The sequence below is a fragment of the Sturnus vulgaris genome, chromosome 22 (assembly GCF_052056855.1).
Source record: "Sturnus vulgaris isolate bStuVul1 chromosome 22, bStuVul1.hap1, whole genome shotgun sequence".
NCBI lineage: Eukaryota > Metazoa > Chordata > Aves > Passeriformes > Sturnidae > Sturnus > Sturnus vulgaris.
This window is the reverse complement of record NC_142264.1, coordinates 2,279,053-2,348,840: the sequence shown is the minus strand read 5'-3', so window position 1 is coordinate 2,348,840 and position 69,788 is coordinate 2,279,053. Positions and strand designations below refer to the sequence as shown.

At 48.4% G+C, this 69,788-nt stretch overlaps 1 protein-coding gene across 6 annotated transcripts; it reads left to right on the top strand.

The window, feature by feature from the left end:
- The first annotated feature begins 16,215 nt into the window (after positions 1-16,215).
- Positions 16,216-68,093, top strand: NACC2 (NACC family member 2). Of its 6 annotated transcripts, none has more exons than XM_088177730.1 (6): positions 16,216-16,328; positions 51,402-52,319; positions 60,481-60,648; positions 63,014-63,119; positions 63,390-63,487; positions 64,673-68,093. In XM_088177730.1, the coding sequence occupies exons 2-6, from the start codon at positions 51,464-51,466 to the stop codon at positions 65,173-65,175; spliced, it is 1,731 nt and encodes a 576-aa protein (XP_088033856.1). In that variant the 5' UTR covers positions 16,216-16,328; positions 51,402-51,463; the 3' UTR covers positions 65,176-68,093. The 6 variants fall into 6 exon arrangements, with proteins under 6 accessions (XP_088033856.1, XP_014735551.1, XP_088033852.1 ...); XM_014880065.2 differs by lacking the exon at positions 16,216-16,328 and adding an exon at positions 43,715-43,839; XM_088177726.1 differs by lacking the exon at positions 16,216-16,328 and adding an exon at positions 43,735-43,802.
- The last annotated feature ends 1,695 nt before the right edge of the window (positions 68,094-69,788 follow it).

Here is a 69,788-nt window from a genome sequence, read left to right as displayed (position 1 = left end):
ACTTCTTCCCTCCCTGCACAAAATCTTTGGAGTCAGTCACAGGGAAATAAGTAAGAGTGAAATTCTGTGTCTGGTTTTTTATTATCTCCTTGGTCAGAGCTGTGAGTCCCAAAGATCCTTCCCATTTCAGATTGTGAGTGGTGCAGTCTTTTGCTGACATACCTTGGCTTAGAGGCTTGTGGATAGAAAATAGAGAAGCTTCTGTGTGGAGCCCCGAAATTCTTTCATTATGGAGTGTCACAGATAATGCAGCTCAACAGCAGAGCTGAATAAATAATGGCCACGGTGGTGTGAACTTTAGATTAGCCCCGAGAGAGCCAAAGGCTATTTCTGCAGCAAAGATGTAGCATCAGCATCTGTCACAAACTGGTGTCTGGAACTTTCCTCCCAACAGAGAGATCCCCAGAGCCTTTTCTGGGATTGTTCTGTGGACCCCAGGTCCTGAGTGTCCTGTAGGTCTGAGCTCCTGCTTGCTGTGTGTGCAGAGAGAGCTCCCAGTAATCCCCAGCCTGGAGCTTTCCTGCCCAGTACAGCTGCCAGCCCGGAGCATTGCAGACTGGGGAGGCTCTCAGGGTGGCTGTGCTCCAGAATTCCTGCAGAATTCCTGCAGAAAAGCTGCCACAGCCCACAGCAAACAGCCTGGTGTGGGCTGGGAGAGCAGCCGGGATCCTCCTTGGGCAGTGGGACTTTGTTTCACCTGGGAGTGACAGAACTTCAGCGCTCCTTGGATTAAAAAAAGGGTGATTTGTGGTGATTTCTGCTCTGCCTGCTCCTCTGCGATGGACACACCTGCTTGGCCAAACCTGTGGTTGTTTGGTTCTGGCTCCGAAGGAAATAAAAGCTCTGCGCTGTCGACAGGTCGTGAACTTCTCTGGTTTCACGGTGTTCTTTGAAAACCCCCACAGGAACAGGGTGACACAGGCGGCTTTGATGTGTGCGAGCCTGTAAAGCAGAGCAGCGATCATGCGATTAACACATGAATAGCAGGTGGTTCTTCCAGCGCTAATTTGGTCAAGGAACAAAGGAGCTTGTGGGTACAAGGAGTCTCACACAACCTTTTTTCATCGCTCCTAATTTGACTGCGAGCCAACTGCTTTATTCCATAAATATGACAGCCTCAAGTGAGCCTTTTTTTTTTTGAGCTGTCCCTGCAGAGCAGCTGCTGGGATGGGGGGTATCTGCCCTGGGCTGGAGCCTCACAAGGTCCCTGCTGGAGGCTGAGCCCCCTTGCCAAGTGCAGATGTGGGGAAGTGACTGATGTTGAGCAGAACGTCGTTATCACAGAGCATTAAAATCTCATCTTGGGAGCCTTGGGTCATTACCACGTCCTTGGTGCAGGGAGAAGGAGATCGAGCCTCACTTTTACACCTTCAATAAACTCACGTTGTGTTCTGAGGGAGAAGGACGCGTCCTTGTTAAATCACAAAAAAATAACCTTTGCCAAATGCCCAGATGTTCCTCCGGAGAGATCCTGGGGCTGAGCTGCTTTAGCTCAGTGACTCTCCAGCATCTTCTGCAAAGGTGGCCAAATACCTGCACTGAGAATGCCCTGAAGATCAGGTCTCCTGTGGCAAATAGAGTTAGACAACTCCAAAATTAAGTCATTAAGGTGGCCTCAAAGGCACCATGATGTTCAAAAATCTCTGATCACCAGCACTTGGACACCTTGGTGGTGTGATCCTACCAGCACATTGGGGAAGTGAAGTCCCTGTGAAGTCATGCTGGCAAGGAAGAGGAGTTAATTTTCAAATTATTTGTTTTATGATGTAATAATTTAGACATTTTAGCTCTACCTGAGTGGAGCAATATTTGGCATTTTTCCTCTTCAAAGCATTTTTCAACTGGAGCTAATTAAACCTCACAACATCCCCAGGAGAGGTTGCACAGTAAGTAAGGTCTTGGGAATGGTTCAGAATGTAAAATTATTGGTTTTAATTTTTTAAAAAAAGCTTTTAGGATTATTTTGGCAAAGTATTTCTTTCTTGCAGAATTGAGATTCCTAAACTTTCTTAGAAGCTGAAAGGGAGCCAAGCCACAACTGAGGGAGGGAGAAAGAGGCAGACTAAATATTGTATTGTGTTTATGCAAAGAATAAGTTGAGCTTTCCCCCTCCCACCTTTAATTTAATTTTAAAAACTGGCATTTTTAATAAAGAAACAAGACAAACAAACCATTGTAGAACACAAGTAAGAAAACAGGAAAAGTTGAACTTTCTGCTTTTCAGGAGTGGTTTATAAGGATATTTGCCAGAAATATTTCATGTTGAGCAGGTTCTTGTAAACTGTGCCTCGCTGGGGAAGTTCATGTTCTTTTGAGTAGTTCACTCTTTCCAAATTCAGTGTTGTGAAGAATGGATTAGGCTCCAAAATAGATTTATTCCATTAAAGATAAAAATGGCTTTAACTCTAAAATTATTGCAATTTTCATTTCAGCATTCCTTCATGCAGATTCCATCTTCAAGAGCGAGAGCAGATGGTTTGTTTGGATTTTTCCTTTCCACATTTGGTCTTTAAACATTGCTATTCTACATCGTGGGTTAAAAACACCCTTAATTAATTAATTTTAAAAAAAAATTAGAAATACTGCTTTGGGAGAGTGTGTCCATTGCAGAGCTATTCCAAACACTTTGGAGAATGAATCCTGCTGGCTCCAGAGTTTTTCCAGGTGTTTGGGTGCCGGGGGGATCCCCGAGGTGGCAAAGCCTCCCTGGGCCTGTTGTTCAGCCTGGCAATGTTGGAAGGAGCCTGAAATGTTGGAGTTTCACCTCGTTAACTCCTCAGAACATGGCACCAGCTGGTGTTTTGGGTGCCTGTAAGATTCTGGATGAAACATGCCACCTACATTAAACTTGGCTTGTTAACATGTTGGTGGATGGGTTGGGAAGGAAAAGGAAGAATTTCCTCTTCTCTCTGTGATGTGGGGATGTCCTGGTGGCTGGGTGGCAGGGTGGGAGCACAGTTCAGGCTGAGGGCTGGACTTGATCTTGGAGATCTTTTCCAAAATTAATGACTTTGTGATTCACTAAAACAGGGTAGAGGGGATGGAAGGAGCTGTCACTTCCCACGGAGGGGCACAGCACTGAATTCCTGGCAGGTGCTGCCTTTGCTCCTTTCCCTGTGCAGAGCTGTAGTTTCAGGACACACTTGTGATGCTTCCCATGGCAATAGAGGAATATTCCTGCTATGGTGGACTCTGTCATTCCTATTATTCTTGTGTGGAAAGTGATGTCCAACAGCAGGAAACCCTAAAGCAGAAGCTGGACAGGACTTTTCTCCAGTGACTGGCAAAGTTGGAGTCCATGGAGCACAGGTTTTAGAGAACCAGTAAGGACCATTACAGACCAAACTGGAGACATTTGTGTGGATAGAGCAGCCCAGCATCCCCATGTGTTCTCCCAAGAGCTGAAGAGTCACAGGGGAGAACTTGAAGGGGAAGGAGGTTTCAGAGAGAGAGGATTTGGACAATGGTGGATGCATTTTCACTTTCAGTTATATGTGGATATCAGGTGTTTGGCAGCTCCTGGGTAAGAACTTGTTTGCCCAGTTCCTAGAGTGAACTTCGTGGCCAAGTTTTGTCCCAGTTTATAGCAGCAAGTCTCAAAAAGTCACTGGGAACAGACTGGAGAAGAAACCAGGCCTTCACCTCCTGAAGGCTCACTGCAATTCTTCAATTCCTCCCAAGGTTCTCCTACATCACTGACTCGATTCCCCTCCCTCCTGGGGAGGTAGGAGACAGTTTTTACTTCCAGCTGTGGAGAACAGCACGGCACATTTCTCTTCAGGAACAGCTTTGGCTGTTCTGGAGCCTCCAGCACACACAGATAGATCACTGTTCCAGCAAACACGTTGCTGGAAAATATGAAGCCTTGTTATCTTTCTGCGTTTTTATTTAGCCAAACAAGGTTTCCATAGCTCCTGGACAGCTCTGCTGCTGGGGGAAAGAAAAAAAAAAAAACACCCTGTCATTTCTTCACCTGCCAACTCTCTGCACTAATTTTGTCTCTCTGCTTCAAAGCACTCGTCGTGCCCAGAAAATGTCAGTTCAAAGCGAAGTTTTGTCCAGTAATGAGCCAGTGAAAATTGTTTGGTGTAAGATCTCGTTGTGCAGCTCTCAGAGCTGTGCTGAGGTGGGAGCAGGGCTGGGCAGTGGGGTCTGCTCTGAGCTCCCTGCTCGGGAGGCTGCAATCAGAGCTGATGCTGCACAGGAGCAGCTTTAAGGGAACAGATGAAAGGAGCATCCCTGCGCTTCCTGCACCTTCCCGAGTGATAAATTCATCTGCCGAGGGGGAAAACCACCCCATTCTTGCTGTAGGAACAGGACACTTCTCTGTGCCGGTGCCTGCTGGGCTCTGCAGAGCCTCTTCCCCCGCTGACCTCCACCCCACAGCGCCCCGGCTGCTCCCAAAATGTGGGATGTTCCCTGGGCTGGGGAAGTGTGTGAAAGGGAACTGCTCCTGCCAGGGCTCAGCCTTGTGACAGAGCCTGCAAGGGCCGCATCCTGACCTTGCATGCACAGAGCTGTAGTAAATCAGAGCCTCTAATGCAGCCAAAAGCCAAGTTTTCCCTGCAAGGAAAACACTCTATGTAACACCAAGAGACAAATACCAAAGTCCTTAGCTGGTTCTTGAAAAAAAAAAAAAAAAAAAATCTCCCATTGGCCCTGGTAGAGTTTTGCCTGAGTAAGGACATCCAGATTATGCATGCTAATTAAATGAACGACCCATCCCTTCAGAGTCTGCTCTCTGCTGGGAATTCCCCTCTGAGTAACTTGCTCCCAGTGAGGAAAGGAGTTGCATGAAAAATTTCCCAGATGGTGAATCTGTTAGAGAAAATCACAATCTGTTTGTGGCTTTTTCAAACAAAAAAGAGCACAGGAGACGCTGCGGAATAAATTTGTTGTTGCAAACCATTTGCTCGGTAATGGGGAGAATTTAGATGGGCAAAGAGATTTTTTTTTTTTTTTATTTTAAGGAGTCTTATCTCCCTGCCTCGAAAAAACGAGCAACGGTTTAAAAAAAATAAATCCCAGCGATGTATCTTTGAAAAGCACAACGCGGTTACTTTAATGCTGCCTGCTCGTTTATTCTGCCATCAAGGGTGTGTGAAGCCGCCGGGGGACAGCGGGCTCGTCCATGCAGAGCTCGCAGGGAACAATTGCTGCTGTGTGCAGCACAAAGGGGCTGTTTCACAGCGCCGTGTCCCGCTGGGTGCCCTGCCAGCATCCCTGGGCACAGGAACCCACGCAGCTCCAGCCCCAGACAGTGCCAGGGGTGATGGAGCTGGGCAGTGGGGCCAGGCAGGAGCAGCACAGGGGAGCTGTGGGGTGTCCCAAGGGCTGTGGGGTCACCGCTCCATCCCGGGGAGCAGGGGACAACACCAAGAGAAGGGATTGGCACCGGGGAGGGCTCGGATCTGTCAGCGCATCCCTGCCCGTGCTGCCCCGCTGGTGTCGCCTGGCCACGTTTCACTTCAAATCTGAATTTCATAAAAAGCTCCGAGCCAAGAAAAATCCTTCCAAGTTTGTCTTTTTTTTTTTTTTTTTTTCGTTTAAACTTCAAATGAGCACTGCTTAATAGTTTCTTGGAAAGGCGTTTGCTTGCAGTTCTGTGCAATGTAGGCACTGTTACTTCCTTCTTTTCCATGTGAGGCTGACTGCGAACTGTCTGGTGGCAAACATGAAACCAGCGTTGTGCAACGGGGATGGGGATGAGGGGAGGGAGGGGGGGAGCAGCGCAGGCAGCGAAAAGGGCCGGAATTTTCAACGTGGAGCTTTCCCAGCGAATCTGATGGGGAATTCTTGTGCATACATTGCTTTAATCAGCCCTTTTAATAACATCGGGAGTGCTGGGAATTACATAACCGCACGCTGTCTGGGTTTTGCTGGGTTGTTGAGGAGAGATTTATGTGCTTTCAGGACTTGCTGAGCCTCAAGGACTGAGGGTCCAGCACGAGGCACGGCAGGGACTTGCCCAGAGTTTCTGTGCTCCAGCTTTTCCTTGCAAACCGAGCTGGTAGTGCTGATTTGCCAACAAATTTCCTATTTACTGCTCACCAGAGCATCAGTTGTGACAAATAGACAGAAGAAGGCAGCATTTCACTGAAAGCATTTTATGTACTGATTAAGACACTGTACAAAGAGCTCCTCTGGGTACATGGGGAGTCTGGGTTGCAAAGTCGCTATTGCAGCATTTCGGGGGGCTCCTGTCGGGTCAAAAAATCAGCAAAATTGATGAAATTCTGCACTCTGGCTGCCCAGAGCCAGGGGAGTGCACTGACTGCTCCTTGCAAGAGCAGGGGGGTGCTTTTCACAGAGATTGATTGTTCGAGTTGTGCCCGTGCTCACACGTCGTGAACGCCCTCGGAAAGTGCTGGATGCAGAGAAAACACAGGAGAATTTTTCTCATCAGTAACGACATGAGAACGATGTGCCACAGTAAGGACAGGAAAATTCCGTGTTTCAAGGGCTGTAGCTGCTTCCAGAGAGGGCAGGAGGGGGAATGGTGGGCGTTCAGGGAAGGGCTGCAGAATTTTTGGTCTCTTCCTTTAAAGCATCAAGCACCAAAGAAGCAAGAGCAGAACCCCTGGTTATAACTCTGTGTAAATGTCTAATTCTGCTGCAATCAATGGCAAACTCTCAGCACTTTCAGCAAGGTCAGGGTTTCACCTTGTTTCCTCTCAAACAAACCTGCCTCTTCTTGGGGAAATAAATAATCCAGTTGAAAGCAAAGCCCAGAAGGTCAAGTTGCAACACTCAAACCTACAGAAGATGTACATTGTTTGTGTCCTGTGTCACACAAGAAATATGAGGCCAAACCCTGAATTCCCTCATTTCAGGCCTCTGCTGTGGGATTTTTTCCCAGGCTGACTCTGCTGTAATTCTTGAGCTGCTGCTCCTTTCTGACTGGTGCCCATGGATGGGAGGAAGGTGAATTTGTTTTTCCAGTGTGAAGGGCAGGCACAGGGGGTTGAATTCAGCCCAGGTGTACAAGCTTCACCTCCCTGGGCATCCAAAAGGCCCCAGCATGGTAAGAGAGTGGTTTGGAGAAACCACCCCTCTCCTGCAGATCCCGTTGGGCCAAGGTCCCCAACACCCATGGCTTGAGCTCCACATCGGTGACAGAGGGCAGTGAGGCCACTGAGGACAGAGATGGGCAATGAGCAGGTTTGTTCAGGAAGAATTTCTGCACAGAAAAGATGGTGAAACCTTGGAAGGGGCTGCCCAGGGGTGTCCCCACCCCTGGAGGTGTCCGAGGAAGGGCTGGGTGACACTCAGGGCTCTGGGCCGGGTGACAAGGTGAGGATCACTCACAGGCTGGACTCCATGGTCTGGGAGGGCTTTCCCAGCCTCGGTGCTTCTGGGATTCTGTCGTTCTGTTTCACAGCACGCCCATGACCTTGAACATCTTTTCCATCCTTCCAGCACATGATTCGGGGGAGAAAGCAGGGACGGGGGCGGCGGCACAAGTATCGAAACGTTTGTTCAGCAATTGCTGCAAAAAGAAAAAAAAAAAAAAAAAAAACAACTCGCTTCAATCCGCAGAGATGCCAACTGAATTTTTTTGTTTTGTTTTGGTGCTTTGGAGGCGAGCCAAAAGCGGGATGTTGTGAAGTCTTGGGCAGCTACTGCCTGCTTGTTCCATACCAAGCATAACTCCGGCTGTATTTTTATCGGCAAACTCGGTCCCACGCACGGGGATGTGCAAACGGGAGCTGTGGATGCAGGGCTGCGCTCCCGGGGCACCGCCCTCCTTTGGAGATGCCCTCCAAAGGTTAAACCTCTTCCCTGCCAGCTCCAGGAGGAGCAGCGAGATGGGAAAAGGGGAGAAAAAGCGGCTCTGTCCCTATTAAGGTTCCTCGGTGTCAGGGCAGGTGGCGGCTGTGGAATTTCGGGGATTGCTTTTTTTTTTTTTTTTTTTTTTTTTTTTGCATTTCACGCGGGGTTTGTGCTTTGTCAGCACAAGGGCCCCGCTCTCTCCCTCGCACAATAGATGGGTATAAATAGCCTTTCGTGCCTGTCACCTCGGTGCCTTTAATGGCGATGCCCTGATTTATCCCTGCTTCCAGAGGATGCTTCAGGTGTGTGCTCTCCCCCCGGCACCGAAGGCGCATTTAAATTAAACGCCTGTTTAAGAGGCTCTAAGCAGTGGCACTCCAAGCCGGGTTTTTCGGCGTTTTCCGAAGCTGGGATGGCACGAGGGGGAGAAGTGAGGCTGCTGTCGCTGTTTAAGCATTACAACTGTTGCCTTCACAAAGGATCAGTGCTCGGAACGGGGAGACATCTTAAGAATGTCTGACAAATATATGTACATTCGGGGACCACGAGCCTCGCAGCCGTAATCTGATGAAGGGAATTGAACATGACAGAGCTCCACGGGGGGATTGAGCCGATGCTTCACCTGCCTCCAGCCAGCCCCCGGCATCTCTGGGGTGGGACAGAGGGGCAGAGGAGGCTTTGGGGCTCTCTCCTGTCCCTTCTGTCTCGTTGTCCAGCTTCACATCTCGCTCTCATCTCTGTTTTCCACGCCACAAGCCCCAGCATCGCCTGGGATGGGCGAGTGTTATCAATATATGATTTATTTTAGAGCATTACAGAATCCCAATGCGAGTGACAGGAGATCCGTGGTGAGATCTGGCCAGTCCATCCCTCACCCCTTTGCCTTGCCTGCACCCTGGTTGCCCCTTTGTTCCCAAAAAAAGCCCTCGAGGTGACTATGGATGCCTTTTTAAATGCTCATTGTCACATTATCCATCAGATACATATTTACAATCATTCATTAAATTAGGATGTACGTTTCATTCTTCTTTCTTAGAATATTAATGCCTACTCCTGGCTGAAATGCCATATGAATATTCATTAAAAAATCAATCAATTCCTTTGCCAGGAATGATGTCATTTGAGCAATAACTGAAGCAGTAATCGAGCATGCTATGAAAAAACGATGAATGCCATCAGATCTAATGTTTATTGAACTCCGTGTGGGTAAATCACAGCAGGTTTTTTCCCAGGCTTTTGTGTGCAGCCACTGGTGCTCCAGTTCCTCCTCCTGCCTGGAGCCCAGCCCAGCCCCAGCAGGAGCAGGAGCACCTTGGAACAGGTGGAAACATCCCATAGGGATGGATGGGTCTGGACATCACATCCCTGCCCTGCTCCTCGTGAAGAGTGGCTTGGAAATTTGTCTTAGAACAATGGGAAACAAAAGCTCCCAAAATAGTTGTGGGAAACCTGGAAAATTAATCAGCTGAAGGCTTCTATCCAATAGATCTTTGGCTGGCAAAGCTCTCTGTCCTCTTTTGGGGTGTTGTCCTGGGTGGGCTGAAGCAGTGGCTTTTCTTGGGGTGCCCTCTCTGCTTTAAAGGTGCAGCTACCAGGGCAAACTCAGAATAAAGAATAACAATACCCTTCAGGAGGGATCGTTATTACTCTCCGTTTTCTCAGCCCATGACTTTCTCAACAATAGCAAAGGAGCTGTGCCAACGCACAGGCCCTGCTGCAGCTCCTGTGATAAGATCACACTCGAGTTCTGTGGGAAATATGAAGAGATTTGGCTTAACTTCAGCACCAAGAGTCACTCCATCCCTCACAACAAAATTCCAGAGCATCTTGTGTCCAGCAGCAATATTTCAGGAGACATCTGGGCTGCTCCATGCCCCTGCCTGGTCCATTGTCAGTGACCGAGACAGGAGCCCAGCTTTGCTGGTTTTGCTGTCCATGAGCAAGGAAACCTGTCCCTGTGGGTGTCAGCCCATTTCCAGAGGGGACAGAGCAGCTCCTGGCAGCACCTGCTGGTGCCACCGGATGCTGGCTCCCAGCAGAGGAGGAGGAGCAGGAGCAGGAGCCAAGGTTACCCGCTCCCACCCCCAGCACTGCAGCACCAACTCGTGAATCAGGCTCTGACAGCGCTGACTTGCTGCATCAGTCACATCACAGACACTTCAACCCAAAATATTCCTCTACAGAAAGGAAGGGGAAACACAGACCGATTATGCCAGTCTCATTTACATGCTTAGCTTAGAAAAATCAAATGCCTGACTCTGTCTCTGGCAGTTTCACACTCTCATCGAGGGCATCATCATCTCCTGCACAGCAGACACGTGGCCACCTCCTCCCCTTCCCACCTGGCCACAATTATTTGCCCTCCAAGGGTGACCTGAGCATCTTGGTTTAAAGGCATCTGGCTTGTGTTTCTGAGCACCCACATCAGAAAAAGTGAGGGGTAGGAGAGGATCTGTAGGGAGAGCCTGAGCACCATTTATTGGCTCAGCAGTCAACTGAGTGGTCAGCTTCAAATGAATTAAAATTATGAAGCAAGAAAGACTTTGAAAGAGTGTTGGTTTTTTCAAATAAATGAGCCACATTCTGTGAGAGGCCCGAGAGAGTCTGCAGAGAGTTTGGGTTGAGACACATCATGAAGTGTTGCTCGGTGTCCCAAAATCCCCCAGCCTGGCCACAGACACCCCTCCACAATACAAGAGCAGCTTCACCTCCTCTGCCAGACCCGAAAGAGAAGCTCCTTTGCCATTTCCCAAACTCTTTAAAGCCTCCCTGACTCCAGTGCAAAGCTGCAGCAGGAGCGAGTTCCTTGGAGAGCTGCCACAGCCTCCCAGGGCTCCTGGATCCGGCACTAACGGGACGTCTGCTCCCACAGCCAAGTGTCAGATGGTTCATCTGGGGAGCACAAATCACGGGCAGAGCTCAGAGAGAGAGCAGGCAGCCAGAGCAAGGCTGCTGGTGTCCTGTGAATTGTACCAGCTCGATTTAAATACCATTTCTGAGCTTTAGAGGCAATTAAATATCAACATCGTTTACCAGACGAGCTTCCATCCACCAGCACGTGGAATCTTTAAGATGAAAGCAGATACTTTTATGGGAATTTATTTTAACGCTGCTCCTGGGAAAGCAGTGTGCAGGCTGTGTCCAGGGAGGTCAGAGGCTCCCGGGCTGGCAGCCTCAGCTGAGCCAGGCTGGGAGTACCTGCCACGAATTAACACAGGCAGAAAATGCCTCCCTCCCAGGGCTGGGCTTTCTCTTCTCCCTCTTGCACAGGCACCACAGCGTTATATAATAAATAATTACTAAAACAGGCCAATGATACATGGTTTTCTGTTGTTGTCCTGCTCTCACCTCGGGGGACCCAGCTGGAAACAAGCGGTGCCTTGCTCTTCTGGAGCAATTCTCCCGGCAGGATCTGAAGGATTTCTCTATTTACTAACAAGTAAAGCCTTTTTACACACAGCCTTGTGCCAGTTTGGTCAGGACAAAGCAGCTGCCTTGGAGACATCTCATTTCTGTTTGTTTTAACTTATTCCTAATCATTTTAATGTAAATCAAATAAGCCTGGCTGGAGTCGAAGTAATCCACATCTGCACCGTGTCAGCTGCGAGGCACAGGACGATGCTCGAGCCTTGTGTGGAGGCTTCATGTAAAGAACTCAGAGATTTATTTATGTTATTCATAAAATATAACAACTTTAACTTCATCCCATCCCTAGAAGCATCCAAGGCCAGTTTGGGAAGGGCTTGGAGCAGCCTGGGATAGTGGAAGGTGTCCCTGCCTTGGCCTGAGATGGGCTTTAAGGTCCCATCCAAACCATTCTGGGATTCCATGAACATCTGATTCCATCCCATTGCCCCATGAGTGACTTCACCATGCCCATGTGGGAAAGCCCTGCCCAGAGCAGTGAGCTGGCAGAGCCTGCCAGGAGTGCTTCCCTCTCCTGGCTGACATCACTGGGGTGGATGGAGGGTTGGGAGAGCTGCAGCATCACTCCTTCCCTTCCACAGCTGGGAAGGAGAAAACCCCACGGAGAAAAAATGACAGAGCTGAACAGCCACCAAAGACAACAAACAAAAGGCTTTATTGGGTAAGGAATCATCTCCCTGGGTGCTTTGGCTGAGCAAAGATTTCAGGGGCTTGTCCCAAAATGTGGTGTTAACTCCCCATCCCTCCCCCCGTCAATGGCACTGGAGGCTGTGGGGGATGTTCCCTGTCCCCAGTGCAGTGGCAATGGCTCTTGTCACTGCCAGAGACCTCGCAGGGTCATGGCCAGGTTCAGAGAGCTCCAATGCCATCAAAATGCCAATTCTGAGCCCCAGGGGAGCTCTGGGGGCTGACATGAAAACATTGCTGGGCTGGAATGAGACCCCCTGTGACCCAGGAGAGATTTACAGCAGCAGGGTTAGAGCTTTCCCAGTGACATCCACGCCAGCCAGGCTCCCTGGTGGGAGCAGAGAGAAATCCTGGAGCAGGGAGGGAGATGGAGACACCACAACAGGAGAGGCAGGGACAGCAGATGGAGAAGTCCCAGGATGGCCTCACATTGTCACCAAACCTCTTCATCTCCATTTTCCAGGAGGAAGGGCAGTGTAAGAGCTGCCTTCAGCCCCAGTCTGAGATTTGTGGCCAAGAGGGCTGTACCTGGAGAGTCACTGCTCTCCATGGCCAGAACCTCTGCCCTGCTGCTTGCCACAAATCCCTCACGGACCTGGCTCTCCTCTCACTCACAGTGTTGTCATTTTGTTTTAAAAATTGTCACTATTCCTGCAGGAGGGAGCACAACAAGCAGAACTCATCACCTGGCAAAGTTCACTCTGGTGCTGTGAACGGGAGAGGAAAAGGCAGATCCCTCTGGCAGAAATAAATAAAACACATAAACGAGGGGTTCTGATCCGTTTTGTTTTGTTATTTGCCACCATTCACGGTGTTATGCTAATCCCAATGAACTTTGCTCGGCTGTAGCAGAGCTGCTGTGTCCTCTCCTCCCCTCCAAGAATATCAATTGTGCTGCAGTGGTGGCTAAATGGGCCATCAAAGGGAAAGTTTCTGGAGATTTTTCTCCACCTACAACAAGGCCTTGTAGTTCACAGCCCAGCACAAATATCGGGAGCTAAAATTTACTCTACCTGCAAAGCAAACTACAAAAGTTCTTCCTAACACGACAATTGATGTGCTTTGCAAAGGATTGCTGCAGGATAAGGAGTTTCCCAGCAGACTCCTGAATTTTTTGCACGTCTTCCAGCATCCCTCCCAGCCCAGAGCTGCCTTGATGATTCAGGGTGATCCCCATCACCACAAAGATTAATCCCAGCCATGTCCAGGGGCAATCCCACAGCAGCATCTCTGGGGCCAGGAAGATTAGAAACACCTTGAAGGTTTTGCTCATTACCAAGTTTGCTGGAAAGTCACATCCCTGCACAAAATAAATCAGAGATTGGTGCAGTGATTGATGCTTTGCCATGGGCTGGTCCTCAGCCAGGCTGGCTCCCTCACCCAGATATCCAGAAATACACCTGGAAATCGAGCTGCAAAGTGTTTTTTAGCCACCTTCAGTGGCCTCAGAGCCCAGGATTTGGAGAAGGAACAAAATCCCTAAAGCTTTGTAGCGAACAGCAAAAGTTCAGCTGAGGAGCTGCAGCCAGAAAGGGTTAAAGGGACGTGGGGATACTGCAGGATTGTTTCTTCTGCTTCACTAAACCACTGTTCAGATGGAAAAAAAAAAAAAAAAAAAGTTAGCTTTTCTCCTGCAAGAATGTAAATGTTGGGTATTTTATCAAGTGATTTCTTCAGCCCTCAAGCCATTCTTCAATTTGAAATGCTAGATTGAAAAAAAAAACGCAGGCAGGAGAGAGAGAGAAAGAAAGAAAATATTTCCGCAGCCCAAGAACACTTTGCAGACATTATGGAAAATGTTGCCTGGTTTGTTTCCTCTACTCACTGAACCAATCTTTCGCATTAAAATCAGCAGAGTAGTAAATAAGCATGTTTTCTCTAGCCCTGGAGCCATTCTGAGACATCAAATGGTACTTAAGAAATGTTTCTTTCTCCATCACAGAACATTTTTAAAATGTCCAAGGCTGAAGGGAGGGAGGGAGGGAGGGAGGATGCTCCTGGACCGGAGCATTACCAGGCTCTGCTGTCTCTCAAAGCTGGCGAGGCCCTGGGCGAGTCACAGAGCTCGGATTTTCTCTCCTGTTGGAGGAATTTTTCCAGCTCTGCAGCTCCCTGGATTTTTTGAGACCCTCAGAGAGGAGACCTGGAGGGGTTTCCAAACCTCAAATCCCAAACCCCAAATCCCAAATGAGCCTGGAGCCACTCAGTGAAAGCCCTTGGGGACAAGACGGGGTCCCTGAGCAGTGTCCCCACATCCTCTGTGACACAGGGATGCTCTGATGTGGGCTCTGTGCTCAGGGAGGGACAGGGGGACAGGGCTGGTCACCCCACAGGGGTGTTTGTCCCAAGGAGGTGGCTTGGGGCATCTCCTGTGCCAGGGGAGTTTTTGCAGGGGACATTTCTCATTTTTTTCCCCTATCCCAGGTGGCTCCAAGCCCCATCCTGGGGACATTTCCAGGGATGGGGCAGCCACAGCTTCTCTGGATCCCCACCCTCCCAGGGAAGGATTTCTTCCCAAAATCCCTTCTAGCCCTGCCCTCTCTCCTCTGGAAGCCATTCCCCCTTTTCCCATCACTTCTCCAGGGTGCTGAGATGCTTCAATAAAAAACCAAGGAAGGGGAGCTGGGATTGTCACACTGGAAGGGCTGAACGGCTGCTCTGCCTCAGAATGCGGCTCGGGGACAGATTTCTCATGCATCATTTCTAAAAAAACAAAAAACCAAAAAAAAAAAAACCAACAACCAAAAACCACGAATTTATCTTGAGCAGAAAAGCAAATGTGTTTGTCCTGACCTGACACTGTTTTTTAAAGTGTCAAGTGCTAATGAAATTCCTCAGCCTTGAGCAGTTCTAGGCATTCAATGTTGATTTTTAAAATATGGGGATATTTTGCTGCAGATTTTAAGGCAGCCTCGAAATGATGAACGTTCGTGAGTGTGAGAGGAAAGAAACTTCCAGATTCACAGAAGTTCTGACATAATCTCGCATGCAAAGCAGACAGCAAGAGGCTCCTGCTTTAAAGAGCTTTTTTGTGACTCCTTTGAAATTCCTTTAGCAGACGTAGGGCCAACGCTGCACACTTTCATCATGCAAATTTGCTGATTTTAATATTTTGGGCTTAGGGAGGCAACAAAGGAAAAGGAGGATTTTTAATTTTTTTAGGCTACAGGATGAAATTTGGAACGGAAATGTGCCCACAAGGCTGGAGCAGTCCCACCTCAGGTTACTCTGCTTTTTGAGATGCTTTAAAAGATTTCTCTCCAGAAGGGAATGGAAGGGGGCAGCCCTGGAGCTGGGGGATAAGTGAATTATCAGGTTAAAAAAAATAAATGAAAATGAAATAATGAAATTAAATGAAAAAATAAAATGAAACATTAACAGGCAAAATAAATGGAGTTAAAAAATTGAAAGAGCAAAAGGAAATTGGAAATACAAACAGCAAAAAAGGAATGAAATAAAATAATAAAATGAGATGAAATATTAAGCGATAATGAAATAAAAATAAGGTAGACTGAAATAAAAATAGGGTAGTCTAAAATAAAAATATAATAGACGAAAGTAAAATAAAACTAAACCTAATTAAAAAAATTAGAATAAAATAGAATAAAATAAAATATAGAATAAATAGAATGGAATAGAATAAAATAGAATGTTAAAAAATTAAAATAAAATAAAATAAGAAATAGAATGAAATAAATATTATTTTAAAAGTAAAGAATAAAAAATAAGAAAAATAAGATTAAATGAAATAAAATAAAATAAAATAAAAATAAAATAAAATAAAAATAAGATGAAATGGAATAAAAGAAAATGAAATAAAATTAAATAAAAAAATAAACAAAAATAAAATAGGATGAAATAAGATGAAATAGGACGAAATATGATAAAATAAAATAAAGTAAAATAAAATGGGATACAGAAAAATAAAGTAAAATAAAATAGAATAAAATAGGATAAAATAAAATAAAATAATATAAATAATTAAAATAAAATAAAATAAAATAAAATAAAATAAAATAAAATAAAATAAAATAAAATAAAATAAAATAAAATTCGCAGAACACTTTGGGAGCCGAAGGCAGCCGCCCGAGCCCCGCGGGTCCCGCCCCGCTCCGGGCCGTGCCCGCCCCTCCCGCGGCCCGGGGCTGTTGGAGCGGGCCCGGGGGGGGTTCGGGCCGTGCGGGGCCGGTCCCGCCCCCGGCTCCTCCCGCGGTTCCCCCCGGGCCGGGGCCGCCCCCCGTGCCCGCCCCCGCCCCGCGGGCGGCCCTGGCGCGGAGCCGCTGCCGGTGCCGGTCCCGCCGGGCCGGTCTGTGCGGCGGCTGCCGGCGCTGCTGGGCGAGGTCAGGGAAAGTCCATGTGAGGAGCGGCTGGAATCACTTCCTGCCGCCGCCCGGCCCCGCCGCGCCAGGCCCAGGGCAGCCAAGGGGGCCGGCGCCCCGCAGGTGAGCGCAGCCCCCGCCACCCACAACCCCCAACCCGGCCCCGAACCCGGGCCTGGCAGCGCCCGGGGCAGCGCCGAGCCCGCATCGCCCCCGGGCCGGGCCGAGCCGGGCCGGGCTGAGCTGGGCCGGGCCGGGCCGGGCTGGGCTGGGATGGGATGGGGGGACGCGCACATCGCGCCCTTCACTCTCAGCCCGGGGGTCCCGGAGATGTCGGGGTGTGCGGGACGGGAAGGGAAGGGGGGACAGAGCGGGGCTGTGCCCGCCCCGGGGGGGTTCGGGGGGTTCGGGGAGTTGCCGCGGGTCCTGCGGCACGGTGGGGGACTGGGGCTGAGTGCGAACCCCCCTCGGGGGCTGCGGGTCGCGCTTAAGGGATAAACGCAGGCGCAGGATCGGAGTTTTCGCTCCCAGGGGAGGGAAACGCTGCGGAAAGGGAGAGATCGGAATCCAAAACCCGGCAGAACACTGAAAATTGGGGTTTGGGGATGGACCTGCGAGCCGTGGCGTGGCGTGTCCCCATCCCAGCGGGGTCCCCTCTGTCGCGGGGGGCTCCAGCGGTGCAGAAATTCGGGATAAGGAGTTGGGCTGGGCTGGGGGAGCGCTCCCCTGCCCGCCGCAGCCCTGCTGTAGTTACAGCACTCAAGGACTTCTCCAAACATCTTCCCTGCCCTAGGAAGATCCAACGCCAGCGGTACATCGCGTGCTGCTCCGCCGGCGAAGTGCAGGATCACTTCCAGCCAAGTCTCCATTACCCGCCGGCTCATTAATTTGAATATTCTTTTTTTTTTTTTTTTTTTTTCCTCTTCTCTCCCCCCCCCCCCCCTCTTCCTTTCCGGAGGCATTTGCGAGGCTTGTGGGCAGCTTGATGTGCTCGCTGCCTGCCAAGTGTTTGCCTCTCGCCCTGCGTAATTGAGGGGCTGGCGTGCCGGCTCACCTTCTCCAGCTGAAATATTAAACAGCAGGAGAAGCTGGGATCGGTAAACAAACCGGGATGATTCTGCTGCTGCTGCTGCTCCGTGGGGACACTGCCAGTAGGGTCCAAGTGCAGCATCCCAGCACGCTTCATCCCAAAATTTCACTGCCAGATTCACAGCTTGCTCTGAAATTCGGAAAGCTTTTGACTAAAAAGAGCAAAGCTAAGCTGTTCCTTATGAGCTGACTTGCTGTGGTTTGCCCAGTTGAGGACAGTAAGGCTGTGACCCCAAGGTGAGGACGATGGAGGTGGTAATGCTTGGGTTTGAAGTAAGTGGCAAGTAGAAAAAAAATTAGGGGCCCTATCCTCTCCCTCCTGAGAGTAAATGTCCTTCTGTGGCTGTAACTGCTGTGTTTTGGGGTTTCTCCTCCTGCAGAGGCCTTTTAATTAAGGCTTCACTGGGTAAAAGCTGTCGTATTGGGACACTGGAGGGTGGGGATGGATTTCTGAAACTTAACATTTGTCAAAAAAAAACCCTCCCGAGGCGGCTGGAATTACAGAGAGCGGGGTCAAGCCAGGCATCAGGGCAGGAGCAGGGGGTCCCACTGGGGCCAGAGATGTGTTTTGTGTGCTGGTTGGGCTGTGGCTCTGCAGGGCAGTGTTCCCAAAACGTTGTCCGGGGCTCCCCAAGCTTTTCCCGGAGCCCCCCTTTGTTCTGAGAGATGGATGCCATTAGCCAAGATGCGTGTGCTGATGCTGGATCACTTTGAAAGTGATATTTTTGGAGCCCTCTGGCAATATAAAAGCCTTTTAGCTCCCCCCAGCCATGACTGTGCTTTCCTGAGGGAGCCTGCTGGAATTGGAGGCAGATTTTGGCTCCTCTCGGCTGGTGCTGGTGACAGGGCAGCGTCCCCACGCTCGGGGGGACACGGAGCATCCTCACTGCTTGTGAGTTCAGGAAAGAAAAATCCCTTCTCCTTGAACTTGAGCCTGGCTGGAGCATCCAGGTGAGTCCCTGTGGACTGGGCTTTGGCTCAGATCCCGGTTGGAGGTGTCAGGAGGAGCCAGGCCACTTTGCAGCATTGCTGGCCAGGGAAGAAACACCAACAGAGCTCCTGCCAGAGCCTGATCCACCCTGGGCTGGCTTGGGAGAAACCTCCAGACTGTGCTTTCCCAGCTGGGGACACATCCCAGAGCTCACCTTGGAATGGAAATATTTATTTCAGGCTGTCTTGTTGCACAGCCCCTGGTCCCTGCCTGGCCTCCTGGAGGGCTCGTGCTGGGCTGTGGGATCGGCAGGGATGGGAGCAGAGCTGGCACGGCAGCACTGGGGTGACGTGGATTGGGGACAAACATCATGGAACAACCTGGGAGAGAGTGCTGGGACTCTGCTCCTGCTTTCCTCGGTGTTTAAAAATACTCGAGCCTGACAAAATGGGGTTAGAAGGAGGACTCAGCCATGGCTTTGAATTTTTCCAGGTTTTCTGAGCCAACAGCTTTTCAGGTGGAGAAATAGGGTGGGATGTGCTGGGCTGAAGGGAACTGCTCCGAGACAGCTCCAGGGATGCTGAGGAGCAGGGGAGCTGCACTTGAGTGGCTTTTTCCCTTCTCTTTTCTAACCTGTCTGTGAGTTTACTTGAATGTAATGAAAGAAATAAACCCCAGGCATTCAGCTGGAGGAAATTAAAGGGAATTGTGAGTTCCCTGCCATACCTAATGGCCAGAGAGAGCATCATATCTTGCTGCAATTAGGCTTCAAATCGAGCTGAGCCTGTGTTTGGCATCCAAAGAGCAGCTTCCCATCCCATTTATTCCTCATCCAGGGAAGTGGCAGCGGATCCACAGCCCTCAGCACCCCCTGGGATGGGCACACCTAACAGGAGGGCGTGTGGGGTTTTTTTATTTTATTAAATCAAGCCTGTAGAGCAATTGAGAAATAGGTGAAGCGTGCTTAAAAGAGGGTGAGGCTGTTGGTTTTCTCTACCTGACTTTATTTGCGGAGTGACAGGAATTTTGACAGGCTTTGTGTCTTTTTTAGCAAATCAAGTGTCATGCCAGGTTTGCCTGTGGATGAGATCATTTGCAAAATATGTTTCCCAGCTTGCTTCAGGCATAATTCATTGTGTCAACTGCAATTGCTCATTTGCTAGGAACTGTGATTCATTAGCGGTTTATTTTTTGTTGGGGTTTTTAGGGTTTTTTTTTAAGTTCAACTTGTTTTTAAGCAAATGTTTGGAGGCAGAACAGGAATCTGAAAAAAAATAAAATAATTAAATCTTACATTCTTTGTAGCCACAAATTCTGCTGCGAAGGGAAAACTTGCTAAAATGCCGTGTTCCTGGGGAGGGGAGAGGCAATCCCAGGCGAGCTCCCCGGGCAGGATTGCGCTCGGGTTTGTCATGTGGTTACTCCTAAATGGGGACGGAGGTAATAAAAATCAGACTGCTGGGACAGAGGATGGAAGCAAGCGTGTGGAGCTTCCTCCTTCTCCCTGCTGGGAGGTTCAGCTGAAGGATCCAGGCTGGGCTGGACAGGAGGGATGGGGGATGCTGTCGGGACAGTGGTGATGGGAGCAGTTCTTTGCTACGGTGACCAAGACCCCCTGAAAGCTGCTGGCTCAATGGGATAAAATGAAGATAAATAGCCCTTGGCACAGGTTTTGTGCTGTGTGTGTTCCCAGGGCTGCTCACAGCCGGCACAGTTTGGCCTCAGGCTTTTCAGAGGTCCTCACGTCAGACTTTTCACAGAATTTTGCGTGTCAAGTACATTTTTTGCTGTTGCGTTTCCTATGAAGACAAATATTTCAGTGCATTTTTTTTCCCCTAGGTGGGTGGATGTGGGGGGGCAGGGATCACAGCCACAAACTACCCTGCACTAACTGTGTGGGCTGAATAAATGGATACACTTTTCACCAAAAGATAGAAGTTTTATGGAAAAAAAAAAATCTAAGTGATTACGAAATGTACATTTAAGCTTAAGTAACTTGACAGGTTGTTGTTTTTTTTTCTTCCCCTCGTGCAACAATTCTCCATAAAGCACTCTTAAAATGTTTTTTTGTGTTTTTTTTTTTAACTTGAGTATTTGCTCATTCTCTCTGGTTTTTAACTGATAAAAGATGTTTTACAAGCCAGAAAAAAAAAAAAAAAAAATTGGGAAAGGGGTAGAGAGAGAGCAGAGGAACGTGGGCAGTCTGCTGACTTGTGGCGCGCCGGCGCCGTGCCCGGGCTCTGCCAGTTTGCTGCGGAGCCCAGTGCCAGGAGCCAAGGGCAGCAGAGCGTGAGCAGAGGGAGGGTGGCTCCATCACAGTGACCATATATAGTCACTGGGACGAGATTAAACACTTCACCTCGCCGGTGTCATCCCCATGGCCATAAAGCCGTGAGCGGGATCTATTCATCATTCGTTAAAACAGCGGGAGAAAATTCCTTTTTTTTTTTTTTTTTTTTTTTTTTCCCCCCCCCCCGCCGCCCTGCAGCATCTCGATCAGGGCTGCTCTGGGGTGGGGGGAGAGCAGCCAGGTGTTGTTCTTCCCCTGGGGGCTGGATTTTAGCAGCACAGCCTGTGCAAGGAGCTGGGAGTTCAGGGGGGCTGGGGTTGAGGTGGAGAAGGGTCCTGGGTGTGGGTGCCAGCACTGACTGTGCTCCTGCAGTGCTATCCACTAGGAAGCATATGGCAGCCTGGGATATATATATATATCTATATATCTATACATTTTGTGTGGGGGGACATGTTTTACATGCCAGTTCTCCCTGTCATAGGACAAACATTTACTCTCGGATTATGTGAAGCATTAGGGAAGCAGGAGAGAACATCAATCCTTGCAAGGGAGGCCGTGGGGGATGCCTGGGCAGTGGTGGCAGGGCAAAGGTGATGATGTTTTGGCTCCCCTGAGCTTTATGGGGTTGTGCTCCACAGAGGTTTAGCATGAGACATAAATAAAGGCTTGGTGTTTTGTTGTATGCCGTGCAGAAGGCAATGGCCAGGTACTCAAAGGAGATGGGGAGTGAGGATTTATATATTTAAGGATAGATAAAAGGATTTGATTTCCAAGGGAAGAGGCAGATGGGGCTTGCTGGGAGATTTCCAGTGGAGTGCATGAGCCTGGCTGCCCTGTGGGAATACAGACCCCTCCATGGCTGAGATCCTGTGGGATGAAATTCCCACAAGCAGGACTAACCTCTCTCCTTCACTGGAAATCTCCCTCTGCAGCAGCTGCAGCAACCTTAAAGGACTAAACCTGAGCAGGATAAATGTGAATTTTGATTGTTCTGTTGTGGCTGGAATGACATCCTCATGGCACACTGAGGGATTATGATTTCCTGATGGGCATAAAGAGGCTTTGAACCCCTCTGACTGGATCTTCTCCCTTCTAAGAAGTTCTGATGGACTGGGAAGGAAAACTTTGTGGTTTTTGCATCACCCTTGCAGCTGCAACTTGGCCTGAGGGCAGGTGGCAGAACCATATCTCTCACTCATTTCTACAAACCAAAGTTGTTTAAGGCTTCATCTGTCTGCTCCCCAATTATCTGCTCCTTCTGTGCCTCCGTTTATCCGTGCTAACATCATCAATACATGCCCATGCTTAATGAAACGTTATTGCTTAGGTTTAATTGTCTTCTAATTAAGTAAAATAAAATTTTGCACGGCGGTTGCAACAGCATCTTTCCTGTCTGGGAGTTCTGCTGTGCTTGAGGTACCTGAGCCCAGGGAGTGGTGACAACCACAGTAGTGCCATTTCACATTTTCTAAACTTGCTGCTCCTCTCTGTCACCCTGGTTAAATTAGATTAATTGTGCCGGCAGCTTTTTTTTTTTTTTTTTTTTTTTTTTTTTGGATAAATCTCTGCATTTGGTAAAGCTGCTGGGCTTGTTGCTTCAGCACATCCCCCCTGAAAGACACAACGTGGGGTCGTGCTGAACACCTGGGGAAAGCTGGGGCATGCAAGTGTAGGGCTGAATTTTTGACTCTTGTCTGAGCACAGTTTCTACTCTTAATGCATCATTAACATGGTTTTCTGCATTTCATTCAGTTCCCATTACAGCACTCAGTTCCGTCTGTTAATTTTGGTATGTTGATATTTTTGTTGTCAGCATTTTTTTTTTCTTTTTTTTGAAGCATATAAAAACCATTAGTGTGAAAGAAGATTAAAAAGATACATTACAATTAAAATGTTAATGAAATCGGCATCATACAACTTTTGAAACCATTTAGGCATTAATCTTTCTTGGTCTCATGTCCATTAACTCGGGCGATTCTTATTCCACACTGACCCCTGCTGAGAGAGTCGTGCTATAATTGGATTTTAAGAACTGGGGGGAAGAATAAGGAGGGAGAGAGAAAAGCCTTGGAAAAAAAAGGGAAGTTGGGATGGTTGTCTTCGCTTTCTGCCTGGTGTCCATGGAAATGAAGCCAACAAAACCCAGCTCTGTTGCTCCATCACTCCCCGTGTGTGTCCCCCCTCCCCAGGTCATGCCTGGGAATTTGGGAATGCTGGGGTCAGAGGTTGGGGCAGAGCCCTGGGAAGCTCCAGGCCAGGCTCCTCCTGGGCTCAGGCTGTCCCTGTGACCTTGGGCAGGACATGAGCACCAGGCTCAGCTTTGGTTGATCCCAGTGTAACGTGAGCAGGGCCAGAGCAGGATGGTGAGAAGCCTTTTTAAGGCTCTGGGAAGAAGGGAATGGGAGAGCAGCAAGGAATCGTTTGTCATTATTGCTTCAGCTTTCCCCAGTTCCTCCAAAATAGTATTTCTGTGTTTTATCTGTTTGGGTTTGTTTTTTTGTTTTTTTTTTTTTTTTTAAGAGGCTCTTTTTCAGCTTACACAATATTTGAATTGGGACCAGCCCCCCTCCCCAGGCGAGACAGGAGGATTGACTAATTCCCAGGCTGTGTAGTGAATCCAACATCAGGACTTCTTGACTCACCCCCAGCTCCCAGGATCTGTGCCATGGCTGCATCAGGGCCATGGGCTGTGCTCAGCCACTCCAGCCCACCCACAACACTCTGTGCTGCCCAGTCCGAGCCTTACACCCTCCTGGACACCTTCTCCAGAGCTTTGCCTGTGCTGCCCAAGAATTTCACACCTCCTGTGGGATGTTGGATCAATTGGGAAGGATCAGTTTAGGGAAGAGCACTGTCCTTGCCAGCATGGGGACGGGTTTGGGATTTTTGGGTGTGCTGCTGTCCAGGCAGTGATGCACCTCAGGACTGGCTGAGCTGGAAATCAAGTGATGAGCACATCCCGCTGAGGGAGGAGTGGACTACCAGCCCAGCTTGTGTTTATGCTGCAAGTATGAATTTTTTTTTTTTTTTTTTTATTTTTTTTCCAAAGCAAAAAGCTGAACAGATCCATGGAAAGCCGCAGAGCTGCCACCTCCCAGCCACTCTGCTCTCCCTGCTCAAGGCAGGCAGGAGAGGAGGGATGGGTGGTGTTGGGCTGGCCAGGGAGCCCAGTGGAGCTGAAACATCTGCAGGGCTCGGGAGAACACGCTGGCAGTTTCCTGGGGCTGGGTTCATGCTGTGGGAAGTGAGCCGTGAAGCACAGAGCGTGCTGCTGGCACTGCATCACAGGGACAGCCCGGGCCCTGCAAGTGCTTCCTTGGAGCTCTGGAGTGCCTCTGCACACTCTGCAGAGCCTGGGGTTTAATTGTTTTACTCCCTTTTTATGTGGGTTAAAAAAAAAAAAAAATGATAATTTATAGTGGTGTTGTTTTGTGTCGAGGCACGGCGTGAATTTATAATCTGAGAGAATTGGGGATGGGGATCCAAAATGGTCAAAAATGGCAGGAATGGGGGAGGCTCTGCCACAGTGTGACCCATCCTTGTCCCAGCTCAGCTGGTCAGATGAACTGGGGGTGTGTTCTGGCACACCTTGTGCCTTTGGGTGAAACCAGCAGCATTTGTGCCACTCCAGTTAAATGTCCTTAGGGGAAGGGAAAGTTCTAGGCTCAGGAAGAAGGAGCAAGGAAAAACAACCCTGAACATTCCCAGTGAATTTTCTGGCCCAGCACACAAGTGGGTGAATTTCTAGCAGGGTGAATTTCTGTGCTGCAGGCTGAGAGAGAAGCACACCAGAATCAATATCTCAGTAGTCCAATAAAACCCGTGGGAATTTCATTTCAGCTCATTTTCAACTGGCCTTTCAGATGACTGCTGGGTGTTTGGTTTCTTTGTGCAACTGTGAAAATGTAGATTGAGCCCGGGGTACTTGCAGTGCTCTGGTTTGGCAGTGGGAGCCTCCATCCCAAGGTTTGCTCTGGGGTCAGGCAGTGAGGGCTGGGACTGTGGCACCACAGTGGGGGTTTGGTTTTTGGGTGTTTTTCAGATCCACTGGTGGATTCTAATTCCAGCTTGTAGCGCTGGTTTAGTGTCCATCACACCTCTGCATTCCATGGGAGCCAGGGGGAGCCTCAGCAGAGCAGCTGGAGGTTCCCTTCCAGGGTACCTTCATGAATATTTTTGCAATCAAGTTTAGGAAGTTTCCTCATTTACTTTCCCTTTAAGATCCCAAATTGGCTGTTGCTTTGTTTGTGAGTGCCTTAGGAGAGGTGTATCCTGCAGTAGTTGCTGACTAATCTGCATTTGGCAGGAGGAATGATGCAGGAGGGAGGACTTAACTCTTTGCAGGGGGACAGGAGGGCAGCACAACTTGGAAGGGGTGGAGAAACCAAGAAAACCTGCAGCCTGTGTGTGTCTGGTCCAGGCTGTCACCCCAGCACAGCTTGGCAGAGCAATGAGCTTAATTTTTTTGCTCGACTATTATCAAAACACGGAGAACTCCAGTGGCAGATTGGTGATGTCCACAGTGCAAAGGGTTGCAAGCGATTTTAAGCAAAATATTCCAGTGGCTTTCAGTGCTCTTCTGTAAGGTTCTATAAAGTGACAGTCATGATTTCTTGGTTCTTTTTCACTCCTCCCATCTGGAATTTCTCCCCAGATTCCTTGATAGGTGCAGTTCAATTGCAATGTATTTATGGAGCATCACAAGTCATGGCAGCAGGTGCCAGCCCCACCAGAGCTACACTCCTGCAGCCTCCCCTGGCTGTGCCTCGGGGATTTTGTGCTGTTTGGGTGCTTTGGTGTCCACTCCCCACCCTGCAGCCTGCTCCTGACCTGTCCTGTGTGCCTCAGGAATGTTGTAGGAGACCCAAGGTGCAGCATTAGCAATGGAAATATTTGGTTCAGGCACGCCCTGGGTGCCCGCCCCGGCACACGTGCCGCCGGCTGCCGTGTTTGCTGGGAGCTGGGAGAAGTTTTTCCTCCTGGCGTCCAGGTGACAGGAAGTGGATTGGGAGCTTAGGAATTGTGTCTGGTGGTACCACCCACCGGTATGGATGGATATGTCAGTTTGGGGGGAAAAAGGGAGAGATTTGCTGGCGGATTTTGAAGAAAAACCCGACTTCCCAATGCTTGCAAACCCAATTTGAGGAAGCCTGGGATGAGGTGTAGCAAGGAGCTGCTTGGAGCTTGTTTCTAAAGGTATGAAAAGGGGAGATGGGATGGGGTGAAGGATTTTTCTGCCCATCACCGGATGTAGTTGGACAAACTCTCCAAGTTACCAAAAGTTGTTGAGGGGAGGAATGATCTCATGAGTCTGGGATGGTTTCACACCCAGGGCAGTGGTTGAGCTGCCTCAGCGAGCTCAGACTGACATCCCAGAGGCTCTTTTCTCCTGGCCTTGGCTGGTATTTGAATTTTAGTCTTCATTTTGTAGGTGGGACAAGAACCACCCACCCTGCAGGCTGAATGATGCCCTGTTGTGTGTGTCACAGGCGTGGGTGGCACTGGCTGTGCTGATCGTGCTGCCCACTGTGCTCCTGAGGCTGCCGTGGCCAGAGGCTGGGGACAGTGGCTCTCTGGGACACACTGTGGTGTTGGCACAGCCCTTAGGATCCTGCTCCGTGCCTCACCCCAAATCTGAGTCGCATCATTTGTGTGGTTGTTCCCAAAGTTTCTTTCTTTGCTCCTCGTCCCGCTCCCGATTCCGTCTCCTCGTGCGAGAGCTCCTCCCTCTGTTCCGTGGAGTTCAGGGAAGGTTAGCTCAGGTTTAAACCACTTGGCTGTGGCTGGTAAGTCTTAGTGACATATTAAGTATTTAATATCCAAGTGCATTAGCTTCCCACCCACATCCCCCTTTGGAGATGGGCTGAGGGAAATCGCCCACATCTAATAGGATGCTGCCCGGCAGAGTTGTACAAATGGTTTCCTCCTGGACCTCTGCTTTTATGTTTTGATTTTTACGTTTAGTTCCTGACCTAATTAGCCATGAGTGACAGCATGAGTGGAGATCTCGTGGCTGCATCCAGCACCTCGTCCCTCGCAGAGATTTTGGAAGATCCCTGGCTGCTGGAAGGGACACTTGACCCAGTGGGGTCACAGTGTGAATTCCCAGTGCTCCATCTGTGAGCCAGGTGGAGCCACCCTAAAAAAAAAAAAAGCAGGAATCACCTTAAATCAGTGTCATTAGCAATCAGCTAAAGCAGTGTCCCCAGCACCTGGTGGCAGGCAGGGCATGGCCTTGGTGCTGCCACCTCTGCCTGGTGGCAGTGTGAGATGGGAGAATCCACCTCAATCCCCACGTCTGCTTGTGTTACAGCTTCATTTCTGAGCCCTTGCTTAACCCCTGCAGTACATCAGAGGCTCTTGTGAAATGTAATGTGCTGGAGCAGCAGCACAGGAAAAAGCTCTGCCTTCTGTGAAGCCAGACTGTTGCAGAGTAATTTGTTTTGTAAGATTTTGAAAGGCAGTGTTGCAATCTGTAACAGTAGAATAGTGGGAAGATGGTCAGGTGGTTCTTGGGACTTCAACAGACAGATTTCATGTCTGTGTGTTTTTGCAACACCTTTCTATAAAGGGAAACATAATTTAAAATATGATTACTTAGTGTTGTAACAGTCTTCTCAAACGTTTTTGCATTATGCAGAGATCATTATCAGAGGCTGATATTAACTTGCAAAGAATATTATGCAAATCATTCTCCTGTTCTTCTAAAAAGAAATTTCCTTCATAATGCAAAGCGTGACAAAAAAAATTGTGCAGAGGCTTTTGGCAAAATTACATTCAGAAGATGTAACAGTTTTTCTGCTTACTAGCACAATCCGTTTCTGCCTTTTGACTGGATTTGCTCAACTCAAGCTGATAAAGGCTGAATTTTAAAACCAGGGCTGGGGTTGGGGGCAGTGTGTTGAACCTTGTGGGTTCAGGGATGGTCAGGGAGGGTTTTTTGTGCTTTGATTGTTGTTTCAAATCCATCCTGGTGGTGATTACAGGCTCTGATATTCTCTGAAATTACGTGGTGGTGCCTCGAATTCCATGGGGTGGGGATGCTCAGCGTCACCCTCAGCACGAGCAGCAGTTCCAAGGAGCAGGATTGAGATAGATTTCACAGGGACACACTCCCCAGGGGGTCCAGTATCACCAGTTTCAACCCCTGGATCACTGGGACCAGTGAGACCACCCTGAATGGGGGCAGTGCAGGGGTGCAGGAGGGAACCCAGGCACTGGTGGGTGGGATGGGTGGTCCTGCCCCGTGCAGCCTTCACAGCATCTCTGAGTTTGGGAAAAATCCCTCTGGGATGGGATCACTGTGACCCATCCCCACCTTGTGCCCAGCCCAGAGCTCTGAGTGCCACATCCAAGCCTTCCTTGGACACCTCCAGGGATGGGCACTCCCTGGGCAGCCCCTTCAGTGCTGTAAATGTAAAAATTCCTGCTGATATCTAATTCCTGCTGATGTCCAGTTCCTGCTGATGTCCAGCCCTGGCAGAGCTCGAGGCTGTTTCTTTTTATCCTGTCCCTGTTTCCTGACCCACCCTGGCTGCTCCCTCCTGTCAGGTAGCTGTGCAGAGCAATAAGATCTTCCCTGATCTCCTTTTTCTCCAGCCTTGGCATCTTCCTTGCATTTCTCCAAGCATCAGCACGTTCCTGGAGGTAATCCTGGCCTGGCTGAAGCCATTGAGGATTTTGCCACTGCCTTCATCCCTCCTGCATGGATTTTTTTTTTGTGTGTGTGTGTGTTACAAACTGGTTCTGTCAGTTCTCTCTCACAGAAACCAGCCCGTGCTGAAATCGAGCTGATTGTTTTATAGGTATTGGCTGCTCTGCTCTTCTTATGGATTGATTGGCAAAAATAGAGCCTGATAAATATTGTAAATGACTAAAATACTTGCAAGCTGTGCATCACAGTCAGCTTTGGAGAGGCTCATTTGCTGTAGAACCCCGTTTTCCAGGCACTTAATATCATTTTGAGAAAACGAGGTCCTGAATTTTTTTAGGCATTTCTCAATACAAATGTGATTGAGAAAAGTCAGTAATATTCAGACATGCAGATTGAATTACAGCAGCAGGGAGAGTTTTCACTAACATGGGAAATTTTCAGGCTCTCTTTTTGTGTCTGGTTAGATAACTCAATATTTAAAAATCAACCCAAATTAGATAAATAAGCTGGAAGTCATAGTTAGCATTCGTCAAGCAACTTAGGCTGGATGTTCTGGCACTGCCTGACTCCACCTTTAGCTGCAGGGTTTCCCTGTTATGAACGGGTGAATACTAATCCTTGTTTATTCCCTGCTGCAGAGAAATGGATTTATCTGGAGTTTTGTGCCTTGAAAAGTAGCCCTGGATTCGAGCAGGGCTGGGGAGCCCTGGGGCTGGTGTGTGAGTTCCACCCTTCACACCTTCCACCAACACCAAATCCTTTATTTCCGTGACACAGAGAACTTCCAGCACCCCGAAAGTGGCCCCAGGGGTGTGGTTGTGACCTGAAAATCAGAGCAGTGAGGGGGTTACATGAGTGTGCTCTGCTTCCCTGGCATCTCCTGGGGATGGATCCGTGCTGGGGTGAATTACAGGGAAAGGCTGACTTTTTATTTTTCAAACGTTGCAAGGAAAGCTGGTTCAAAGTAGGGAGGTGTTTTATTCCAAACAGTGTGGTGGAAAGGAATCTTTTTATCTTCGGGGTTTCTTTGTTTCCGGGATGTTTTGTAGCAGTGGACTTGTAGCAGAGTGGTGTTAAGCAAATTCCTGCAAATCTCTTTCTGGTAGCCTCTGGAAAAGGGTGATGCTGCCAAAATCAAATCAAATATTTAGCCCTAAACTTTTTTTTCTTCAAAGGATGCCTCTTTGTCCTGGTATTTTTTTTTTTGTTTTGTTGTATTTCTTAGAAGAGCATGTCCAGTGTTCATTGAGCTCCTTCCAGAGAAGCTGTGGCTGCCCCATCCATGGAAATGTTCCAGGCCAGGTTGGACAGGGCTTGGAGAAACCTGGGACAGTGGAAGGTGTCCCTGCCTGTGGGGACTGGATGGGCTTTAAGCTCCCTTCCTACCCAAACTACTCCAAGATTCTGTGATTCCCTTTATTTTCCCCCTTTTCTGGGCTTTAAGCTCCTTTCCAACCCAAACGACTCCAAGATTCTGTGATTCCCTTTATTTTCCACCTTTTCCCAATTGACCTCATTTTAGGCTGTGAATTTTACCCTCTGCTGCAGTTTTTACATCCCCACTGCCCCACTCCAGCCGTGCTCTTACCACCAGGCATTAATAAAAACCAAAGCAGAGACCAACGTGATCATCCCCTGCCTCTGCCTGCTGCAGAGAAACTCTTCCCAACAGAGGGAAAATTGCAAATGCTTATGGAAATTAGGGGGCAGGGAAGAAATAGCATTCCAGCCTGGTTTAATTTGTGAGTGGATGTCCTGGAAATAAGTTATAGCAAAGCATAGCACAGGTTGTTCTAACGTGGATGATGTGCTCGCCCTTGTAAAGGCATGGTGCTGCCTCACGATGTGGGAGCAGATATTCTAACCTTGAAGAATCTTGTAGGACATAAAAGTTTTAATTAAAAATCCAGCTTGGTTGAGGGTATTTTGGTTTAGTGTGAATGTCTTCATTTCTTTTGAAAAAAGAATTAAATGAAACCCTTAGTATTCCTTTTCTTTTTTTTTTTTTTTTTTTGATTCCTGCATATTTATTCTTGAAGTTGAAGCATTAGAAAATAATTGAGTAAAACAAAATCCACAAGGCTTCAAATTACCTCTAGCTTAATGTTTTATTTAAAAGGTTTGCTAACTGACATTCTTTATAATGAATTAGGTCACGAGGCTCCGAAGAGTGTTGTCGGTTTTCTTTTTTACATTTAAATTTGAGGCTGCTTCCCTTGAAACTTGGGCTCTGCTGCCAGAGCCGTGCACGGCTGTGACTCCCTGGCTCAGGGAATCTCACTCTAATTATTCTCAATCACACCAGTGTAAATGAATATATCCATGTTTGGAGGATCGAAGCAGTGTTGTCATGGCAATCTCTGTAAGGTCATGAGAAACTCATGGATATTGTTCACTGCCTCTCCTGGGAGGCTTCTCCTACCTTTGCAAGGCTCTGGGTTTGGGGAATAACTTTGAAGGATGATCTTGTTGGGGTTTGGTTGAAAGGATTTGCTGTTTCCTGCTCGTCCTTCTCTGGGCACCACGTCCCAAGTCAGGATGGGACCAGGCTTGCCTTGGAATTTGGGATCTTTCTGAATCTCAGGGGCAGCAGAGGTTGGTGCTGGGCCATGGGGCTCAGTGTGCTGGGATGAGCTTTGGCTTGGGTTTTGTTGGGAGAGCTTTGCTTGTGCACAACTTTTAAAAAAACCCCAAAACAACAACAAAATACCCAACTTTTTTTCTTTAGGGCCACCTTGGGTGGAGCAACCTGATCTAGTGGAAGGTTCTCTGCCCACAGCAGCTCTGATGATTTTACAAATATCTAGTGTGGAAGGACAAAGGAATTCACTGAAATTGGAATTCACTAAAGTTGGTGTTTTGCAAGTCTTGGATGAGGCCATCCATGTAGTTGTGGTTTTATGGTTTTGTATTTCTAAACGTAACAAAAAAAAATGTTATTGATAGAAAGCCATCAAAGCATTTTAATTTGCAACTAAATGCATGTTAAAACTGTAATTATTTTGCTAACCCAAGACACATACATATATGTATATAAATATATGTATATTTACAACTCCTATCTCTTTGAGCCTTCAGACAGCTCTAGCACGTCCCTGTGCCAGTTTATTTCGTGCAGGTGGCTTGATGTGAAAGATCTGACATTATTTATTGATTGATACCAATATTCCACAGAAACACAGAAAACTAAAAGGAAATCTTGCACTTTATTGGCTGTAGAGGAGCCGTGGCTTTGCCCCGGGGTGTCAGGTGAGTCTCTTGCATTATTTGTGTTATCTGCACTTAATTGCTTCTGGTTGCTGAGTCTTTGGAGATGTTGAGCCTCTCTGATCTTGTCCTCTCACACCCAACGTGTTCTCACGCAGCAGGGGAAGAAAACAGGTTTTCACAGGGATTTTTCAGCTGGCAGGTGTGCCCTGTTGGCCCATCCCTGCAAGGCTTGGCTTGCAGAGCCCCTGCCCTGCCCAGCTGTGCCCTTGGCCACACAGGACACCCCGGGCTGGCACCTCTGCCCTGCCACTTGTGTGCCCACCCTGGGTCTGGTTTGAGCCGACTTTCTCTAGAACTTGACACACAGGTTGGGTTAAAGGGTTTTTAATTGGAATTTTAGGTAGGCAGAGTCGAGGTGTAGAGATGAGTTGGTGTTGAAACCCTCAACAAAACACTAAGCAATTGGAATTTAGAATTCAAGACTTATTTGCATTTTAAAATCATTTCAGCTGACCTTCTGGCCCACGGGCTTTCTCTTTGACTGTGGGATATCCATTAACACTTCCAGGTCTCGAGGATTTACCAAAATCCCTCTGAGCAACTTGCTCTGATCCATTCTGCATTGCCCACCCAACACCTGGAGGAGTGGCCAGTGAGCTGTGAGGGGAAAAAAACGTGTCTGGTGAGGTTAAAAAAGGCACAGGGGAGCCTTTAATGCTGGGAAAACAATTAACTGCAGCTTCTGCAGTATTTAACAGGGCTTCAAACCCCTCTGATTATCCCTGGCGTTGGCTTTTGTCGATCGTTTGGGTGACTAACGTGTCCCTTTCAGCTTTGGTGACAATAAAATGTGAGTAAGCAGAAAACTCAAATTTCTGAACGATGGCTCGTGGCAATTTCCTAATTTCCTGAGTGAGCACAGGCTTCTTGGTGCTTCATTCCTGTGCCAGAAAGACTATTTGCTCATACAAAGTTCTTCATTGTAATAGGAAAAAATCAATTTGATTACTTTCATGTCAGCATGCATGTCTAATGGCTTAGAAGTTATTGCAGCCATAAAATATACAGTATCATTTCTCTCTCGCTCTGAAATTTGACAGGATTAATATAGTCAGCATGAAATCTTAGTCATAAAGTCGACCATAAGTGATGGTAAAATTAGCTGCTGAAATCGTCTGCTTATGGAAAGCATCTTCTGTTTTTCCTTCAGGGGAAAAAAAAATATCAAGGGGCTGGCGTGTGGATGGGAAGGAAGTGTTTGTTCTGATGGGAAGATGTCCCTGGTGTTCCTGGATCTGTGATGGCCCCACAGCCCCAAGTGTGGCTTCACCACCCATCCATCAGTGCTGGCTGCTGCTGGGGCTGGGATTCATGTCCAGCACACATCCCCTGCAGAGGTTGGATTTTGGGATGGAAATCAGAGGTTGTGGTGTGTCCATTGGTGTTGTGTGTTCCCCAGTGGCAGTGGGGTGTGCTGCTGTGATTTATCTCATGTAGAGCAAGCCTTGTCGTGGTTGAAAGCTGTTTTTTTTGTTCTTGGGTCAGTGAGGTTGGAGGGAGGAGAGGTGCAGGTGGAGCAGGTTTCACCCACGGGCTTTAATGGATGTTCTTCCTCCTACCCTGTGCCACTTTTTGGGTCACCCACTGTCCTCCTGGCACAGTCCCCTTGGGAAGTGGCTGAGCATCTTCAGAGAGGCACAGGAGGAAGCTCTGAGCCGAGATTGAGAAAGCTCTGCTTGGAGCTGAGTTTCCTCCTGTGTGACTGCCCTGGGAGGCAGCACATGGCTGGGGCAGCCTCTCCTTGCTGCTCACCCAAACCTGCCCTTGGAAGTGGAGAGGAAGTGCTGGCTAAGGCAGATGTGTGATCCTGCACCAGCCCAGCCTCTGAACTCCTCCTTAATGGTTTTGTTTCGTGATGTCTCATTTCAGCTGCATTGGGTAAGGTGCCCGTGCTGCTTTTTCTGCTTATGAAGCTGATTCCAGAAAGAATTAAGGAGCTTGGTATCTTTAATAGCAATGAGCTGCTATCTTTAATATCAACTTTCAAATTAAACCAAGGGAAGGCATCATCTTGCTTATGGACATTAATTGCCCATTCCAGAAGCTCCCAGAGCTGAGTTTTACTGCCAGCCCTTGGCCTGCTTGGCTTTACAAGGGGAAATTTCTCCTGTTTTCCGTGAGCAAAGACACAAAGTTTTCCTCCTCTGGGGGGAATCAGGGGTCCCTGGCGTTTCATCCGGATATTCCAGCTTGGCTGGGAGCTGTGTCCTGCTGGTTTCACATGTTCTGCCTGCCTTGGCAGCCCGTGGTGAAAAGTTAATATCTGGTCATTGGTTTTGGCTGCATCTCCAAGGCAACTTCATTCATAGGCAGCTCCCATCCGGACATGCCTGGGTGACTAAGTGCAGCTCCTGTTACATCCCAGAGGAGCTGTTAACTCCTTCAGCACAGGTAGGGAATCCAGCAGGGAATGGGCACAGAGCAGGTGGGTGCCATAAACACCCAGCAAATCTGACCTGCTGTGTTTTGGTTTCCTTCTGTCTTGGTTTAATAGTCAACCTATCACACCTTCCCAGTGCCTTTTTCAGCGTGGAGAGAGCAAAGAGCTCATCTCTGTTTAAGATCTTTCTCAGTGTAAAAAGCTCTCAGCCTAAGTTTGTTTCTCCTGGAATTATTATGCTTCATTATCCTCTGGTTTGGGCAGAACGTTGCCTTCGGGATCTGCACTTGCTGCAGAATTTCATTTGGGAAAAAGGAGCTTGGCTGTGCACTGCAACACGCTCTGAAACGCAGGGAAAATGTAATTTTGCATTTCATGCAAAACCAAGGGAGGATTTTCCTCTGAGGGGCAGGTGATGAGGTGAGACCACCACGTTCCCAAGTGTGCTCAGGATCCATGGGCCCTGTGAGATGGAGGTGTACAGATTAAACATGGATATGTCCTGTTGCCTTCCTGATGTGCCTATTTCTGGGTGAGTTCTCCAGATCCACATTTACAGCCTCCAGAGACTGCTTTGATTCTCACCAAAAGATGTAGGAAGGAGGAAAATGAGCCAAACTCTGGGTTTTTTGCTGTTTGTTTCTCTCACAGCAGTGCAGAGAGGTGCTGTTCCAGGAGATGATGATTTGTCCTTAAATTCCACAGTGCTCTCTGGGATGGATCCTGAAGCAGCAGGAAAGGAAAGAATCATCTCCAGGCAGGAATGGGGCTGGGAGAGGGGCAGAACAAACCCAGCTCAAACAGCACCAAGCAAAGCTTGGCTTGAACTTGCTGAGCATTGTAAAACCATGGAATGGTTTGGTTTGGAAGAGACTTTAAAGCCCCAACCCTGTTCCAAGGGCAGGGAATCTTCCACTGGGCCAGGGTGCTGGGTTTGCCCTGTCCCTTTGTGCACTGGAGTCCAGGTACCCACCCTGCATGTCCTGGTGCCCTTTGGAGGCCCTGGAGGTGATGTGGCAGGAGGGGACAGGTAGGAAAAACTCACTGGGTGTCACTGGGCACATCCCTGCCCTCTGTGCAGCCCAGGTGAGGCATCACAGCAGGAGCCAAGGGTCAGGCTGGCTCTGGGGATGGCTGAGGTGTACAAACCTGAGACCCTGATAATTTTTTAATGCATTTTGGGAGATCTGTTACACTCAGGTGCAGAATGAAACACGCTGGGAATATGAACCTGCTGTGACTGGGGGTGGTGCCTGTGCAGTGCTACCTGTGCCAGAGTTAATAAGACATGGGACACCTTATCCCAAGGACTTGGGGTGCAGTTTGTGTCCCCTAAAACCTGGCTGGCCAACCTTCCCTGCTCTCCCTTCCCTGGGAGGAAAACCTGCTCTCGGACTTTTATGGAGCTGCTATAACTCTGAAATTTTAATAATAGATTACCATTAGTATCAGCCTTATATAATGCACAGCTCATTATTGCTTACTCAGAATAATTTTGCAGCCTCCTTATAGAACCTTGGAACTTTATTTGCTGAGTATAAAATATGCAGAAATGCATGAATAGTTTTAAGACTTGGTACCCTAAACTAATACAGTGTGCTGCTTTTTTTTTTTTTTTTCCCTGCACCATGATTGAAGTCAAATTAACATATTTACCTTCAGTGCTCCCAGGAGTAGCATTAAAAAATTCAAGAGGTGATTCAGAATAGTCTCCGATTTACTGTGTTTAAAGCTGGATTTCATTTCTCAGTAAAACCATGCAAACACTTGACTCCCTTTCAGCTTTCCAGCCTCCTTGCTCCCTGTGCAGGTCCTCGGACTTATCAACAGATGGGAGCATTATTATTAGCACTGTGTTCCCAAAAGGAAGCTTTTTATTTTATTTTATTGGTTTTTTTTTTTTTTTTCAGGATGGTAGAGAAAGGAGGGGCAGAGAGTGAGGGAGGAAATGAGTTCTAACAAATGGCACAGGAGTGTAGCTGCTCTTTTAATCTGGAGTAAGGAGAAGGATGCAGTGTGGTCTCTGTCTTTCCTAGGGCAAATCATGAAGCTTAATTTTGGCTCTGTATTCCCATTTTCTGAGGGGAAAAAAAAGCTGTGTAAAGGCTAGGGTAGGAAATGGAAACTTACTTTCTTGCCCTGTAGTTTGTTTATTCTTACAGATGACACCTGTGCCATCCTGCTGTGCTTTAATTTATCCTTACAGCTCCTATAGCTCCAAGGATTTCAGAGCCCACAGCAATCAGGTTGAGGGATGCAAATCCTGCTCCAAATCCCCCAGGCTGCTCCACCATCATCTCAGTCTTTAAAACATGGAATTGATGCAGGAAAACCTTTGACCTTCACACTTTTCCTGCCCCAGGGAATAAATATTGCAGGGAGAAGGTCTGTGAGAGTCAGTACCCTCTGAGCAAGACAAATCTGCCTGTTAATTCTCTTTACCATACACTAGAGATGCTGCAGTGGGTTTTTTCCATGCCTGCTGCTGGATTAGGAAGTTGTTTCAGCAGATGTTGTTTCCTAAGAAAATGGGTTAATGCTTGGTGGTTAGAACGGTGTGGCAAAAAAGCTTATTTGTGTGAGGTTTTGGCTAATTGCCTTGCAAGAGTTACAAGAGTGTTGCAGCAAATTTCCTGGATTTCGCAATCGCCATGGTTCTGGTTTAACTGGCCAGACAGATCTGCAAAAAATACACAAATAAATGGAAATATAGAGGTAAAAAATCACGGGTTGGTTTAGTGCAAAAAGCTGGAGGACCTTGTGGTCTCCAGGTCTGAGCAAGTGGCTGAGGCTTGGGACCGAGTGGATGTTGGGGTTTTATAGAATTCCAGAATGATTTTTATTGGAAGGGACCTTAAAGCTCATCCCATTCCATCCCCTGCCATGGGCAGGGACATCTTCCACTGGTCCAGGTTGCACCAAGCTCTGTCCAACCTGGCCTTGGTTTTGCAGGGATGGCACAGGACTGGTGCCCACTGCTGCCTCAGCTCGTGGGACTGGTCCCTGCAGCACTGGTGGAACTGGGAGCTGCTCTGAGCTGGGAGCACGGGGAGGAGTTTCCATCTGAAGGCAGGGATGCAGTAAAATGGGCCAGGGAAATGCAAATCAGGTGTTGCTGCTTCTAAGGGTAACACCATGAAAAGACTTTCACTGCATCAAAAAGCGAAATTGTGATGAGCTGGTGGGGCTGGGAGGGACCTGGGGAACCTTGGGATGCTCCAGGGAAGGGTGGCCATCCCTCAGCCACTCCTGTGCCTTGGATAAAACCTCTGTGTGGGCCAGAATTCCCAGAGCCACGTGCCAGCACAGCTCCAGGCTGGGGGCTCTGGCTTTGGCCAGCACTGCATCCCCCAGTGCTGCTTAAATCACTAATTAGATTCTGTCTGAGCAGCAGCATAAACCAGCAATAAATGGACTTGGCTCCATAAACTTAGAGCTTAAATATTTTCCCAGGCAGGGAAAAAAAAAAAACCAAAAAAAACCACCAACATTTGCTTTCCATGCAAAACATATAAATCTTGGAAAAGTTCCCAAAGTTGCGTGTTTAACTGTTCATATCTGTGTGTTTGTAGGAGAGAAGTGGTTATTCCCCTGCATAATTATTTTCCTTTTGAAAAAGGAAGCTGGAATGTTTGTGAGGAAGACATTTTAAGCCAGTGTTGGGGATGAAGGAGAGCGAGGTTGGATGGGGAAAGGAAGCACCTTCCCCTCATTCCCTCCCTGCCAGGACTAACCACAAATGCTGCTTTGGCTTGCTGTGTTTTGGGGCTGTTTCTGCTTGTCTGATGATATTTAGTGAAACATGAATCTGGTTGTTGTATTTCTTTTTAATCCTATCCCAGTACAAGCATTTTAGTGGAGTTTATTTAAAGTTTTTGTGTAGTTAAAATCGTGGATGCTGCATAAAACACAGCTCTTCCCTCCTTCCCAATTCCCCATTGCAGGTGGATGCTCTTTTATTTCCTGCTCACCCCATGACAGACCCCCACTGTAATTATTCAAACAGAGATGCAGAGATGGATTTATTTCTGTATAAAACCACAGAAAATCCCCGAGGAGATGCTGTGGAGACCCTTCAGTGGGGCTGGGGTGATGCTCAGCCCACCCTGTGCCCATCCTGGGGGTGCAGGTGACACTGGGATGAAGCTGGGAATGGGGACTGGGCTCTGTGCTGACTGGCAGCTTGGAAATTTCCCTGCACACTGACCCTTCATGGGCACTGTGAACACACAGCTGGATAGCAGCTGGGAGATAAACCCACCCAAGTCTCCTGTGCAGAGGGAAAAAATCCTAATAATCACCCTCCAGCTTGTCCCCACAGCACTCTGTGCCTTGCTGTCACTGCATTCCCCTTTCCAGAGCTGGAGATAAGTTGAATTTATTTGTGTTTTAACACCTCTCTGTTTCATAACAGGAATCACTCCTGGGTTTGGCCGGGAGGCAGCGGAGCTCCCTGTAATCCAGGAGTGAATCAAAGCAACTTTTTTTACAAAACAAGATTCTCTCTCACTGTTGCAAAAGAGCTTTGGGGAAATCTGGTTTTTGTGGTTAAGGATCTTACTCTTGATGCACAAGGAAAATTATGTGTAGCTTTTATTTGGCCCAAAGGATTCTTACAACATTATCCGTATTTCCTTTAATTTGTGGGATTTCTAGTAAATGGGCTTAAAAATAGGTCTGGGCAAGATGCCAGGGTACAAACGAGGAGCAGAAAGGCTTTGCAGGCTGTGAGCTGCTCGCTTTCACTTCTCTCTGGGCACGGGCTGGGGGCACGGGGTGGTTGCTCCCCTTTTGGGGTTAAATTTAATGATGTCTCTGGAATTCTTTGGAAGTCGATGTGGCAGAAAAAAAAATCATCTTTTAACTCCTTCTTAGAACTGGTGCAGTGTAGTTGCTGAGCTGGATTTGAGTCTGGAAAGGAGCAGGACCAGGGGAGGGCACGAATGGGGAGGATGCAAGGGGAGCTCTGGAGCCATTCACTGATGGGATTTAGGGACCCTGGAAAACCAGAGTACCAGTAGGAGCACCATATGGCAGTGATATTGTTTTTCTATTTTCTCTTCTCACTTTTCATTCTCAGAAGTCTCTTTAAGCCTTTTGTTAAGTGGGAGAAATCTCAGGAGGGAGATTGGAGCTGGGGTGGCCACCGGGTACCTGGCTCACTGTGGTGATGTTTTGCTGATTCCTTCAATATTAGTCCGGGTTCAAGTGACTTAAAAATGCATTTTTCCTTGGGGACAGCCATCCAGTGAGATGTGATGGGTTTCTGCAGCTGGAGCCCCAGTGGGAAAGGGAAAGTAAGTGGGAAAAGATCCGTGTGGCATCCAACCTTCTGCCAGGAGCTTGTGCCTTCCCAAAGAGAGGGATTTTTGTCCTGCTTTTGTAAAATTCAGTTCGTTTTATTTTAATTGTATCTTTGGGTATAAATCTGTAAAATTTTGATTCTTGTGGATGCTGTGTGTCTGTTGTGAGTACTTTATTGAGAGGTGAAGAGATCTTGGGGAGATGGATGAAGATGAGGAAGGTTTTGAGCCTCCTGGGAGCAGCAGCAGTGTGTTGGATCAGTGTGGTGGGCAAGGAGCAGGGTTGGGTTGAGGTTGAACTAAAAATGTGCATTTTCACATTGGTGGTGGTGGTGGTGATGGGCTTCCATAAAATCGAGGGGATTTCCATACACATTCTCCATAAAGTTAAGAGGATTTTATGGTGCCTGATGCAGAAGCATCAAGAAAATTATTTATGCCACTGTCAGGAATGTACTAATAACACTTTTAATCCAAGGATATCGAGGTGCTTTGCAGATATAAAATGTCCTGGTGCCTCTGAGAGCTGGGGGGAGTGGGGTCAGTTCATTTGTGCAGGTGAGGACACCTCAGCCATGTCTCCCCCAAGGAAAATTCCCTTGGCTGATGCCACACTTTTCCCTAAAAGCTGATAAATTTGGTGCTGTGGTGGAACAATCCTCCAGGATTGTTGTGGTTTGGGGACTGAAGTCCCACGAGCCACTGCCAGCACCACACAGTCCCCAGGGTCCTTTCTGGGGGACAATTTGCTGCAGCTCCTATAAAAAGGAGCTGATCTTTGGGATGTGTCTGCAGAGAGCACAGGGTTCAGTGATGCCAAACCTTTCCATGGCAGAGCAGCAGCAGCTGAATTAATGGGGATTTGAGCCTTTTCCACAGGACTGGTGCCCCACTGTGGGGCAGCTCCTGCCTGTGAGAGCCCTTCCAGGAGAAAACACAGCAGAGATGTGCTGTCCCTGTGAGCAGGAATCATCTGTTTCCTTCTGCACATGGAGCTGCTGAGTGCCAGCACCCCAAAACTTTTCTCATTAAACTTTGGGACTGAGCAGCTCCCAGCCTCAGGGTTTTTCTCCTTCCCTCTCCCAAATCCAAAGCCCCGACCTCCAGCCAGCCCAATGCTGTAGCACAGGTTCAGATTCGAGCTGATGTTTCAAATTTACCTCCTTTGCTGGAGATCAGCTTTCCCAGGCACCTCAGAGCAAAAGGCTCCTGTTGTTCCTCCAAAGACCAAGGTTAAATGGGCAGCTGCAGCCCAGCCCCATGGGAAGGGCAGGTTTTTAGGGATGTTTTTTTGGGGAGATGAGCTGGCACTGGGGATGCTGCTGGGTCCCTCACCAGGACTGGGGCTGGGAATGTGTCAACTCCTTTTTAAAAACATACAATGTGAGCCCCTTTGATTTTTCTTTTTAAAAATAATTGGGTTAGTGAACATGATTTGGTGGTGGTGGGGGGGGTTTAAAAGATTTTTAACTGAGAGCCAGCAAATTTAATATTTTCTGTGTCTCGGATGTGTTGTGATTTACATTTGATTTTAGGCATAATTAGAAATGCAAGTGGAGCGCTTTGTGTTTTACCTCTGCTTCAACTATTTATGGCATGATATGCAAATGCAGCAAGCTATGAATATTAAAGATTAGAGTGTGTTACAAAGTATCACTGTCTTTAATGAGTTGGGTAATGGGCACGGGGCTTTGGAATATGGAGGTATTTGCTGTTGTGTGCCAGCTCTGCGCTCCGACAGCTCCGGCTTTGGTTGCATCCCAGGAGAGCAGGGCTGGGATTTAAAACCTCTCCAGGCTGGAATAGGTAGGTGAGATTCCCATGACAAAGGCAGGGCTGCAGCTGCCGAGGGGTGGTGATGGATTATTTCACAGAGCCTCTTGCAGTTCTTGTCTAGGTCAATCCGTTTCGTCTGCGGCAGCGTCGGAGATGGATGTGAGAATATGAAAGCGCTCGCCGACCTTTCAAGGTGCTTTTGCAGCACTGGGAGGGAATCTTAAACACGTTCCTGCCAAAATGGAGCTGCTGCTCCACAGGCACGGGAACCCCCAAAAATTCCTTGAGCTGCTCCTCGACGTTCAGGCTGGGTGGCAGGGAATTATTGACACGTCTCAGGGAACATCTTATCCGCTGGGAATGGGATGGGGCTGCTTGGATTAACCCTTCTAGTGTAGGAGGCAGGACAGCCTGGTTTTAGTCTGGATTGCTGGCTGGTTTTAGCTTTAAATCAGTAACTGGTTTTAATTCTAAATCAGCAACTGGTTTTAGGTTTAAATCAGTTACTGGTTTTAGCCCTAAATCAGTTACTGATTTTAATCTAAGTCAGTGACTGGTTTTAACCCGAAATCACTAACTGGTTTTAACCCTAAATCACTAACTGGTTTTAGCCCTAAATCAGTTACTGATTTTAATCAAAATCAGTGATTGGTTTTAGCCCTAAATCAGTAACTGATTTTAGCCCTAAATCACTAACTGTTTTTAGCCCTCAATCAGCAACCAGCTTTAACCCTAAATCAGTGACTGGTTTTAACCCTAAATCACTAACTGGTTTTAGCTCTAAATCACTAATTGGACTTAGCTCTAAGTTAGTGATTTTATCTCTAAACCAGTGACTGGTTTTATCTCTCAATCAGCTTCAAGAGCTCCAAAAGAGGAAGGGGTTTGTGTTTTGGGGTGCACACAGAGGTTCCAGCTCTGGGATCCCTGCAGGATGCAGCGGATGCTGGGGAGCTGCAGGAGGGGGGGAAAACCCAGCCAGACATGGGAAGGAAGGGATTTTATTCCAAATGGGGCTTGGGGAGGGTGGGTGGTGGGGAGGGAGAATGAAGCATGCCCCAGGGAGCGTGCTTTTCAGATTTGAGGTATTTAAATTACAAATTTTGATGAGGAAGATTGTCAGCAGTATTCAAAACAGTGCTTAAATTCTTTTGAAACACTGTCGAGCTGTGCTGTGGCAGTTGAAAAGTTTGGCACACAAGAACTTGGCCCAGAAGTTGCTGCTTGGGTTTTTTTCCTTTAAAACTCAATTCATCTGTATTCAAGTATCCCACATGCTTAAGAAAAAAATAACCCCACCATGCTCATACTGGTTTGAGACAGACCCTTGCCTGCAGGAGAGGCTGCAGAATTGATTGATCTCTAATATTAGGGGGTTCTGTGTTGGTTAATCAGCATTAATAAGTATTTATACTTGGGGGAAAAAAAAAGAGTTTTTGCAGTGTTTGTGTCTATTCATGAAAACAACCAGCAAACCAAACTGGGGTTTGGCATTTCTTGTGATCCACTGGATTTTGAGTCCATATGAATTAGATAGACCTATTTATATTTTCTATTTTTGAGGGTTGGTCAGTGTTTGGTAGTGTGGGAGCAGCTCGGGTTGTGAGCACTGGGGAGATTTTCCCACTCCAACCTCTGACCCCTCTCTGCTGCAGAGATTAAAAAAAAACCCCAAATTTAAGGAATTTCGGTGCTGGGCATCAGCAGGGCTCTCCCAGCAGCTCAGAACTTGTCAGATATTGGTGAATGTAGTTTAGCATATAATACATATATTAAAAAATAATCTATTAATCATCCATCATCCATATGATAATATTTCATGTATAGAGTCATCAGCAGTATATATAGAATACAATATTCTGGGCTGCAGTGTTGTCTGGGGGTGTTTTGGGGTGTGATACAGAAATAGTCACATTCTGAAGCTTTGGGCACAATTTGTTGCCCCCAGTGAAGGGTTTTGTTGCAGGAGGAGAGGAGGCAGAAATGAGAAATCCGTGTTGAGGTTCCTGTACTCGATGATCCTGGCAGCAGGGATCAGTCTGGAGGGGTTTTCCCCCCGGGAAAAAGGGACACAGGGAATTCTTTGCAGGAGTACGAGCTGTAAATGCAATATATATAAAAAAAAAAAAAAAAAATGCAGGTTTTCAGCTTTGCTTCCATCTGCCTGGGCAAAGTGGGCGTCAGGCTGGGGTGGCCACCTCATGTCACCAATTTTAGGTTTCTCAGGGTTTTTGCTGAATGAGCAAGCCCCTCATTTTTGAAGAACCTCCTGTGCAGTCTCGTATTTGCCTGTCTGAACCCAGAAGTGCAGAGTTAAATTTCTGCAGTCTCTAACTTCCCCTGTCTGCAAGCTTCTATTTCCATTAAGGATCAAGCTCAGATGCAATTGTAGCTTTGCTTTATTGAGTATTAAAAGTTTAATGTATAAATGTCTCCCTTCACCAGAACTTTTTGGCAGCCCTGAAATTCCTACAAAAACCTGAGCATCCCAATTGCTGTAGGGGCTCAGCTGCCCTTGAAGGGTTAATTATATTATGTCTTTTTTTTTTTTTTTTGTCTTTTCCCTTTTTTTTTAAGCAGGGAGAATAAGCTGTAGCCAAAAGTAAAAGTCATTAATTTTAAGACAGAGATGTAAGCAAAGTTTCCTTCCCCTCTGCAGGTTGGTCAGGGTAGGCTATGCAGTAATTGAAAAGTAAAGGCAATTGAATTACAGGCTCCTGTCCAAACCGAGTGCGATTTCTTCTTCTTCTTCTTCTTTTTTTTTTTTTTTTTTTTTTTTTTTTTTTACAACCTCCATTGCATCAGAACTAGGCAGTATTCCTGATGTTCTCATGTGTGTTAATGCTGACTCACAGACTAACTTGCACAAGAAAAAAAAACACACAGGCAGCTCCACCATACTAGGTAATGAGCTCTAGCGAGAAGCAGCGTCTGATGTTTTGTAAGCTTTTTTTAATTGACCTTTTAAGATATTTACTTTATTTTAAAGCTTTCTGTTCCGTAGTGGCACGGTGCTAGGACTGAGTCATGCATGTTATATATTGCTAGCTCTGCTGTTGTGTACTAGGAGTGAGGAGAATAGGATTCAGCATGGCACTTGTCTTTTTTGATGTGTTACGGATGGGAATTAGTGCTTGTGATGGGATGCTGCAGGCAGGGTGATGGGGTGCTCTGTGCTTTCCTGTGGCTGTAACTTACTCGGGGTCTTGAGTTTTTATTAGATGGTAAAATACTCCGTTCTGCAGAATAATTGTATTTTCTAGCCGTGTCTCTCCCTTCCCCTTGCAGCAATCTGAAAAAAAAAAAAAAATTAAAATGTTGCATTTTCTATTTTTTGCTTCTCCTTGCTTTGAGAGCTCTTAAGATCAGTGTTAGGGAAGGGGGAAAGGGAAAAAAAAACAAAAAAAAACGAAACTAATTAAATAATAATGGCAATAACACGCTTTGCCTTGGCTGAATGACGGCACTTTTTGGAGCTGCCGGGTGGGTGACCTCGAGGAGCCGCGGTGCACCCGGGCTGCCGGTGACTCACCTTGCAGCAGGACAGAGCCAGGGCTGGGCTGGCACCGGGGCTGGGGGCACCGGGGCTGTGCCAGGGGATTGGGGTGAGACCCCTCGGGGCAGTGTTGGGGTCCCTGGGACTGTGCCAGGGTCCCAAAAAGAGAGACCCCTCGGGGATTTGCCCAGGGGATTGGGGACAAACCCCTCGGGACTGTGCTGGGGTCCCCAAAGAGAGACTCCTCGGGGCTGTGTGGGGGGATCAGGGAGAGACCCCTCGGGGCTGTGCCCAGGGGATTGGGGTGAGTCCCCTCGGGGCAGTGCTGGGGTCCCCAGACCCCTCGGGGCTGTGCTGGGCTCCTTGGGACTGTGCCAGGGTCCCAAAATAGAGACCCCTCGGGGCTATGCCCACGGGATTGGGGACAAACCTCTCGGGGCTGTGCCAGGGGATTGGGGTGAGACCCCTCGGGCAGTGCTGGGGTCCTGGGGATTGTGCTGGGCTCCCTATAAAGAGACCCCTTGGAGCTGTGCAGGGGGACAGGGAAAAGACCCTTGGGACAGTGCCAAGGTTTAGGGTGAGACCCCTCGGGGCAGTGCTGGGGTCCTTGGGACTGTGCTGGGGTTCCCAAAGAGAGACCCCTTGGAGCTGTGCCAGGGGATTGAGGAGAACCCCCAGGGCTTTTTTGGGGTCTCCAGGAAGAGTCCCCAGGACTATTCCAGAGTCCTGAAGGAGAGACCCCCTCGGGGCTGTGCTGGGCTCCTCGGGACTGTGCCGGGGTCCCCACGGACAGATGTTTGGGGCTGTGCAGGGGTCCCTGGACAGAGAGCCCAGGGCTGTGCCGGGGTCCCCAAAAAGCAGTGCCAGTCCTGTGCCAGGGTCCCTGGGCAGAGACCCCTCAGGGCTGTGCCAGGTCCCTATGGAGAGATGTTTGGGGCTTTGCCAGATCCCCAAGGAGAGACCCCGGGGCATTGCCAGCATCCCAAACTGAGCACCCAACACCCCATCCCCGGGCTGCCTACACCTCCTGAACTGCACCATCAGCATTATTTCGATTCACTTTTCCATCTTTCCCCCTCCTTTCCCTGCCCCCAGCCTCCTGCTCTGTACTTTCCGTGCAAACTTGGAGGGTTCTGAAGCCGTGGTGGCTCCGTGCTGCATGTCTGCTGCGTGTGGGCTGCCCGTGTCTTACTGAGTAATATTTGCAAATTCACTTTCTGCTCTTAATAAGGCAGAAATAATCTTCTTTCACCCATTGCCACTGGCTGCTACACTAAAAATAGGGTCCGTCCTCGCCGCTTGCCACTTGCAGCATTTCAAAAATAAATACTTTGGAGCTGCAGATACCAGTGCTGCAGGAGAGGAGTCTCGCTGCCATTTGATTACTGAACTTAACCTTGTTTTCTTCCCCCTGCCAAACGCTGTGCAAGAATCCAAACCTGTGCCCAAATCCCTCTCCTGGATTTTCTCACCTTGAAGAGGGGATGCTCAGTTTTTGGGGTGGGGGTGCAAAGACTTTGCATTTTGGCTTCTTGGCTCTCTGGCACTGCCTGTGATGCAGGGGTGAGGGGAATATGCTCAGCCTAGACCTGAAGTGCATTTTATTTGGCTTTGTTTAGCTATTCATTGTATTTAACTCTTTAGTTTGCTTAATTCTATTTTGCTTAACTCTTTATTTGAGGCATTGCAGCATCTCCGGGCTCAGGGAATGATACTTGGCCACTGAGTTTGCAGTGAGCTGTTGCACATTTTCCCCTGGCTTTATACATTTCCTTTGCAACTAAAAAATGGGGAAATAACCCCCAAACCCTGCAGTGAGAGCAGAGCAGGTGAGATTGGGTGGCTTTGGGGACCCCCTGCCCAGTTGGGTGACATCCCCCTGCCAGCCTCAAATCCAAGAGTGGGATTTTTCCCTCCCTCTCTCCTCATTTACAGAAGAAAGGGAAGTTTCCTTTGACCCTTTGGGGCCTTCAAGGGCAGGACTTTTCAGCTCTTTTCTTTCCAGGGGCTTTGGCTGGGGGGGGTGAAAGCCTTTGGCTGCTTTGTCTCCCACCCCCAGAGGGTCCCTGTCCCTTTGTCCCTGTCCCAGCTGCTGCCCAGCTCACCTTCCTGGGGAACTGGAGAACTTGGGGGATATTTGGGGGCTTTTGGGGGAATGATTCTCCACTGAGTCTCTCTGTTGTTTGGCTAAGAAAAAAAGACAATTTAAATACATTATCTAATTATTTCTGATTACTCCTGGGGGAGCTCTGATGGCAGCATCTTATTCTAGGTCGATGCTTTTTTCCTTTTGTTGCTGTTGCCTCACCCTGACCTTTCAGGCCTTGGAGCAGGGAATTAGTTTGGAAAAGAGCAAACCTGCTTTTTTCTTTCCCCCCAAAGCAGATGAATGCAGAACCTGAGAATTCCCAAACTCTCCTGGAAGTTGTCTCAAATAACGGCTGCATTTTTTATGAACATCTCGTGACAAAGGCTATGACTTTACAAAATTCAGGCAGAGATTATCCTCCTGTATCCACGAGCTGGAAAAAAGAGGCAGCCATCAGAAAACAAAATGATGTTTTGCTTGAATGGTCACATATGTAAAATGATCAAGGTGGGGGATGTTTGTCTTGTTTTAATCCGGTTTTATCCAAGTTTTCCCATTTGGAGATGTCCAATTGATGCTCTGTCACCTGTAGGACACTCCAGCCCAAAGGGGACTGGAATTTTTGGGGTGATGGTCATGCTGGGGGCTCCTCCTGCACCTTGGGACACAGCTCAGCTTGAGAGATGAGATTGGAAAAATGCAGCTTACATCTGTAATTGCAAAGGTCATTTCTCCTGCAGCACAGCTCTTCTTGTGTCAGATGGGCTGAAGCCATTTCAAACCTTCAAAAGTCACTTGATGCTGTATTTAAAACAAAAATGATCCTATTTAATAGAGGAATTTTAAAGTTAGAAATTGTCAAGCTTTATTGCATTTGCTGTCTAATCACAGTAGCTTTTTGTTGCTGTTGTTTTTAGGGAATGTGAGGTTTGGTGGTGAGCAGGTTCTCCTGGGCTTACAAAACTCTTTTATTTCTTCATGATTTGGGGTTGTTGGTGGTTCTGGGTTGGTTTTTGGGAGCCTTGTTTTATATATTCTGGTCATAAAAAGGAAGGGGTAGAGGGAGGAAGAAGAAAAAAATTCCAGCAGTCCTGGCTGATGGTTTATTGGGGTGGTTTGGGCTTTTTGCAGCTTCTTTGTGTGGCTTTGCTCGTGTTCCTTGATGCTCTTTCTAAACCAAACTCTGTTACTTCCCCTCACCCCATTTCCCTGAGAGCTGCATTTTGGGAGGGACCAGTTGTGTGGAGCATCTTGGTTCAAACTCTCCTGGGAGGTTTTATCTGAGATTTCCCAAAGATTTGGGGCACTTTGCTGCTTCTCTCTGCCTTAAACTTACCCTAAACCAGCAGAATTTGGTGTTTATAGGGAGAGACAGGGGTTGCTCCTGACAAGCCTGTTTGTTTCTAGAGCAAATTCTAAGTAATATTAATAATTGATATTTATTTTAAGTTTGGCTTGTTCTGTGCTACCGAGCTGTCCTTGGCTGGTCCCACACATCCTGCCCTGCTGGGTCCAAGGAGGTCCATCCTGGTGTCTTCTCCAGTTTTGAGGGAGCCCTTCCTGGGAGAAAAGAGGAGGAAATCCTTCTCCACTCATGTTTTTCCCACCACCATGGATGAGCCTTCCTTAGGTGCCTGAGCAGTGTTGTTTTTTTTTTCTTTAATTCGGGTTTTTCTCAGTAATTTTCACAGATCCAGAGTGGATCTTTGTTTGCCAGGGCAGGTTCCATCCTTTCCCCAGCAAAGATGAGTGGTGTCATGGTCGGGAGAGGATTTGGGCTCTCGGGTTTGGTTGTTGTGGTGTCACCTCTGCCCTCTTCATGGGATGTCACCTTGGTCCCCCTCACCAGCTCCAGGCAGAGACCCCAGTGACCTGCTGAGGGGTTTTGGGTGAGTGTGTGGAGCATTCCCAAAGCTCCCTGGTGTAGGAGCAGCGTGGATCTCCAGGCTCAGTGAGGCTGCAGGTGCTGTGGGATTCAGGATTGAGGAGCACAGCACTTCCCTGCCCTGGACTTGAACTTAATTCCCTTTGGATGTGGAAGTGGAGCTGTGAGCAGGATCAGGAGGGAAGGGTCAGGCTGGAGCATCACCAGCCCTGTGCTCCCTGCAGTTATCCTGCTCTAGGGATGGTCTCACCTCTCATCCCTGGAATTTTAACTGTGTGTGACCTTAGGAACTGAACCAAATCCGAGGCCAATGGCACAAGGGAAAACGCTCTGGGCAAGGGAGAAATCAGCAAAGGGAGGCCCCACCCTCTTTCCCAGAAAAAAGCACCAAACATGCTCAATAAATGCGAAGGTAATTTAAAATCTGAATCCAGGAGACAATGTGACTGGGATTTCATTACTTAAGCAAATGGATTTGCTTTTAGTGGATTCAGCCACAGACTGAAAGAAGCTTTCCCCAAGGGGTAAACATTTTTCCTGCATTTGAAAGGCTTTCTTGTATTGGGGGAGGGGGGATCTGGGGGGGGGCAGGAAGCAGGACTGTGGATGCCCAAGGAGCACCTTTATTTTGGGCAGATTTGGGCATTCCCAAAGCTGTGCTTTTGGGCAGGTGCTTTTGGGGAGCTCTTGGGGTGGGATGCTGGGCCAGGTGGGAGGATGCTGGATGAGGCAGGAGGATGCTGGGGGAGATGCAGGCGTTGTTGGGGGGATGCAGGGGATGTTGGGGTGGATGCAGGGGACATGCTGAGGATGCTGGCGGGATGCAGGAGGATGCTGGGGGCATGTGGGGGTAATGCAGGAGAATGTTAAGGGCATGCAGGGCTGCTGCAGGGGGATGTGAGGGGATGCAGGGGGATGTGAGGGGATGCAGCAGGATGCTCAGGATGCAGCAGGATGCTCGGGGATGCAGGAGGATGCTGAGGGGATACAGGGGGTGCTGGAGGATGCTGGGGGGATGCAGGGGATGCTCACCACCCCTGCTCCATGCCTTCCCCTGGCCGCAGGAGTTAACCAGCAGCAGTGCCAGCTCTGCAGACTGTTTGGAATAGTTTAAATGCTTTGACACTCTGGATGTACTAGATGGCAGGGGAGGCAGTTTACAGCGTAATTCATATGCAAAACTGCACTATAAATTTAAAACCTGTCTCAGTTGCCGTGGCACCACTAAGCATTTCATCAGCATACAGTACAGTATTTCTGCCATCTTTGTTTGCATTGCAGTGACTCATCAAAAGTCTGTCTTGTACCAACACTGAGAGCATTCCTCTGGCACTGATATTTCTCTGTTTTTAAAGCTTCGGTTTGAAACTGGCATTTACTTCAGGTCCCTAATCAAAGGGCTCTATTCATTGCAGAGAGCAGCCTGAATGTTAATCTGCATCCGGCCTATTCATTTAGATGCTGTGCGCTGCCGGGGAGATTTGACTTGGTAAAAGCTTGAGCTCCAGCAGATACAAACCCAGGGCTTGATACTATATTTTATTTTCCCCCTCCCCTGAGCACTCGGCGGTCGGGGGACAGGAGCCCCTCGGCAGCAGCTCTGCCAGGGACGCTGCTCAAGGTACGTTCGTTCCCGGCCAGGCGAAGGCACCGCGAACTTCCTCGCTTGGAAGAATTTTTTTTTTTTTTTTTTAACCATGCAGATACAATTAAATTGGCTCCGAGTGTGTTCCCTTTTCTTCCTGTTACCCCGTGGCCTTGCAGATAGGACTTTTTTTTTTTCTTTCTTTCTTTTTTTTCCCCTCGGCAATGGGAACAGAGCAGCTCTTTGTGGGTTATTATTTTCTTTCCAGAGATTTTTTTTTTTAATCTTTCTCAGATAAACTTCTATTTTTTTTTCCTTTTTTTAAAAAAAAAAAAAAAATCGTTCTTCTGAGCTTTCAGTATTAGTTAAACGTAGTTTTTCTTCAGTAGTATTACAGGCAGACAGGATTTTAAATCTCCTGGACTCTTTGGGGAGGGAGCACGGGGGGGTCTGGGCTCGGTGAATCCGCAGTGATTTGCTCCGCTGGAGTTTCAGCGCCCAGGCTGCACCAGCGCTACCTGCTCCGGCTTTTCCTCAGGTCCCTTCCAACGCCTGGCTCTGGTTTTTTGTTTTTTTTTTTTTTTTTTGGGGGGGGAGGTGGAAGCAGGAATTCTGCCCATGGCCAAAAGGTACAGCCGGCCCTGAAGACAGGGATGTGGATCCGGAGCCTCCAGCCTTGCAGGGTCCTCGCTGCCGGTACCGGGGGCTGGGGGCTCCTCCTGCACCAGGGGCTGGGCTGGGGCTCCCCCTGCCCCACTCGGGATCTGGGGGAGGAAAATCAGAAGACAACTTGGTAGGCGGCTCGCTGCGGCAGGCACGTTGGTTTGTTTTATTGGGGCTCAAATATCTGGCTTAATTTGGAGATAAGCCTCGTTTTGTTGCAGGATAAATCTGTTGAGAAGGGGTTTAACTGTTGAAATGCTCCCTCTTTCTGGTGCAAATGGGAAGATTGCTTTTCAAAGTGCTTTTTCCTGGGAGCTCTCGCTCCGGCAGAATCCTGTATTTATTTCGGGCAGAATGGCACATTGTTTTATAAATATCTTTTCTGTAGTTTCAACATAGCTGCTGGTTGTTGTGTTTCTTATATAATGCTACCGAGATCTGTCTGACTGCCTTTCGTTTGCTTTACTGTTCTCTCCCATTATCGTTCAGATTTTCCTGCATAAAGTAAAAACCCCTGGGGGAATAAATCAGTGGTGCTTATTTAAACAGACCACAACTTGAAGGAAATACTTGCATTTTTGGAATATCCTTTGCCATCCACCAATAGCATTCCCAACGTTGCTTGAAACCATCGATAAGTAATTTTTATAAGCGATTGCTTTTCCGTGTTGGCTCTCAGAGCTCAGCTTTGATGTCGGGTGAGGTGGGTTCCTGTGCTCCTGCCTGCTCTGGTGAACTGTCTAAAAACGTTGTTCCTCTCTTTCCCTGCCTTCTCCGTTTTTCAGATGTGCCCTACTTTGGATATTCCTGCATTGAATGTCTGAGGAGCTCCAGCCGATCCTGAGCCATGTCGCAGATGTTGCACATAGAGATTCCCAACTTCGGGAACACCGTTCTGGGCTGCCTGAACGAGCAGCGGCTGCTGGGGCTCTACTGCGATGTCTCCATCGTGGTGAAGGGCCAAGCCTTCAAGGCTCACCGGGCTGTGCTGGCTGCCAGCAGCCTCTACTTCCGAGACTTGTTCAGTGGGAACAGCAAAAACGCCTTTGAGCTGCCGGGGACCGTCCCCCCGGCTTGCTTCCAGCAGATCCTGTCCTTCTGCTACACCGGCAAGCTGACCATGGCAGCCAGCGAGCAGCTGGTGGTGATGTACACGGCGGGCTTCCTGCAGATCCAGCACATCGTGGAGAAAGGCACGGACTTGATGTTCAAGGTCAGCTCTCCCCACTGTGACTCTCAGACCACCATGATCGAAGACCCCAGCTCGGAGCCGCAGAGCCCCTGCAACCAGCTGCAGTCGGCCTCGGCTCCTTACGTCATGTCCCCCTCCATGCCCATCCCGCTCCTCACGCGGGTCAAACACGAGAACCTGGAGCTGCAGGCCCTGCCTGGCCTGCCTGGCAAGCGACCCCTGGAGCCTGGAGCCCGGGAGGGGCCGGGTGGCACCGGCAGCACCGGGCCCCTGAAGCTGTCGCGCGTCTCCTACTACGGGATGCCCAACCTGGCCACGCTGATTCCCAACGTGCAGCAGGTGCAGTACTCGCAGGGAGAACGCACCAGCCCCGGGGCCAGCAGCATCCCCACCACCGACAGCCCCACCTCCTACCACAACGAGGAGGATGAGGAGGATGACGAAGCCTACGACACCATGGTGGAGGAGCAGTACGGGCAGATGTACATCAAGTCGTCGGGAGGATACTCTGGTAATGGAGGTCTCTCTGCTTGGGTTTTCTGCTCCCTCTCGGTGGTTGTGTGGTCCTCGTTCAGCAGCCCTGGGCGGTTTTTGGGTTGTTCCAGCAGGGTTTTGTCTTTGGGGGTTTCATTTGTTGGTTTGGTGCTGATGTCCAGGTCTCCCCGTGCCGTTGTCCCCAGCTGGGAGACTCTTCAGATGAGAGGCTGCATCATCCCCCAGGGTCAGCTCAGCCCTTTGCTTTTTTGGCTGAGGCTGCCAGCGAGGAGCCTGGTGGTTGATGAGCCCTGTGGTGGTGACATCCATCCCAAGGTGATGGCTGAGCTCACCTGCCATGGGCCATCCCTTTGGCCCAGGGTGAGGTGGTCACTTAGGGAATTGTTTTCTGTCCTGGCTTTTTTGAATAAGAGTTTTCAAAAAAGTGATGAACGTGTGATATTTGGAGGAAGAGAGAAGAACATCAACTAAATTATTTTTATAGAAATTAATCAGGAATATCTGCAAAAGGAAGGGAAGGTGGAGATTTCTCCCCACTGCCTGAAGTGCCCCTCTCTCCTTTGTCAGCTTTGTCACACACATCACTGTCAGAAAGGGAAAAGCAGTTTGGGGGCTTATTTCCCCATTAGAAACACAGTGCCCAGAACTAAGTAAAATCCCTTCCTGCCCTTCCAGAATTTGGGATTGAGGAGTGAGTGCAAATCCCTCGATGGGCCTCAGACAGAGGAGGCAGCTTCACTTCAGTGCTTGGCAGGGAGCTGCTGCTGCCCCAAGGTGGGCATAGGAACATGAGAGGTCCTTTCCCTCCCACTTCCTTGGACACACAGCTCCTTTTCCTGGGCTCCTTGCAGGGCTCAGACCCTCCTGAGGAGCCAGGACAGGTGGGGTGCAGATCCAGGGGCTCATTTCCAGAGGGGAGATGCCCTGTGTGCATCCTGTGTGGAAACAGCTCCCAGCACCCCACACAGATGGAGCTGGCAGTGTCCCACATGGAAGCTCAGCCTCTCAGTGGCCTCCCTGTGGGAGCTGCAGGTGTTTGTGGCAGCAGCTTTGATCCTCAGGAGCTCCCCAGGGAGGGACATCTTCCCTCCAGCCCCACGCAGCATCCCCTTGCCTGGAGCTCCTCTGCCTCCTGGAATTGCTGCACTCATGTTGCAAATATTTTAACTCTGGCTCATTGATGAGCTTTCCTCAAAGCCATTTGATTTTAGTCTTTACTTAGGAACAAGACTTGTTAAATGGGACAATTTTTGTTACCTAAAGCCAGGCTTCTTTGAGAATGGGCTTACCCTCACACACTGTCCCATCCCATCCCATCCCATCCCATCCCATCCCATCCCATCCCATCCCATCCCATCCCATCCCATCCCATCCCATCCCATCCCATCCCATCCCATCCCATCCCATCCCATCCCATCCCATCCCATGAACAGAAGCTCAGCATCCTCTTGGCAAATTCCCCTGTCAGACAGCGAGCACATAAGCAATAATTTTCCAAGTTTTTTTCCACCAAGCCATATGAAAAAGGGGGAAAACATAGTCAAGTTGCTATTTTAATATTAGAAATATTTGCTAGGAAAATTGGACAAGCAGTTGTAGGAAATGAACCTCAAAGGCCTGAGTGCTCTCCCTGCTCTGCTTCAGGTCCCAGTGGTTGGGATGGGTTAGGAGAGGAGTTGGGATCAGGGGTGGGACCAGGTCAGGGTCTCCTCCATGGCTGCTGTTAGTGCCAGACTGAACAGGAATTGTGCTGCTGCCCACTTGTTTTGGGTTTATTTTGCTTTTCCCCTCTGTAGAGCCTGTGGTGAGTAATGTGGGTTTGCCCTCAGTGTTATTCCTTGGAGCAGTGGGATTATGCCCTTGGACTGTGTTTTCCATCCCTGTCACTGGGCCAGTTCCTGCAGAAACAGAACAAAACCAATTCAGGAGGCAAGGAAGGACAGGAGCAGCCCCAGGATGGTGCAGGCTGCAGCTCTGAGCTTGTCCCTAACCCTTGTCGGGCAGGAGCCATCCCAGTAGGAAAAGTGAAAATCTGAGCAGCTTTCTCAGGTGTCACTGGAGGTGCTGCAGCCTTTTGCCAGAGCTGAGCATCCCACAGCCAAATTTTCCTGCTTGTTTTCTGTAGGGAGAACCAGGTGGTGATGCTGAGGCCGTGCAGGGAAGAGGCAGCTTGTAAGGCTCTAAATATCCCACATTTCTGCTGAAATTCCTCTTCCTCACCCTCACCTTTCAAGGGAGTTTCCTGCTTGAAATAAGTCAGCTAGAGGTATCAGTCTTCCTGGAAAAGAGAGCATGCAAAAAAAAAAATGAGATTACAAAAAGTAAAACCTAAGCTGTTCCATTATGGTTTGGACTTGCAGAGCTAACTGTGTTTTAATTACTCAGGATAAAGTGTACCCTCTCCAAAGGTGCAGAATAATGAAAGCGTGAGATGGAAGAGAGAAGGCAGCTAATCCTGCTCCTGGCATGGAGATCCCCACAGCCTCACAAAGGCCTGGGGGAGGGGGGAGCCCTTTAAAATAGGGATTGCCAAGGTTTCCAAGAGCCCTGTTTGTGAAAACAAAAACAAAGCCAAAGAGGAGCAGAGCAGACGAAGCTCTGGATTTCAGAGAGGTTTGCTGGATTTTTTTTTTTTCCCTTCTTTTTCTCTGATTTTTTGTTCCCCATCTGAAGTGTTGGTGCTGGTGAGGGTGTGGTGGGACACTGGTGGCTGATGCTCTTCACCTGCCTTCAGCATCACCCACCACCCTTGGAGGGGTCACCAATCCTCTTCTTGCCCCAAGGTTGGCGGGTTTTAATTTATTTTCTTTACCCCTTTTTGTAGTCTGACCTATTCCTAATCTCCAAAGCTGGATCAGAGCCACATCTCCAAATCATAGGATCCTTAAAGTTGGAAAAAGCCTCCAAGATCAAACTTTGACCAAACACCACCAAGAGCACTGAATGCCACATTCAGCCATTCCTTGGGCCACCTCCAGGAATGGGGACTCCACCACCTCCCTGGGTGGCTCTTTCCAGTTCCTGAACAGCTTTTCCACTAAGAAATTCCTCCTGATGTCCAACCTGAACCTTCTCTGGCACATCTTGAGGCTGCTTCCTCTTGGAGGAAACCTGGGAGAAGAGTCTGATGCCACCTGCAGCGGTGACACTGGTGTGAGGCACCAGGACAAGCGTTGGACCTGCCAAAAGAGCAGCAGGATGAGGCCAGGATTAAAAACAGGAGGGTCAGGCTTAGGTATTGACACAGAGGATGAAAGAAAGGGGTAGGAAAAGGTGCCTCAGTTTCCCCCCCACGTTTGGTGGCCACGTTTGGTGGCCACGGTGCCGTGGCAGGCTGGCAGCACTGCGGTAAAATGGCTCCTCGCTCCATAAGTAGGTCTGGTTGTGGAGAACATGTGGGCCTCGAGGACACGAGCAAGACTTAATGAGGTTTCCAGCATCTGATCTGAGGAACGCACAACTCCAGAAAATATTAAACAAAAGCAAAGTATTTTTATCCCTGTTAATTACAGCGTCGTGGGCCTGAGCTGAAGTGGGTTTCAGCAGGACTTGCAGATGCTCGGCGCTTTTCTGCACTGAGCCACGTTCTTGTCAGTCAGCTCTCTGCTGAGCAGATGCAGTTAATTTAATTTTGACAGGCACCAGAGAAGTTGTGCGAGGGTCCATCCTCCTCCCCTGCTCCTGCTGCACCCGGTTTGCAGGGAAAAGGGAAAATCTTGATGCAGCAAATGGCTGGAATGTGAAAGCTGGACTTGAAAGTTATGAAATCCTGAACTGACAAGAGCACACTTCATTAAAAATTCATCTAAAATAGCCATTATAGAATAGTTGTGGTAATTAGCTGAGAGAATAGTTTTCTCTCCTGGCCTCTTGATTCCTGACAGTAAGGAAAGAGGGCAAGGAACAACCCAGAATCCCAAATGATGCAGCCCGAGCTCAGCCCGGGCACGAGGCGCTGCAGCGACGTAAATCACGATTGTGGCACTGGGTAATTGCAGCTGGCTGTGACTGCAGGGACAGGCACCTCATCCTGCAAGGTCCCCCCCCTGTCCCTGTGCACAGGGGAGGATGCTCAGCAGCAAAATCCTGCGTTTTTAGGAAATGGAGAGGTCAAGATGTGGCGGTTATCCAGCAGAGCGCTTTTTGCAGAGGGATTCAAACAGCTGGGAAGTGCTGAAAGCCAGAGTTTGTGTCTTTAATCCGAGGGTGGGGATTGCTCACAGGTTGCATTTGATGCTCTTGGAGGTGTTTTCCAGCCTGGGTGGCTCTGTGGTGGCACTGCCCCACCCTGACCCTGGCACAGAGCTGTGCAGGGCAAGGCTGAGCCCCACGCTGGGGGCACTCAGCCTCTGGCCTTTTTTGGCATTAAACTTCCAGCCCCATTTTCCTCACTCTGAACCACAGATGTTTAATTTTAGGCTGGCAGATGTTTCACTCCTGGCTGAGATCTGAGGCGAAGGCAAGATAGGGGTATTTATAAACCAGTAATATTTTTCCTATACTAATTCCAGATTACCTCCCTGTATAAATAGGTCACAAATCAAATGGCTACATTGCAGTACGTTGGTATAAATGTACTATTTGGGAAATGTAAACTCTCCCCGTTGGGACTCTGTGATGGATCTATCCCATGGTGCTTGTGTGTGTCCTCTGCTACAGGTTTACATCTGCAGCAGATGCTGCTGAGGCTGAGGAGGGAAAATATTTTTGGGGTGGTCCCACTGCCAGTGGAAAATTTGGGACGAGAGAGAAATGTTAAAATATTAGCATTATTGTTAAAATATTGCTGTTTGGAAAGAGACTTCTGGTCGTGTAGGGAACAGGGGAGAGCCATCCACATTTCTGCATCCACGGTGGAGCAGGTGGAGTTGGGTTCTCAAGCCTTTTCTTCACGGCTTGAGATGTGTGGTTACATGTTGGGACTCTGAAAACATCAATTTTTGGGTGAGGCTCCATCACTCTGATCTTTCTGTTATCTCCAAATCCCATTCCTAAACCAGAAACAGTTTGTTTCTTGCCCACAGGAGAACCTTGACGTTTTTGTGCAGTTTGGAGAAGCAAGGCTGGTGGGAACTGGGGGTTCATGACTTATTTTGAAGCCCTGCTGTTTGGATTGTCAGGAGATGAGTGAATGCTGGGGCCAGGTGTGTGTCCAGAAATTCCCAGGCACTCACCTGAGCAAATCTGGCCCCAAACACCTCGGTAGGACATGCAGCAATCCCACCAAACCATCATGGACTCAGCACTGAGGTGCTATAAGGGACCTCTGGAGGGGACAGTGTGTTTTAGGGACAAGGAGGACACATTCCCCAGCATCATGCAGAGCCTGGAGCCATGGAGCATGAACAGTGAATTAGTTTGAGGCTGTTTCTTCAGCCAAAACCATCCAGGAAAATGAGTATTTCCCATTCTGCACCACCTGTTGCAGCTGCAGCATCCAGCTAAGTTTGGGATAAAAACAGATCTCCAAAGAAATAAAATATTCCAGTGTTTGGCTGGCAGCTCTCGTGGCTTCCTCTGTAATGATTTCCTGCCCCTCTCTGCTGACTGGGAGCTCCTTTCTCGTTCAGGAACAAAACTGTATTTAACAATACTTCCCATTGTTTGTCCTTTCATTCAAAGGGAAGGAGCCGCTGCCCTCTGAAGATACAAATTAATTAGAAGCAAATACTCTCCTGTTCTCTGGAGCAGAAAGGCCAAACAGAGTGGCTTTCTTTGGAAACATGGGACCAAAGTGGCTCTTGTGTCCTGCTCCTTTACATAACTGATTGCTATCTGCTCAACTGAGGTGCCACTGAAAGCCCCAAACCTCTTTTTTGTTTGGTATCGTTGATTTTGTGCTAATGCTTGAATGGAAACAAAGTCCCCCAAAGTGATTCATGGCCAGGTTTAATAAGAGGTTTATAGACAGTGAGCCAGCAGGGCAGATGGAACCAAAATCCAGCAGTGGCTCGAGTTGCACTCGGTCTTTTTAGCTGAATTTTAGTTTGGTTTATGAAGTATTTGATTTTACAGGAAGGAATAGAAACTTCTCCATGTCTTCTTGTGTAAAAAGTGAAATGTCTTCAGAATCAAAGAATTTCTTCAAGTTAGGACTGTCCCCAACCTGTCCTGAAAAGCTGCTGTTCTTTCAGGAAAGAAGTTTGACAACAAATCCTTCCAAATTTCTTCAGGGAGGGAGAATGAATGCAAAAAAAAAAAAAAAAACCTGGAGGCCTCTAATGCCAGAGTCTGTGCAGGATTCTGCTTCCTTTCAGCAGCTCCACTGGTTTTTGGGTGCTGATGGATCTTGTGGGTGCTTTTGACCTGAGTCATTGGTTAAAGTACAAATGAAATACTGAAAATTCAGTTGTAATAACCTGGGCAGAGCCCTGTGCTGCTGGGATTGTGTAGGTCACATACACAGCTCCTAGGGGGTGTATATTTAATTTTACCTCCGAGTAAAATTTGGCTTCTGGGAGATGACTGAGGTGTCCTTTCCTCCCCTCGAGCTGCCCTGGTGGCCCTGCCTTGCCAGAGCCACAAAGCCAGGGAAGGACAGCAGAGCAGGGCTGGCTCCTCCATACCCACTGCCCTCTGCTTAAACTGAAAAATATCAGTATTTAATTGGATATGGTTTGTTTACCACTCTTTGAAAGCCTCAAAATAGAGCTGGTGTTTGGGATTCTCCCTCGGTGGGAGCTGACCCCATCTCCAACTGGATCTGGATGCTTGGGAATGGTGGGAATATTGCAGGAATGGCAGTGGCACAGATTTCACACAGATAATGGAGCTGTGCTGTCACAAAAAGTTTAAAATCACCTTGTGAGTTGTTCTGCTGCTGTTGGGTCCTGACTCCCTGAGCAGGGACCATCACTGTGATATTCCAGAATCCCTCCTGGAGTTCCTCAGGGACAGAGGGAGCTGTGAGGGTGGGGATGATCCCAGAGCCTGCCATAGGATGCCACAGCCCAGCACGGCATCACGGCCATGTCCTACTTAGAACACTGCTCCCTTTGTCCCTGAGCCATCACCCTCGGTTACTGCAGCAACAAGTCTGCAAAACTTGTTATTTTATCTGCAGAGAGGAAAAGTGGCCCCCAGAACTGTGGGATAATGGCAGGAAAAGCCACCTCTGGAGCAGAAGATGTTTGGAGTTCAGAAACGCTCCTTGCTGGGGTTTCTGCTTCTTTCAGTGTTCACAGATATTCAGATATTGTCAGATGTTCACAGAGCTGGGGTTGGGGTTGTACATGGCACTTGCCAACTTATCAAACAGTTTTGGGGAGGGAAGGTGGGTGCTGGGAGAGCTGGGCTGCACATCCTGCCCTGGAGCTGTTCCACAGTGTCCTGAAGCTGATGTGCATGGTCAGCCCTCGTTGCTGTCAGAAATTGTCATTTTAAGCAATCTGGTGATCTTGGACTATAAATGTGATTAAAAACCATCTGTGTGCCCACAATAGCCAGATTTGGAGGTGCTGGCAGGACAGCCCAGTATTTCCAACTTCTCCATGTTGCTGGTTGCTCCTGGGCAGTGCTGGGCTCTGGAGATGGTGCATTGGGGCGAGTTGGGAAAATCTGGTGTTTAGTTTTTGAAGCTACATCTTAATAACGTTTTTCACCTTGTTGGTGGGAGCTGCTCTTGTTACTGAGAGGAAAAGAAAGCAGAGGAAGAGAAGGTGGGCTGGAGGTGGCTGGTGGGTGCACTCAGGAGAGGCTCTGGTGACCTTTCTCAGAGCAGAGGTGTCTGGATTTTAACTTCAGCAGGAAAAACCATCAAGAGAAGTGATGTTGGAACTGCTGCAGGTGTTCATCAAACTGGGACAATTTCCTGCCTGTTTAGAACGCCCTGGTGAAATTCCTGCCACCTTTCTGGGGTGTTTGGGGCAGCAGCTCCGTGTGCTGTGCTTGCAGAGCAGTGCCAGCAGTGCAGAGCTGTCCATTTGCACAAATGATTAACTCAGGAGAAGTTAAAGCATAATTAGATTCTAAGAATGCCTCTTGCAGAACCTGAGACAGCCATGGAGGGGGAGACCAGGGGATTTTTTTACCAAGCTTTCAGGTGGCACCTGCCCCACGGCTGGATGTGTGGAGGGGGAAGAAATCAAAGTCTGACCTTCTGTCAGCGTTGTGCCTGCACGATAAATTCTTCGAGGAGTCATTTTAACCGGTTTTTTCCCCCCCTTTCAATTTTGAAGTTGCCCAAGAGAAGGCAGAGCAGATCCCGCTGGAGAACCGCTCGTGTGTGCTGATCCGCCGGGACCTGGTGGCTCTCCCTGCCAGCCTCATCAGCCAGATCGGATATCGCTGCCACCCAAAGCTCTACTCTGAGGGAGATCCTGGAGAAAAACTCGAGCTTGTTGCAGGTAATTTCCTGTAGAATACCTTTGGGTTGCTGCTCTTCTCTTTCTGGAATTGCGTTCTCCATCTTGCTGGAGTCGTGCATCTTGTGTGCCCTTGCTGTGTCTTTCTGGATTATTCGTCACCAATCATCTTTTTGAAAAGTTCCTTTAATTTGCTGATAGAAAAATGTGTCATTAACAGGATTTATTCAATTGAATTAATTTAGCATTTTAATTGAATTCTGCAGCTTGTGTTCTTCCTGCTCGGTGTGGCTGCAGTGAGTGTGTTTTCATTTAGAATCACAGATCTAAAAACCCAACAAAACCCTCCCAAAAATTACCACATGATAAGGTTTACAAAGCAAAGGAGATAAAATCGGTGTCAGTGAACAAGCTTTGAAAAACCTGTAAAAGTTTCTTTTAAAATTTCCTAAGTGGTCAAACGCTGCAGCAGGAGGAGAAGGAATTGGATTTGGTCCTTTCTTGTGTCTTTATTTTCATTTTGAGGGAATAACTGGAGTGGCCAGGTCAGGTTCCAGTGAAAATAATAATTTTCTGTTTTTAGAAGTTCCCCCCAGCTTTTCTTTGCAGTGGCCTGGCTGTGGCTGTTTCCCTTGGATGTGTGGGGATGACTGGGCAGGACATCCCAGACCTGCCCCCGGGTGGGGAGGTTGAATTAATCCCTGCAAAGCCCTTGATCCAAAAAGGACGTGTGGCAGCACAGTCCATCCAAATCAGCTCTTCTTCCTTCCAGCCGTTTCTCTCTTGGTGAAATGATTTCATTTCCAGTCTCTAGAAGGAGTCAGGATTTCAGGGGATGCCCACAAAGGTTTGCAGGTGATGGAGGACAGGGCTTTGATGGAAGGCAAAGCACAGCACACAACCACAAGTATTTATTTTGTATCTGGAATATTCATTTTGTACCCATTTCCATTTAATGTGAGACTTCTTAAAACCATCAAGTGGTGCAGGTTATTTTCACAGTGAGAGCTGCAAATTGGCTTGAGGCAACTCTGCTTGATTTACATTTTTCAATCTGGAAAAAAAGTAGATTAATATCACTAACCGATAGTGGCTGCCTGGTTATTTTTCATTTATTAGAGTGAAGTTCCCCTCGGTGGTGGCTGGTGTTCACTCTGATGCTTTATCTCTTAAAATACAAAATAAAACCCCCTAATTCCTGTCTCAGTCCTGGAGGGGGGCTTGATCCTGCTGTGAAAGTTTTCCTCAGCTCTCCAAGTGGGAGTGCTTTCCTTTTGTTTCTGGTTTTTCATACCACAATTGATTCAGCAAATTTGAGCAGCCCTCTCTGAAAAAGAATCTTTAACAAGGTTTGCAGTCACCACAGCACATCTGAAGGAGGGACTGAAGCTGTTGCTCAAAAGAAACCCAAAAAAACTCATTAGATGGAAGAGAATGCAAGGAGAATTCCTGGTGAGGCGTGGCAGGGCTCAGAGATGCAGAGATGCTGGATCCTGGGGCAGGGTGAGGGGCCTGGGTGCCTCTGGTGCCAGGGGAAGGGCAGAGGGTCAAGCCCAGGGGCTGCCCTGAGCTCCAGCTCCATCCACAAGGTCAGGGACCATCACCTTCCCTGGAAATCCAGGAGGAGCTATTACTTCTCCAGCAGATGTTTTTATATCTTGAGAACAGAGTGTGTTCTGGATCCAGCTATGACCCATTATTTAATCTTAATTAAAAGCAAATACCAAAGCCATCTCATGTAACAGAATGCTTGAAAAATGGGATAAGCTCTCCAGGAGTGGTTTGGTCTGTGAGCAGAATAAAAAGGTTTGATATAAAACCTGCTGTAAAGCACTGCCAGACCTCTGGATGTGTCCAGCTGCTTTGCAGAGGGTTCCTTTTTCTTCCAGAAAACATCCTTAAAGGCAGCATGTTCAAAGAAGTGCATTAGAAAGAAAATTCCCTGCTCACCAGAGGTATCAAGAGGTGGTGGGCTGGGGTTTTGGAAGCAGTTAGATCTGTAACCAGGTACCTCTTTCTGTGCTAGATGGGTTTTTTTCTTTCATTTCCAGCTCTGAGTTCTACAGTCTTGCACTGGAAAAAAAAAGACAAGGCCAAATGGATTGGGGTTTTCTCGCTTCAGAAAGAATAAATAATCTGATCTGTACGTATAAAATCACAGTGTAAGCCTTGCACTGTGTGCACTGGTGAGAAAATAAGAATCCTTTCATTTGATTCCCGTAGACTTCCTGTCTGTACAGATAAAATTAGGAGTTGTTATTGCTAAGGCTCCAAGGATTTGTCAGGATTTTCCAGAAATCCTTGTTGCAGCAGGTGAAGAACAGGTTCCCAGCAGCGAGGAGGAGCTGTTGGTGGCTCGGGGCTGTGTCAGGGGTTAATTTTGGACTGTCCCTCTCCACCCCTGCAGGCTCAGGCGTTTACATCACCCGGGGGCAGCTGATGAATTGCCATTTATGTGCTGGTGTCAAACACAAGGTCCTGCTCAGACGCCTCCTGGCCACTTTCTTCGATCGGTACGTCCATGCCACCGCTCCTCCCTCTCTCCCAAGGGATCCACTCCCCTCATCCCGCGGGGTTTCACCCTGTGCCACCAGTGCTTCATCCTCTGCACTCGGCTCCGTGCGTTTTCTTCATGAGGCTTGAAAAACTTTATTCCATTTCCATGCACGTTTCCCGTTCCTCACCTTAAAACCGCGGTGATGCCAACAGCAGAAGCTGAAGGGAGGAGGGCAGGGCTGGCCCTGATCCCCCTCTCCAAGGATCTCCCTTTGCATTCCCCGCAGGAACACACTTGCCAACAGCTGTGGAACTGGAATCCGGTCCTCCACGAGCGATCCCAGCAGGAAACCCTTGGACAGCAGAGTCCTTAATGCAGTGAAATGTAAGGAGAGGGATGTTCTGCTGCTGGGGTGGAGCAGCAGGGCCCAGCCCCGGGCAGGGCAGGCCACTCTGTTGTGTGGTAATGGTGGAATTAGGTTTATTTTTTACTTTGCATCATTTTTTGATTGCCTAGAGATGCTGTGGGTGGGATCTGCTCTCCATCAGTCACTTCCTCCCCCAGTTACCTGTGGATACCTGGAGTGTTTTGGGACAGGAGGTGCTGGAGAGGGAGGAGCTGAGGGCTGGAGGAAACCCTGAGGGGTGCAGAAAATCTGTTTGCAATGGGCTTCATATGCTGTGGAAATCACTGTGTTCTCTCACCCTGGCTGAAATCTGGGGAGTAAACCTTTTAAAATATTGCTGTGCTGAAAAAAAAAGCTTTTAGGCAATTTTTAAAATTTAGCTTTTAAGATTTGGAAGAGAAATCTTTCACCTCCCTAATTGTTAAGCCTTCCAGCTGCCCTGGGAGATGTGTGGCATCTGTGGAAAAGGGATAAGAGGGCAGATGTTCAGTAAAGTGGCTGAACATGGTGGGGTCAGCTCCCTGTTTGCAGTTTTATCCTGCACAGTCCCAGCTCTGGACTTCCCAGCCGTGGTCCTTGCTGAGGGGGGCTGAAGGGCATTGCTGCTGTGTATCAGGATATAGGGTTGGGTTCCTGCTGCCTGGGTTTCTCCCCGTGCACTTCCTTTAGCTGACAGTTACTCGGCGTTGCAGTTCCTTGGATGCTGCTCTGTGACATCGGGTGCTTGGCTGCTGCAGAGGAGCAGGACACGAGGGATTGCAGGGCTCCTGCTGGGTGCCAGTGGAGCTGCCAGGCTGCTGGGCCACGCAGGGGTGGCATGAGGAGAGGGACAGGCAGGGGACAATCCCTTGGGCAAGCCCTCAGCTCTGACATTTCCTGCAGCGCTGTGGGTTCAGGAGCTGCTGCTGGGGAGTTTGTGGGATCTTTTCTGTGTCCCCACGTGCTGTGGCTGTGGGTGCTGGCTCTGGGGCTCCCCATGGAGTGAGGGACCCTTCTCCATCCCCCTCCCTCTGCCACCTGGGCAGTTTATAGCTTCTGATTTTATCCCTTCTGGGTTATGTCTCCAGCTGAGAGAGCTGAGAGCTCAGGTCCATGGGAGCCTGGGATCACCTTTGTGCCACTCCCCCCCGAGCCCTGAGCTCCGTGTCTCCGTGTCTTTGCAGTGTATTGTCAGAATTTTGCCCCGAGCTTTAAGGAGAGCGAGATGAACGTGATCGCGGCCGACATGTGCACCAACGCGCGGCGCGTCCGCAAGCGCTGGCTGCCCAAGATCAAATCCATGCTGCCCGAGGGGATGGAGATGTACCGCAGCGTCATGGGCTCCTCCACAAACGCTGGCCCCCTGGAGCCCGACTTCCAGCCCAACACTGCTCAGGTGTTCGAGCAGCGCATCTATGCAGAGAGGAGGAGCGACTCGGGGACTATAGTAGCCTTGAGAACTAACACAGTGAATGTAGAGCTGAGCAATGGATCCAGCCAGTCCTTCGAGCAGAGCGAGGATGCCGAAGGAGCCGGCTCCGTGATCCAGGAGGCAGCTGCCACAGATGCCATGGTGGCGTCAGAAACCCAAAGCACTCCACAACCTTTCGAGCAAGGCTCGGGCTCCTCCAGCCGGCCCGAAACCCCCGTGAGAAGACAGGATGGTACTTATGGAGGGACTTTATAAAGAGAGCAAACATTTCATGACCTATAAGGGATCTGTAATACTAAAGCTGCTTGCATGCATTACTAATACAAAACAAAAAAAAATGTGATCAAGCCACTTACCTACTGAACTGCTACTGTTGCCTGAAAAAAATGTGATTTTTATTCTGCTTGTATTTAAAATTTATGAAGGAAATAATCGCATTCGTTATACTGTAAACGACTAGGTCTGTGGCGACCTACTTAAAAAAATATTGGGCTCCTTTTTTGATATTCCTGAGATTAGTCTATAAGATTGTAGCTTTTTCTTTTTTTTTTTTTTCCTTTCCTTTCCTTTTTTTTTTTTTTTGTTTTGTTTCGTTTTTATTTCTTTGTTTGTTTGTTTTAAGAAGGGGAGGAGAAAAGCTAGCCACCCCCCACCCACCACCACCCCGTCATCACCCCATCCATCACTCAGCTCAGAAGTAAAGCCATCGTTAACCTTGTCCTCTAAGGAGAGTTTTGTCACTGAACAGGAAAGCGAGGTGTGTTCGGGTGCAGGTGCTGTGACTGGCCGTGTTTGTCTCGGGAAAGGCTCGAGCCAAGTGGGATGGGCTGGGGGAAATCGTGACAGTGATGGTGACCAGGTCCCTCTGGAGTCACAGGGGGAGCCCTGGCCGTGGGTGCTGCTGTCCCAGGGAGTTTCCTGCAGCTCCCTGGAGCAGGGAGTTCAGGCTGGCACGTGTCGGGAGGACTCTGTGGGATGCAGGTGGAGAGCCTGGCCACCGTTGTGGTTGTGGTCTGGTTTTTGCCCAATACAGCTGGGTTTGGGTTTGGGTTTGGGTTTGGGTTTGGGTTTGGTTTCTCTCTCTCTCCCTCCCTCCCTCCCTCCCAGTGACTCCTTCTCCTTTGCTTCTCCGTGTTTGCACCTTCACGTCCCCACTCTGGGCCCTGGCACCTCTCTGCACCCCAGGGTGTGCAGGTCCTGGGGCACCTGCTGGGAGGGGAGGAGCCCCCCCTGGGCCTGTGGAGGGATTTAGGGAGGAATCTGAGCACGGAGAGCTCGTTGTTCTTGCTCCAAAGGGCACGGAGTCGAGAGCTCTTGGTGTTGGCTCCTGGCAGCATCCACAGGGGAGGCAGAGCTCAGTGCAGAGCTCACCCTCTGCCCCCTCCCCAGGCCAACCAGGCTCTCACTTTTTAATAATTCGGAGTGTATTGGATGCAAAAATTAAAAGAAAAAAGGAGCTTTGTGCCCTTCTGTGAAGAGGAGGCCCTTTGCCTCCTGCTCACCCTCCTGCAGCCCCTTCTGGGGAAAACCCAATGTGGAGTTATTTGTCTTTATTTTTGTTGTTGCAGGCTGATGTCCCCAGGCTGTGGTGGCTTTGGTGGCCTCGGGATGGGACTTGTGGGTGTCCCTGGAGCCTGATGGGCAGCAGGTACCTGCTCTGTCCCTCACCTTTACAAACCCCAAAGTGACCAGAATCTGTCCCCCAGACACTGCAGCTTCTCCCGGGTGCTGGGGCCAGGCTGGGGTGCCCCCAGTGACAGGGACAGTGACCTGAAAGCCAAGTTTGGCTTTTTTCCTGTTTTTTTTTTTTTTTTCTTTTTTTAATGATGATTATTTTTACTGTGACTTAACGACCTGCTTTAATGACACTTGCAGCTTGTTCTTTAACACGTTTGGGACTTAGGAACAAGGTGCACAAAGAGTCACTTTTTGGCTGCTGTGGCTGTGCTCCTCTTTTCTTTCCTGCTTTGATTCCCTAATCCAGACAGCGCTTTGCTCAGGGTTTTCTTCCTTCTTTGTATTTCCATTGGGAAAGGGGGAGTGGGGAGAGGATAACCCAACTTTTGGCCATTTGTTTTGTTTTCTTTGATACTTGAAGCAGTTTTTTGCATCGTTAAATAACGAGGCTGCCCAGCCTGTGCCACTGCTCCTGACACAACAAATCAGTGATTGGGGAGGGGGGGGTTCCTGCCCCACGTTGGGTTTTGGCACAGCTTTTTTGGGGGGACTGTGACGCCCCAGACCAAGTTTTGGGGGCTGGTGCAGGTGCAGAGGTGTGGGATGCTTTGGAGAAGTGGGAATGGGCACGGCTCTATTTGCACTTTACCCACGTCACTAAAAAAAAACCCGGGGACCACGGGCTGAGCTCTGGGGCCATCCCTGGGGACAAGGAGCAATTCCTTGGCCCTGGGGTGTCCCCGTGCCCCTGGGGGCAGCTCAGCCACCTTGGTGGGGCTCAGATTTGACTGAGGACCCTCCTGATGATCCCCAAATCTTTGGGTTTGCCAAAAGTTGGAGGCAAGCTGGGAGCGGCTCCGGGTGCCGGAGATCAAAAGTCGTCCCTTGTGTGTGTGTGTCTGTGTGCATATATATAAATATAAATATAGAGAGAAAAGATATTGCCGAGGATTCCCCCCTCCTCCTTTTTGGCACTTGCTGGGGGTGGGGAGCAGGCTGAGCCCCCTGGCTGGGGGCTGCACTTGGCTGGAGGGATTAATTCTGGACCAAACCTGTTCCCAAACAGCCGGGGGGGCCACCGGGGGGGCAGCAGCAAAGTACTTGAATGGCTTAGGACAGAGAGTCTGGAGAGAGTCAAGTTGCACAGTGAAAATATATATTTTTATACCTAGCACAACTTCCTGTATATTTTGGGGGTTTTTTTCTTTCTTTTTTTTTTTTTTTTTTTCTTTTCTTTCCTTTCCTTTTTTTTTTTTTTTTCCTGATTTGGGTTTGTTTTATTAATTATTATTATTATTATTATTAGGAAGGCAAACTTCTAAAATGTGAAGGGCGTTGGGTTTTTCCTTATCTGGTAGATGAGGGCAAGCATTTTGCACTAATGTTTCCTGTGTGTGGAGGATTAATGATATGTTTGAAAATGTTATATGGTAATGATTGTATTCTTCCGAGAAAAAAAAAAAAAAACAACAAAAAAAAGCAAAAAAAAAAAATAACCCCTTAAAACTGAATGTAAGGTGAGAACAGAGCAGTCCATCGATTGTATGCGGCTTTCCTGAGTGCCTTAGAATTTTTTGATCATTTTTTTTCCAAGGAAAACAGATTAAGAAGATCAGATCATAACCGACTCCTTCCTCCTCTTTGTTTACGACACTATTTTAAATTCTAGAATTTTTGGGGCTGCTTTATAATGTGAATAGGAAAACTGCATTCATCTAGGTCTGACAGTGTAAAATCAGAGCATCAGTATTTATGGTATGTCTGCACCTTTATTCTTATGCTTGACTATTAGCAATATTACCTGTATATTCTATATCTAAAGTTATACCAAGCACCTTTAACGAGCGCAGAGTGTAAAAGCACCCGAGTTCCCCGCAGCTGCCATAGCGTAGGACCAGCTCCTCTCCTCCTCGTTAATTAGCGCTAATTAAACACCGCTTCGCCGAGGGGCTGCATGACCCTCTGCCACCCCCCCTCCCCGCCCCCGCCCCCGGTGGCACACGGTGACAATTCCCGAATTTCCCGGCGCTGCGGGCAGGGGCTGGGAGCGGCTCCTCCGTGCTTGGAACTTGGGATTTTCCGCGGAGGATTCGGGGTGGGATCCGAGCCCACCCAGCGCCCCAAAACTGGAACTGCCCGCGGTGTTTGGGGGAGCAGAGACCCCTCCGTGCTGTCCCCGGGGATGTCCCCGGGGATGTCACCGGGGATGTCCCCGGGGATGTCCCCAATGTCCCCCCGTTCTGGGGGGGGGGGGTGGGGGGTGGGGAGGGATGCTCAGATCCCGATTTTTTCTGGAAATCGCTCGCTGCGGATGGAGAATGACCCGTGGGGAACCCCGGGGTGTCCCCAAAAATGTCCCCAAAGTGTCCCCGCAGCCCCTCCATGGCCAGTCCGCAGCCATCCCGGGATTCAATTGCTGTTCCAAGTGTTCCTGCTCTCCAAACCGTGCGAGGGGGCGAGTGGGGCACACTCACATTGGAAACCTCTCCACTCCTCCTTGAGTTTCTTCCACTGTTAAAAGCGTTTTGCACACACACAAAATTAAAAAAAAAAATTAAAAAAAATTAAAAAAAAAAAAAAAAAAATCGCGATTTTTACATCAAGGTTAAAAATAATAAAAAGAAAGCCAAAACTTGCAATACTATTTTTAGCAGACAAGAATAAAGAAAAAAAAAATAAATAATTAATAAATAATAAAAAACAACTGAGTATAAATGTATAAATATTTTTGACTTGAACATTTGGATGGCACTTGATTCAAATAGAACATTAATCCTTTGGACAGAATGTTTGGGGAAAAAAAAGGACTTCAAGTACAAGGTTGTTTTTAAAGCGTCTTCATAGGGTATTAAGTAGTACTGTAATTCATGACTGTTAAAAATACTTTCTGTGCTGTAAGGAAATCTCACAGTACCACTGAATTATGTTCCTCAACTGTCTCAGCCACAAACGATGCTAGCTTCTTTTTTTTTTTTTTATTATTATTTTTTTTATTTTATTTTTTATCGTGCATTATTCACTAGTATTTATGTGCTCTTACTCTGTATAGTTCAGACTGTTATTTTGTAGCCATGGCTGACACGATATATCAGTAACCTAAAAAAAAAAAAAAAAAAAAAAAAAAAAAAAAGAGAAAAGATGAAGACCCCCCCCCCCCCCCGCCCTGAGCTGGAACTGTGCTCATAGCTGTT

Coding starts and splice junctions, on each gene's coding strand:
- NACC2 (XM_088177730.1), top strand. CDS start 51,464: ATGTCGCAGATGTTGCACATAGAGATTCCCAACTTCGGGAACACCGTT. Junction 52,320..60,480: donor GTCGTCGGGAGGATACTCTG/GTAATGGAGGTC, acceptor TCAATTTTGAAG/TTGCCCAAGAGAAGGCAGAG. Junction 60,649..63,013: donor AAAACTCGAGCTTGTTGCAG/GTAATTTCCTGT, acceptor CCACCCCTGCAG/GCTCAGGCGTTTACATCACC.